General features: G+C 43.4%; 1 long non-coding RNA gene across 1 annotated transcript; it reads left to right on the forward strand.

Moving 5' to 3' along the window:
• Positions 1-15327: 15327 nt before the first annotated feature.
• LOC125963378 (uncharacterized) lies at positions 15328-23476 on the forward strand. The gene is made up of 3 exons (XR_007475262.1): positions 15328-15354; positions 18581-18645; positions 23431-23476. It is a non-coding gene; the product is annotated as an uncharacterized LOC125963378 (long non-coding RNA).
• Positions 23477-72089: the final 48613 nt, after the last annotated feature.

Here is a 72089-nt window from a genome sequence, read left to right on the forward strand (position 1 = left end):
AAAAGAAAATGCCTCCTCCACCAGCAGCATTTTAATACACAAATGATTACATCTAGAACACATGGTTTCACTTTAATAATGATGGGGTTTTTTAAATTTTTACCATCTAAATCAAAACGCCACATTTAGTGGTAAGTTGCTAACTTTTGCTAATTTCCTAACTGATTACAAGACATTATACATCACTTAATTAAGATTTAGAGAGAAAATTAAAACTGTGAAATCAGATAAAAGCCAAGAATTTTGCTATCTTTTAATATGAGACTCCAATTACAAAGGAGGAATGACTAAAAGAATCAAAGGAGGTTCAATTCCATTTAATTTAGCAAATATTATTTGAGTATCTACCATACGCTTACTGTGATGAACACTGCATTGATAAGAAAGAATTAAGAGTCTGTGCACTCATTGGAGTAGCTTATAACATAGGAGTGGACATTTCTTTTTCAAAACTGCTGAAAAAATAATACAGACTGGAATCCCAAGGTTATGAAGGTTCCCAGGGCAGTCAGCTTGACGATCGATGGGAAGTTAGACTCAGTCCAACATGACAACCGACTGTGAAGGACAAATTCAAAGATGAATAAAATGATTAAGTCTGTATCTTCCACGGGAAAGTCAGGGGCATGAGGAGAAGGTTCTGGAGGAAAAGTTTGGTTTGGGTACAAGCAGGTCAGGCCAGAGTTGATGCAAAAAAGACCATTGGAAGTGTATGCAGTGTGAGCTCAAGGACTCCAAAGCTGGAAATTTCTACTGCAGATAGCTTTTTTGCCTGAAAGCTATCCCAAGGTCAAGGCAAAGAGTTGAAAGAGAAAGAGCAAAGGGCAGTTAAAGCAGAATTTCACAAAACCTTATATTAACAGTGTAGAGAAAGAAAAGCTTAGGAAGTAATAAAAAGGGAGGAAAACCAGAAAAAAGTGTATTTTGATAGAAGCCTTAGGAAGGAACAATACCCAGAAGGATGCGGGAATCAAATTATGTCTAATAATGTCAAATACTGCAGAAGTTCAAAGACAATGGGATTCACTGGCTTTGGTGAAGGGAAGGTGAGCTTTGATAAGTGATGTTAGCAGCACCACAGGGGAAAACATTAGATATTAAGGGACACAGTAAGAAAAGAATAACCAATCCTGTTAAGGAGTATGACTCTGAAGAAAGTTTGTTATATTGAATTATTAGTAAGGTGAAAAGAAGGTTATTTTCCTTTTTTAGGAGAGAGGAGACATACGGAGAAAAAATAAAGTAGGAAAGGGGAGATAGTTGATGGATAAAGATTCTGAAGGTGAAGGAAAGTTCCTAGAGAGTGTATAGGTGGAAAAGAGAAAGCTTCTTTCCCATAAGACAGGAGGCAAGGAAGTGGGGAGGGTGAGCAGACAGGAAAACAGAAAATCTGAAATCGAGATGAACAGTCAGCAACGCTCAAGATTAAGCTTGACTCCGGGAACAGAAGGAATTGAGTTAACATCTTGGAAATATCGGGGTGATGAGACAACAGGGAACAAGGCAGGGGGAGCAAGCAACTTGAGCAAAATGAAGAGGTTTGCAGGTGCCACTAACGGAAGTGGGCATTTTGTGTTGTTGTTACACCTTAGCAGAGAAACAAATCTTTACAAAGGAAAATCAAGAGATTTTCTCGTTCACTGTCTTATGATATTGTCCAAGTGTCAGGTGTTGTTGTTGTTGTTGTTTGTTTATTTCATTTTTGTAAGAAACACACAAAACTATTTGAAGTTATAGCATATTCATCCTGGTGTTGTCATGTACCTTTTTTTCATAAAAGTAGGCTTTTTTTTCATAATCCTGACCTACTAGGACCATAAGCAACCTGAAAGTAAAGCAAGTGTTACTGACTGTTTTGGCTACTCCAAAACAATGAGGATTGAAATATGTATATAATAGGTTTCCTAAACATAGAACTTAATGAAAGAACATTCCTAATATTTGGTCAGTTCTCATTTGGAAAAGGTAATCTGAGTCAGAGAGGTCCCAATCAGGTGGCAAGGTCCACACTCTCCTCTGTGTTTTGGTCATCATGAGAGGGGTTTGGGGAGAAAGCCGTTTTCTTTTTTGGTTGAGTATAAAATGAAGCATATGTTGTGTTTGAATAAGTCAACTCATTCTCCCAATGAATAAATGTATGGCGTGTTTTTATTCCACATAATATGCCTTTGTAATACCTTTTCATAAAACACAAACGTCCTTGCGGGTAAGGTCATCTGAAGGAGAGAAAGAGAGAGAAGAAAGAGAAAGATAGATTAGATGCCTGCTGTTATTTACCTCTCTTTTTGGAGAAAGAATTAGACTGAAGTTCCAGTCTTCAATCAATAAAGTTGTTGGATAATATTGGGCTGTCACCAATACCTTCATTCTTCCTGAGTCTGCTCTTCCACACCTCAATCCCACACTCTTTTTCCTAATCTACATATGCCTAACTATGATTTTGCTTGTGATATATCATGTTTGTATGTATTTATTAGCACAATAATGTGTAAAAATGACCCCAAAACTCATTTAGTCTCTACAGATCTGAGTGGCTCTCCTGCAGCCTTTGGGTGTATGATTTGGGTCCTCACTGCAATTCTCTCATGTTTGCTGGACACACAGGATGGTCAGAGCATGTCCTTATGGTGATGACAGAGGTTCAAGAGAGCAAGCCCCACTGTGTACTCACATTTCAAGTCCCTGCTTGTTATCTATCAAGTGAGAGCCCACTGAACAAAGCAAGTTACTTAATCCAGTTCAATGTGAAGAGGGAGCTTTTGTTGTAGGAACTTCAGGGTCACACACCACAGGGTTTAGATACAGAGAAGAGTGAAGAATTGAGCTGATTATTCCAAACAATAAAGACAACTTCTGATTTTGGAATTCTTACACAAGTATTTACACTTTATCAAATTCCTTTGTCCTTTTCCTTCTTAACTTTTTTTTTCTCCTCAACTTTTAGAATGTAACTAAGAAAGTGATTGGAGAAAAAAATTCCAGAAGAAGAAATTGCAATATTTTCTTTTTATGAGCACTCATCATAGAATACAGCAGGAGGTGCTGAGTATAATTGACCACATTTATTTTTCATTTAATCTATTCAACTTAGAGTCTATATTGTTACTATATTAAGTTTTTAGAGGCTAATTTTTATCTACTTTTCATAATCTAAGATATTTTAGCAATCCCTACTCATATATTAATTGTTATTTCATTTAGCAGGATGGTGAAATCAGTAACATCTAACTCATTTCAGATTATAATATTAAATGAGGCATAAATTTGGAATTCAAGACAATGTATTTTTTTAATTCTCATATAACAAATAGTCTGTTTGAAATAATGGAAAGGGAATGGATTTATGGAAATAAATGAAATGGAATAGAATAATGGAAAGAATGGATTTAAGTGGATGTAAGTGAAATAATGGATTAAGTGAAATTGAGTTAAGTGGGACACGTTATTTTAGCAAATTAATAAGCAGTCATTTTCTACACACTATGAATTACCCACACCACCACTCTCTCTCATGCTGAAGCAAAGTGCTGACAAATTACTTCTGATGAAGAAAACAATCATGAAACAAAATAACACTCTACTTCAGGTAACGCATGGGCTCAAAACTGGAAACTAGAAACGTTAATAATCTGTCAATTAATCCTCCTTTTTTCTTCATGACCTATATTCTTGGCTAGTTACAAATATTAGTCATCAAAACAATTCCTTGCACACACAATTTAGATTTAAAGGAGTGTTCTGTGAAAGCATAAGAATAGAGAAATCATTCCTAATTTAGCCAAACCTGGAGAGTATACACCAATCCCCTAAAGTCCACTCAGAAATAAGTCAGTGTAGCCACTGACTGCAACTAATCTACTCAGGATTGCCACATGGAGGGTGGTTAAATAAATGAGGCTATATCCAAGCCATGAGTGTTATAAGGACAGTAAAATGTATGGATATCACTTTTACATATATGCTCACAAACGTGTGAAACAAAACAGACAATGGTAAATAATGCATGGGGAAAATTTCAGAATATTACCATCGATAACGTATTTGTATATGTGTGTATCAAAAAGAGGCAGATACACCGCAGTTAATTGAACACAGAAAAATGAATGTAAATGATTGTCTACCAGGCATCAGGATGTTAACTAAGTCACTGGAAAGGAAAGAATCCACCACAGGCTCACGGAGGTAGCAAGTACAGCGGCAGCCGCCACTGCCTCGGCTTCCAGGGAAAGACAGAGGGAATTATTAAATATCCAACGCTTGGTGGAGGGGCCCTGAGGGGTGGGTGGCACTGTTGAAACACTGCTAGCGTCCCTGAGATTCGACGGGGGCTCCCAGTGGGGACAAGACCCTGATCCTGAAGAGAAGACCCCAGGGTTTTTTTGCGGTACGCGGTCCTCACTGTTGTGGCCTCTCCCGTTGCGGAGCACAGGCTCCGGACGCGCAGGCTCAGCGGCCATGGCTCACGGGCCCAGCCGCTCCGCGGCATGTGGGATCTTCCCGGACCAGGGCACAAAGCCGTGTCCCTTGCATCGGCAGGCAGACTCAACCACTGCGCCACCAGGGAAGGCCTGATGTTTCTTTCTGTTGTTGTTTTTGTTGTAATAGTTTCTTTTTTTATGGAAGTATCACTGATTTACAATACGATATTAGTTTCAGGTGTACCACATAGTTATTCAATAGCTTTGTAGTTTATACTCCCTTCAGAGTCGTTATAAAATATTGGCTATATTCCCTGTGTTGCACACTATATCCTTGTAGCTTATTTATATCTGGTAGTTTGTACCCCTTAATCCCCTACCCCTATGTTTACCCCTCCCCTCTTGCCTCTCCCCACTGGTAACCACTGGTGTGTTCTCTATATCTGTGTGTCTATTTCTGTTTTGTTATATTCATTCCTTTATTTTATTTTTTAGATTCCATATATAAGCAATAACATACAGTGTTTGTCTTTCTCTGTCTGAAATTATTTCACTAAGCATAGTACACTCCATGTCCATCCATGTTGTTCCAAATGACAGGATTTCATTTTTCATGGCTGAGTAGTATTCCTATATATATATATATATATATATATATATATATATACACACACACATCGTCTTTATCCATTCATCTATTGATGGACCCTTAGGTTGCTTCCAGATCTTTGCTATTGTCAATAATGCTGCTGTGAACATTGGGGTACATGTATCTTTTCAAATTAGTATTTTTCTTTTCTTTGAATATATACCCCGGAGTGGAATTGCTGGATCATATGGCAACTCCATTTTTGTTTTTTTTAAAGGAACGTCAGTACTATTTTCCACTGCTCTCCATAGTGGCTGCACCAATTTACATTCCCACCAACAGTGTAGGAGGGTTCCCTTTTCCCCACATCCTCACCAACATTTGTTATTTGTGGTCTTTTTGATTTTTGATTTTGTGGTCCATTCTGACAGGTGTAAGGTGATATCTCATTGTGGTTTGATTTGCATTTCCCTGATGATTAGCGACATTGAGCATCTTTTCATGTGCCTGTTGGCCATCTGTGGGTCTTCTTTAGAAAAATGTCTATTCAGGTCTTCTGCCTGTTTTTTGTTTAGGTTGTTTGCTTTTTTGATGTTGAGTAGTATGAGCTGTTTATATATTTTGGATATTAACCCCTTATCAGTCGTATCATTTGAAAATATTTTCTCCCATTCAGTAGGTTGTCTTTTCATTTTGTCGATGGTTTCCTTTGCTGTGAAAATACTTTTAAATTTAATTAGGTTCCATTTGTTTATTTTAGCTTTTGTTTCCTTTGCCTGAGGAGACAGATCCAAAAAAATATTGCTGCAATTTATGTCAGAGTGTTCCACCTATGTTTTCTTCTAGGAGTTTCATGGTTTCCAGGCTTACATTTATGTCTTTAATTCATTTTGAGTTTCTATTTGTGTATGGTGTTAGAGAATGTTCTAATTTCATTCTTTTGCATGTAGCTGTCCAGTTTTCCCAGTACCACTTATTGAAGAGGCTGTCTTGCCTCCTTTGTCATAGATTAATTGACCACAAGTGTGTGTGTTTATTTCTAGGCTTTCTATCCTGTTCCATTGATCTCTGTGTCTGTTTTTGTGCCAGTACCATGCTGTTGTAATGACTGTAGCTTTGTGGGATAGTCTGAAGTCAGGGTGTGAGGCTGGACCACATTGACTCCATTCTGTCAGCTTCATCTCAGGTCCCTAGTCCTACCCCCTCCCCTCTCTGCATGACTGAACTTTGGCCCACTCACAAGGAATGTGCCCAAGCCAGATAATTCCTATCAGCCTTCACGCTGGCCTTCATCTGATATGAAACCTGGAAAAGCGTCTTTGCTGATGCAGATGGTTGGTGGTCATGAGACCCATGTGGGGAGGGAAACCCCCTTCCCATCCGTGCAGAGGTGCTTCTCACTTGGAAGTCAGATTCTATTTTTAGCTTTGGCCCCTTGAAGTCCACTTCTCAGCCGTGCCTGGTGCCTAGGGCAGCTGGGAAAATCTCTGGATCATCCATCCTCAGGTCCTTCCTGCCTGTGTGTAAGTTTCCCACAATAAGCTTCATGATCGCACTTTATGGAATTGCCCACTTTGTTTTTTGGTCTCTAAAGACCTTCTCAGTTCGGTTGGATATTAGTCAATATCTCTGCCTCTCAACACGGGGCACGTGATCTGGGAAAGCCCAGTGCAGCCTATCCTTCAAGTGTTGGCAAAGCAGCAAACTGAGTCCCGCTGTTCCTGCAGAAAAGAACTGCCCCTGCCCAAGGGAAGAAGCAGCGCTGGGTGGCAATCTGGGGAGAAGCCGACAGAAACCCCCAAGAGGCAAAGGATGAAGGAGCCCCTTTCAACCCGTCCCCTTCCACACCCCCTGCAGGCAGACCTCACGGTGCAGCCAGCTGGCCAAGAAGGATGGGGTTCACAGAGCCCAGGCCCACATCACTGAGCAGTGGACAGTGGACAGCTTGAAGCTGAGGGGCACCAGCTGCACACCTGACACAGGTAGATGTCACCTTTCATGCCCATACTCAGGTGCCTTGTTCTGGGCACACAGCAGGATCGCTCCTCCCCTCCTTCGGGATGAATCTTGGGGTCCCGCCTCCCATCCCGCCCCACAGACCTTCTAGGTGGGCCCATGCACCTTCTTCATTGAGACAGAGAACTCCCCTGAAGTTTACCCCCCAGATCCATTGCCCCTCCCTGAATGAGAGGCCCTCCTCTGAGCCACCACAGCAATCTGATCAGTAACTAGCACTGCAGCGTGGAAGCCTCCTGAGCTGTGCTTCTCCCCCCTGGACCGAATCCCCCTAAGGATGGAGCCATGGCTTCTGCTTCTGCAGCCGAGCCCTCGGCACGGGGCGACCGCAAACATCAGTACATGGATCTTTGGTACCAAAGCTGCGTGAGACAAGAGTCGAGAATAAAGAAGGGAACATCAAAGGTGATTATGGGAAAGAGAGGTAAAGAAGTAAAAATGACAGGGACACAAATACCTATGAGGGAAGAAACAACTGAGGGATGGGTCTGGAGGAGTAAGTGTCTGAAAGTACAACAATTACATTTAAAAGGCACGTTCATATCCTCTGCCCAAGAATGTCATGAGGAGTGGGCACCATTACCTTAAATATTAATCTCCCCTGGGAAGAGGGACAAGCACATTTACTAAGACATTTAGAATTGTGCTGGAGAAGCGATTTTTAAAAATTCCACTGGGAGCTATAATTTATTGGCAACGATATCAACTCGACAAAATGTTTCCAGTTCTAATTTCATAGGGCCGGATGAAGTTCTTATTTTTATTCTCTATGTTATGTGTGTGTGTGTGTGTGTGTGTGTGTGTGTGTGTGTGTGTGTGTGTGTGTATTTAACTACCATCTTCTGAACTTTAAAGAGAGCTAAAAATTGGGAAAGAAGTGGTAGATATCCTTGAGAAAATATACATGATTTTAGAAATTTTGGTTCTTACATCACAAATGAAATATTAAAGACCAATAAGGTTAACCAAAAACTAACTTCATTCATAAAATCTGTCTTAAGGAAGAACCTTACTTTATTGACCCATTTATTTCCTTGTGAGTGTTTACTGCAAGTTCATCTGGATTCAGTGTTGGGTTCGGATGGGCAGGACCTGCTGGGAACCCCCTCTCTGTTTGCTTCCCACCTGCTTCCATTCAATATGTATACTTTTATCTGAAAGTTGGAATCAAAATACCTGCTCTGCTTACTTCACAGAGGTTTAGCAAGGAAGGAATGGATGATTACGTCCAAAAAATTAAACGAATCTCCCAGGACACAGACCGATTTTATATGGTGGTAGAAGAAAGACACTAAAACATTTACGTGACAGATAAAATCTAATATATGATTAAATGCTCAAAAGAGCGATACATACAGAAAGTGCCAGAAGGTTTCAGAAAATGAGGGGACGCCAGTATAGATGAGGGGATACAGCTCCCTAATGACTCACTTATTCCCTCGAAATGTATTTTTATTGCTAACTCACATACTTCATGCGACATCTTCACCCTGTTCTCATTTGTTCTGTCCCCAGAGGAACCGCTGAGGCGAAGTCATCCTTCAAGCTCCCTGCCTTTTGGGTTCAGGATCCAGCACTGAACAAGGAAACCGAGTTCTCAGCTGGCATGCCCCACTAGCCTCGGATCTTATCTTGGGAGGGTTTCTGCTCTTTGCCACTCCTAAGATTTCTCAGACTGCTCTGTGCAAACCACTCTGCAGACTCCAGGAAGCCGTTCTGTCACACGCCTTCACGATCACCGCCCCTCATCCTCTGCAAAGCCTTTGAAATCCCCACGCCAATCTCACCGTGTCCATCCTAACTGCCTTGCTTCCAGTGTTAAGCTCTCTGGAAAGAAAACACACACTAACATCACAACCACTTTACTTCACAGGTTTGACAGTTCTTTCCAGTTTTCCTAAGGGTATCACATGATACTCTAAATACTTTTACTTTTTCCCAATGGAATGGCATTCATTGACATGTTTAAGGTGCACTGACCTTCATCAATAACTAAGCCAATTTACCATTTGTGATCCAAGGTGTCCCCTCCAACCTCCTTGTGCTTTTTAAATAACTGAACTTTCCTTGTGCTTTTGATTTAAGATGACCAGCCATTGCCATGATTTAATTCATTGCTATGGAATTAGGATCAATAAAATAAGAAAGAGAGTTTAAAATAATTTTTTTCTCATGAGTATGTTGTCCTGTAATCCCCAAATCCACGGATGGGGGCTGGGTGATGTCCTTGGGGGACATTGAAGGAGATGAGAGTGAAATGGCTACGAGATTCTGAATGTGTCCACAGGCTCGGTTGTGGTTTAAAAGAGGCCTGACGTCAGAGTTCCTGCATCTTCCCTTCCTTTCCAGGGCAGTTTTGCACCCACCTTCCCTCAAGGGCCTGGTCCCGAGGTCCCTCCTCTCCACCACTGGTCCACGCTCCTCTGAGCTGTGATGACACTTGTGTCCTTGCTCCTGACTTCCTCATGAAGGTCTTAGCCTTGACTGAGGCAGGGAACTGCATGCATATCTTCAAATGTGTACACATCTGCTCTTACCAACAGCCGCAGTCCAAGGAGGGCAGGGAGGACACTGCGCATCTTTCCCCCTGAGTCTGAGACTCAACTCTGTGTCCATAGATGCCCCACAAGAACAGAGTGGGGGCTGGCGGTGGGGAAAATGCTACGATGGACAACCAGACAAGAGACAATGCTCACCTGTACCCAGGACTGTGCATTTACTCCTTTATTCTCTGTTAATACACATCTTAGAATTGTTCTGAGCATTAAATGGGTTGATACACGTACATCACTTCACCCGGTACCCAGCCACTCTCAGCAGATGTTAGTGATTCCTAGGACTGTGGGCTGCTTGAAGGCTGACGACACGGACACCAAGAACAATATCCCACCCCAACTGGGAGCTCAGAAAAGACTTTTTCAGTGTAATAGTGTTGACGGGTGGTGAAAATGCCACAAAAACTGTAAATGTTTGATTTTAGAATTAAAGACTGATCAGATTCTATTGAAGCAAATGGCAGGGGACATTCCACTTTGTTTGTAATAAAATTTTGATGCAAATGCACTAGTAGTAATCACAGCGAACTATTGCAGGGCCTCAAGACCAAAGGGAATGTATAACCAGGAATAAAAGAAACAAGGAAATGTTCTGAATGGCAGCTCTTGAAAAGCAAAATTTCTATTTTCGAGGGTATAACACACACACCTGGGTCCTTTTTGGCACTCGCGTTATGGCATCTGGGTCATGCTTTGTTAGAGGTATTTGTTTTGGGGATCAGGGGAGTGGCTGATGTAAGGGAAGAAGCACATTCCTCTGTGGGGTGTCTTCCACAACACCCATCACTTCCGACACCAGGGTGAGTATTACAGGTGAAGCAATTCTGTAACACCAGCTGGGGGCCCTACAATTAACTCATCTCTGACTCCATCTACCTGGAGGTAACGTCTGACCCCATGGGTTATAGGCTCAGGCCCACAAGGCTGCCCTCTATCTCCTGCCACTGCTGACATCAGTCACACATCACCTGCGCTTCTGACCGACCTGACCATCTAGAGATCGGGGGTTCCCATAACACCCTCCTCAGGTTAGATAATGTACTAGAAGGATCACAGAACTCGGGGAAACAGTTCACTCCCTAGATCACCGTTTATTCTAAAAGGTTACAAACTCAAGAACAACCAGATAGAAGAGATGCACAGGGCAAGGTGTTGGGAAAGGGTGCGAGCTTCCACACTCTCTCCAGCCCCCACTCTTCCCAAATCTCCACATGTTCACCAGTCTCAAAGCTCTTGAAACCGCATTCTTCCGGGTTTTTACAGAGCCTTTTTATGGAGGCGGAGCTAGGAAGCTGAGCTGGACACCCCTGATTGTCAATGAACCATGGTCTGAAAATTGCACTACCCTGATCAGGTCAATGCTCCCTACTGATTTATAACTATGGGGTGATAATTCAGGGGTGAAGGGGTTCCACCCTGAAATATGTGGGATTGGCATACTGATTTTTTTGAACTGAGGGTATTTGCAGATGCAAGAAGGGCTCTCTGACCTCCCATGTTCTACCTAAAAGCAGGTCATCAAATTCCCATGAGAAGGGGGCCCTCCCTGGGCCAGGAGGAGCAGGACATTCTTACCGATGCCAGAATGGACCTGTACAAACAACTTACTAAAATAGCCCTAATCTTCCATTTGTCCCCCCCGACCCTACATCTCCTAGTCACTGTCCCACAATTTACCACCCACAACCCAAACTTCTTTTTCCTTTGTCTCTTCAGTCTCCAAAATTTCTCATTCTTTGTTAAAATGGTATATAATTTGTCAGGCCTATCTGCTTCTCTGGGTTTTTATTTCTTATATATGAAGGCCCCCTTGTACACACAGAAAATTAACATTGAATAAAACATGAATGTTCTTCTCCTATCAATCTGTCTTTTTTTGGTTTAATTTTCAGGCCCAGCCACAGAACCTAAGAGGGTGGAGGAAAGCCTTTCCTCCACTATAGTTCCAAGGACAAACTCATCTGACCATCAAACACTGTGATGATGGACACCCACCAGGATTCAGAAATACTTCTGTCATACTGATGTTTCTTTTAAAAGCATCCATCAATGATTGGTCCCTAGAGACCTTTTGTTTCCTGATTGCCATACCTTATGCACTATTTTTTTTTTTTTTTTTTTTTTTTTTGCGGTACGCAGGCCTCTCATTGTTGTGGCCTCTCCCGTTGCGGAGCACAGGCTCTGGACGCTCAGGCTCAGCAGCCATGGCTCACGGGCCCAGCCGCTCCACAGCATGTGGGATCTTCCCGGACCGGGGCATGAACCCATGTCCCCTGCATCGGCAGGCGGACTCTCAACCACTGCGCTACCAGGGAAGCCCCCTTATGCACTTATTTTAATTTGCTTAAGCAGGTGTTATGATTATAAATTGGCTCTTGATTATCCGCAGAGGTGTTATCTTCCAATATTTTCTGAAAATAACCAAGCAGTAGAGATAACTAAATTGTTTATTTTCCTTCATTTTACTCTGCATGTTCTCTTACTTTTCTAGTTCCTACAGCCAACAGGGAAGGGGGGATTTTATAAGCTGAAATTCACGATTACTCCCCCATCCCTTGGAAAAGGGGCAGAATAAACTTGGGAGGCAAGCGAGCTCGAGGGCAGCTTTGCTCGAGGTGAGGGGCATGTGAGCATTGAGGAGGCTCAGAGCAGGATGAATTCCCAGCAGGGGCACGCGGCTTCCCAGCAACTCTGGGTCCAGCTCCATGCTGGGGGTTCACAGCTGTTAGTTTATTGTGCGATGCCTTTCCAGCACCCATCAAAGTCACCTTGCAGCATTGAACGACGTTTGAGGATTCTTTATTCCACTGTCTCCTCAATAGCATAAACACAGAGGTAGTTTGAACAATTCCTAGTGCTAAGGGGGCAGCCTGAGAGCCATCGGCTGGGATTTCATGTCTTCCTCTGGCAAATGCTCAGGGCAGGTAAAGACGGATATCACGACTAGCACCTTTACTGCTGGGGGGCCTGCCTTAGCCCATCTGGGCTGTTATAACAAAATACCACAGACAGGGCAGTTGAACAACAGACATATATTCCTCACAGCTCTAGAGTCTCAAAGTCCAAGATCAAGTCCCCAGCAGATGCAGTGTCTGGTGAGAACCCTCTTCCTGCTTCATAGACAAGGTCTTCTCTCTATGTCCTCACCTGGAGGAAGGGTCAGGGGGCTCTCTGGGGTCTCTTCTATAAGGACACTGATCCCATCATGTGGTCTCCACCCTAGTGAGCTCACAAAGCCTCACCTCCTGACATCATCACATTGGGGGTTAGGATCCAGCATTTGAATTTTGTGGGGACACAACGGCTTATGACAGGCCACGTGACACACAGGGCCTGAAAGGGAGCCCTGGGAAGGCCCCTCATGAGAGAAAGAGACAAGAGGTGTAAAGTCAGCACAGCCAGGGCTCTCAGGAACGGGGGTCCCCCAGACAACCTAGAGAGGAAGCAAGGACGGGGACCACCTGAGAGGCCGGCTGGGGCCTTGGAGGCTCAGCCCTGTCCTTCTAGTCCATCATTCCTGTGACTGGCCTCTTATTTCCAGAAACGTGCTCACCTTTTTCTCTCTCTGGGGTCAGGCTGATCCACTGCAGGGCTGCAAGCGCAGGAGGCCCACAGGCAGGGTGTTCAAACCATGAAAACCCCCCACCTGTAGGGAAATGAGGACAGAGGGAAGGGAGGCCTTGGGGGCCTCATCCTGGCAGCGGGAAGACTGAGGTCACAGCTTCCGCCAGGGCCTGCGGGCACATTCTCAGTGAGGGCATCCCACTGTGACCTGGTCTCCAGGGCATCCCCATGACCCCCGGCTGAGCAATTCTGCCCCATTCTGGTAACCTGTGGAGTTACCCACTCCCTCACAGGATGCCCTGGGCAAAGCCCAGTCCTCCGGGGAATAGAGACGGATTGCTGCCTAACAGAGGGTGATGGAAGAGAAGCTGGGTGGTAGGCTGTGTGTGGGCGATTTCTTTGCTGGCCTGTGTGTGTGTGTGGTGGGGGGGGTGGTTCTGAAGGTTAGAGGAGAGAAGAGGTGGAAGAAAGAGAGAGAGAGAGAGACAGAGAGAGACAGAGACAGACAGAGAGAGACAGCAAGAGAAAAAGCCAGCACCCACCAGGGCGGGCAATGGTACTTTAAAACACACAGATGCCCGAATTTAATTTTAGTTAGTGAAGACGATGAATTTCTCACAGTTTCTGAGATGGAGTCAAGGGCCATCTTACTGGGATGTCAAATAAGAATGACGTCACAGGCTGGGGGATTGATGGTCATTTGGATTATATTAAAATTTATATCATGCACTTATTAGAATGACCAGAACCTGACAATACTGAATGCATTTGGTACATCCCAAGTAACAAGTCATTGAAGACCTACGGCAGAAGGGAGGAGGGGAGGAAGGGGGGATGGGAGGGAGAGGGGGAGGAGGGGGCAGAGGACACCCTACAACCTGCCCCCAAGGACTCAGGGGTATAAGTCAGCCTTGAGTAGCCCCACCCAGAGGGCAGGGTTTGGGCTTCCATGTCTGGCCTCAGGAAAGAGAATTTCAAAGAACTCAGCTCCCTGCCGTACAGCCCCCTGGGGTGGGGGAGGGTGGGGGGACCCCAGGAGAAGAGTCCTGGGCACGGACTGTAAAGACGGCTTGGAGCTGAGACTGGGATTTCATTTTCTGATGATTTCACTGCATTCATTTTTTAAGTTTATCTTGTGGAATTGAACAGATTCTAGAGAATATCAGTGAATCTTTATTTTTAAAGAATTATTATATAATCACCTGATATGTCAAATGTGGGAAATAAAAGGGTGGTTATTTTATCATAATAAGTTTTATTACAACCTTTAATTAGCAATTATTGTAAAAGTTGAACAGCATGTGGATTTGATTTTGCTAATGATTTAAGGAAAGTAGAGATATTAGGTACACAATAGAAGAGTTGAGCTAGAATTTAAATGTATCACGAGAGACCTATACATTGGGATCAAATAAAACAGGAACAGTTACATAAAAATAAACATACAATTCTCTCAGAGACAGCACCAAGAAAATGATTGAAACCATATACCCTGGAGCAGGACCGCCCTTATCTTCATGTCTGCTCCTGGATTCCTACTAACTGGGGGACCTTCATGTAAGAAGGGAGATAATAGTACCTATCCCAGGGCTGTCGTTGTTTATGCTGGGGATTAAATGAGATAGTCAATAAAAAGTGCTTAGAATACACGTGCACATTCAAGAAATGCGTCTCAGCAAATAAGCCATCTCTGCCGTGTAGGTGAAAGAGGCCAGGGTTAGCGTGCTCTTATCAGTGGGGTAACGTTGTAACTACAGTCACATGTGGCAGAGTTATTGTTTATAAGGCAGACCACTTATGATGTCAGACACTGAGATAGGAAGTTTACACCTTACATCTTCTAATACTCACTATAGCTTGAAAATCAGGTACTATTGTCTACTCATTTCTGCCAACAGAGACTCAGAAAAGTTGTCATCCAACAAATGGATAAAATAGAATTTGAAGCTGAATTTAATATCTTTAGATGGAAATTGAAAATTGATTCTTATCCAAGGAGGGAAATCATGAAACCAGGGCATCCTCAAGAAACTCTGGCATAATCATATACACAAACAAACCACAATGAAATTCTGATCACAGTTGCCATGAGAACCCTTTTTGTCAGAAGAACTGTGATGCATAGAACAAGGGTAAAGGGGTGAAGACTTATAATGTCCATGTGAACCTTGGATTTTAATCGTTCTGTAGCTTTCTCTGCAGCTACCAGAAGGTAAATATTGTTAAATAGGAATTTAAATGTTGAAGGGGGTGTTAAAGCAATCTACCTATTCTACTGAAATTCTCAAGTGAATATATTGAAAAAAAGACTCAGTGAGGGGAAACGCGAATAGTCTAAGTCTGGGCACCTGGTTCATATTAATTTCAGTAGCAGGAGAAGAACATCAATTACACACTTACATGGACTTAACATTATGAGTGTGGAACACAGGGAGACCGAGCATGACTTACTTCAGTGGACTCATGTGACCTCAGCACCAGCGCCTCCCGCTCAAGCAGGGGGGCTGCCAGGATACAGAAAACCCTGCTCACGAGATTGGTGCTCAAGGCAGATGACTGCTAATGCACGAGGTATATCCCAAATGAACAAGTCCTGGAAAAATGTCTACATCTGCCATTCGGACGCCAGTGTCAGGGTGTGTGTGAGTGTGTGTGTGTGTGTGTGTGTGTGTGTGTGTGAGTTTTAATCTCCAACACCATTTCAGTATCCTACGATTCAACTCCATTCTGACCCCATCTGCCTGGAGACAGCATCAGATCCCACAGGTCAAGGACTCAGTCCCACAAGGGCTCCATCTCCCCTGCACTTCAGGTGCCAACCCCAAATCCAGGTTGTCACCTGTGCTTCTGACCCACCGGCCATAGATCGGAGGTTCCCAGGACCCTCTCCTTGATTAGATTAATTTGCGAGAGTGACTCACAGAACTCAGGGAGACAGTTTACGTGCTAGATTAACCGTTTATCATAAAAGGATATAACTCAGGAGCAGGTAGAGGGAAGAGATGCTTAGGGCAAGGTGTGGGGAAAGAGTTGGAGCTTCCGCGCTCTCCAGGTGCACCATTCTCCCCAAATCTCCACGTGTTCACCATCCTGGAAGCTCTCCAAACCCTCTCCTCTTGGGGTTTCATGGAGGCATCATTACACAGGCGTGATTGATTAAATCGCTGGCCATAGAGGAGTGAACTCAATCTCCAGCCCCTCTCCCCTCCCTAGATGAAGGTCAGGGGTTGACCTGAAAGTTCCAGCCCTCTAGTCACGTGGTTGGTTCTCCTGGTGACCAGCTTCCCAAAAATCACCTGAGGAACAAAAGACACCTTTGCTACTCCCATCAATTAGGAAATTCCAAAGGTTTTAGGGGCTCTGTGCCAGAAATGGGAGGAGGACCAAATGTATATTTCTTATTATGGATCATAATATCACAGCATTGTCAGTCAAAGGCTTTGAGCCGTGGTGAGAAGAGTACCTGCCCAGTGCCCGCCCAGTACCAGAATGAAAGTGAGGGAGTGCAGGCAGTGGGAAACACAGGCCAGGAAGGTTACCTTCGTGTTAGTGGTGCAGCCGAGTCTCTCCAACCCTCGGTCTCCCGCTGGATGAAGGAGCTTCCCAGAGGGTGAACAAGGTAACATATGCGTGCTCAACACAGCGTCAGAAACACAGTAAGTCCTCAGGATATAGTAAGTATATGGTCATTAAAATATCTGCCACCATATGGCAATTTCCTTATTTTATGTTATCCTATCTTTTCACTGTCCTACTTTTCACACTATGAATCTGATATCTAACCAAAGATAGCAAGTTCCAATGTATATATTTTATAGTTTGGTCCTCTATTTCCACATTGTCTAAAACACCCACAAGCATATAGAAGTGTTCCGTAAGTCCTGGGTGAATTAACAAGATTTTCATGTTAATAGTATTAGCATTTCTTATATATTTTCTTTGTGCTGGGCCCCGTGCTAAGTGTTTTACATGTTCAAACTCATTTAATCTCCACTAACAGTACTCTATGAATGAAATACATTTCTTGATGTGCTGCAAGGATGCTGCTTTTGTTGCCATAGTAACAAAGGTCTGGAAATACAAATCCAATTTTAGAAGGCATAATCACTGTTTTGCTCCTCTTTTCTGTCACAGTTTTAAAATTCCCTTAAAGGTATTCATATGAAGATAGCTGCAGCAGGAGACCTGCCCCAAGGAGATTTTTGTCACTGATGTTACTGTTTCCTACAAATGAAAGAGGATGTTCTAGAATCTAGACCCTCAAAATCCATGTAGGACACCCCTTCATGAACTGAGACACACTGGTCTCAGAGGTTCTTGGAACATGCTCAAGACATATGAAACCAAAGGCAGAAAGTTGGTGTGTATTTAGGGAGCTTGGCTTTAATTCAATTGTTAAATGAAAACATTAGTTTTATCCTGTAATCGACATGATATATCATGGAGCAGTCAGTGTTTGCAGGAGTGTTTAATATAACTTTTGAGCTTGAAGAGGCTGCCATGGACGTGCAGACTTCCATGGTTTCTGCCCAGGATCTCTGAGAGCCCAGAATGGGTCACAGGAATCTCTGGAACTCAGGCAGCCTCCGTGTCTAAAAAGCAATCGTGTCTAAAAATATCCTTAGCGAGAGGTAGGGACAGTCTCACCTGTACCCTTTACAATGTTGCATCTGCTGGAGCTTATAATAAAGCACAGACGGTTGTTCAAGGCAGAATGAAAGCATGAATGCCGTTTTGTAAAAAAACTGCTGAAGACATATATACAAATTTATAGAAATATATATGTATGTGCTACAGATTTCTAGGTTTCAAAAGGTTATTGAAAGTTAAAATACACTACTTTTTTTTTTTTACATTTTTGTTTTGGTAAAATATACATCGTAAAATTTACCATTTTAACGATTTTTAAGTGTTCATTTCAATAGTGTTAAATACATTCACATGTTGTGGAACCATCACCACCATTCATCTCCAGAAATTCCTCATCTCCCCAAAGTGAAACCCCATACCCACAACACACACAGACACACGCAGACACACACACACACACACACACACAGATGGATTCTGAGGCATTGAAGACGTTCTCGTGGAAATGCGTGTCATGTGAAACTTATCAGAATAAGGAAGTGACTTTGACTTTATTAACTTACTGAGGCTTATTATGTGACCACAAGTCAGTAGGTATCAAGCTTGAAATGTGAATAAATACTGCATGACTAGGGGAAAAAAAGAAAAGAAAAGGCAGCTGTGTCTAAAAGAAGACAGAAAAGGAAGTGGGTAGAGCTGCTTAAGATAACAGCTTCCAACATGAATGTGGTCCAGGCTTGGGGTTCATGTGTTAATCTTGGGCTCAAAATGAGTTACGTGGAGTAACTGTTATCATTACTGTTATTATTCTATGTTCTAGTCTTCTCATATCTCACTTGCCTCCACAGGCTGATCTTGTCACTTTGTGGACGATGCTTTAAGTGGAGAGAAGATGGAAACACCCCAACAGTGGGTCTGTATCATGGCAGCCGTGACCACAGATGGACACCACCCAGATGGGGGTCCAGCATTGATCCAGTATTTGTCAAAGGCAGCAGTGTGGAGAACTGGGTCTAAAAAATCATAGAACTAAATTCAGTATATATTTGTGAAGGAGAATAACTTTGATTCTAGGACTAGCTTTTCTAATTCTTTTTTCTCTCCCAAGTAGATGGACTTTTGCCTTGTCAGAGCCTTTTCATTCATTACAGATTCATTGCTCTATCTCCTCTGGAGGATAGTCTGCCAGAGTTAGAAAGAAGTAACTTGTGTTACCAAGTATTGCTATTTTAATAAGATTATGGCCAGGAGAATATTAAAGCTAAGCTAAGAACAAGAAAAAATTGATTTAACATTTGCAACATAATTTTTTTAGTTTGCAAAATCTATTGTTGTATTCCTTATTTGGACAAGTAAACGTTTTGAATAATGTGTGTTTGTTACCCTATGCTCCTAATAAAAGCCTTATATTCTGGCATACATTTATGTGTAAAGGCCCAATACAAAGCAAAGATCTATAGAACTGTTTCATCTTTGGTGTACAAGTTCCCTAGTACAGTACCTCATTTACAAAAATGGTCCAAAAACATTGCCAAATGAAATAATCAGAAAATAACGGTTTTGGTCCAGTTAAACTAAATTCTGCAAAGGATTTTTAAAATCCCATCAATGTAGCATTCTCTAAATTTAAAGCATGATTTACACTGTTTATATTACTTAAGTAGTAAAACAAGAAACAAGAAGTTGAACTGAGCTGACTCATCAAATTAAGTTCTTTGTTTTTAATAAAAACGTATGAAAGACAAAAGAGTGGACATCTATAGGTTTACTAGCACCAAATAACTGCTTGCTAATATTTGGGGCATATTTCTTTTTAGTCTTTTTTATACATATTCTACATTGTAATTAAAATACTGTGCTTTTTTACCTACATGAGCACTTTTCACATTGTTTGAGACTTCATGTTTTAATGGAACTTTGCTATTTTATTGTCTAGATGTGTCAAGCTGTAATCATTCATTTTTATATAGTTGACAATTTAGATCATTCCCTTTATTTTTATTACTATTATAAATACAGCGTGATAAAGATTTTGGTATACATCTAATTTTTCTACATGGGTTGAGAGTATTATCTTAGAAAGATTCCCCAACATAAGAATTCCGAATCAAAGGCTATGAAGATTTAAGATTCTTGTCAATTTGCTTTCTCAAGTAAATAAGGCTCCCACCAGCAATATATCTGAGCACTCATTTTCAAATTGTAAAGTTTAAAGGTTAAAAAAGTACCATTACTTTTTAATATGAGTCTTTTGAGCAATCATTATGGTTAATTTGATGTGTCAACTTGACTGGGCCACAGGGTGCCTGGATATTAGGTCAGGCATGATTCCACGTGTTTCTGTGAGGGTGTTTTTGGATAATTTTAATATGTGAATCAGTAGACAGAGCCAAGCAGATTGCCCTTCCTAATGTGGGTGGGCCTCATCTGATCAGTTGAACAGAACAAAAAGCTGACCCTCCTCTGAGTGAGAGGGAATTCCTCCTGCCTGACAGCCTTTGAACTGGGACATTGGCTGCTTCCTGCCTTCAGACTTGAACTGAAACCTCAACTCTCCTTGGGTCTGGAGCCTGAGGGCCTTTGAACAGGAACTACACCATCAGCCCTCCTGGGTCAGCAGCTTAGAGACTCACCCTGTAGATCGTAGGATTTGCCAGCCTCCATAATCACATGAACTGATTCCTTATAATAAATCTATCAATGATCTATCTGTCTATATGCCTGTTTATCTAATATAAATATGCAAACACACACACACACACACACACACACACAAACACACACACATCCACACACCTTGGTTCTGTTTCTCTGGAGAACCCTAAGTCAACAACTCTGAACAGTTTCTGCATGTTGGCTGACTAGTTGTATTTCCTTGCTTTTGAATGATCTGCTCATGTCCTGTGGCTGTGTCTATATCAGAGCATTCTTATCGATGGCTATGAACTAAATTCTACACATTTTTATAGTGTTTGTAAGTAACCCTTTAACTGTTCTCACCAACCCACCTCACTAAAATCCCATAAGTAAAACTTAAAGAAATACTGATTCAGAAAAAAAAAATGTATAACTGGGGTATATAGAAAGTGATTCTTCTTCCTCTGGGTCAAAAAAGAAAAAGTTTTTAAAAAGGAAAGAAAAAGGGAAAGCAGGCTCTGTGGTTCATCCCCCATGAATTAGAGGCTCTTTCGGATTTGCTTCATGGCCAGATCCCAGAGACGGGACACAGGTTCCCTAGCAACGCATTAGACTTCCAACATCAGAGAGTGCTTTGATAGAAACCTGGTTAGTTTTTATTTGTATTAGAGAGATTTTGTCCCTAAAAATACTAACTCGAAAGCCATTGTCAAGAGGAGCAAATGTATTAATATCAGAATCTCAGACAGCTAGAACAGATCATTAAGGTAAATATATAAAGAAAAAGAACAGATATTTCCTTTTCTAAATCATCTGAAGGAGGTCAGCTGGTGGCACTAGAAGAGAGGCTGGTTCAGGGCAGGAGGCCCACCCCAAGCTCCTATCCAGGTGGACCTCCAGCCTGCTGACCATCCACCTCTTGCAACATCAGTTCCTCCCAACTCCAGGTTCTGGGACATAGAGACAACAACATGTTGCAGTAGCTGTTTTTCAGTCACCACTGTTCCCTGCTTAGCACTTTCCTGTCCATCACTGGTCAGTTCATGGACAAGTTGACAAGAGGCTTCTGCCAGCCGTTGACTCTTCTCTAAACCTTGGAAGCTGAGGGAGAAGTAAACCAACTCTGCAACCAGGCAAGAACAGTTTCTAACTGCTGTGGTTCTTGAGGATTAATTTAGCTGCTTCTGGTTTCCTAGGCAGAATTTCCTTGAAACACTAAACTGACCTCCATGTGTACATCCATCAGTTCCTGGCCCCCCTCCTGTTGTTCTCTGGTGCTGACCACAAGGCTTGCGTGTCAGAGATGCACTCAATCCAGGACCCCTGCAGCCAGAGCACTTCCCCAGGGTCTCTCCCTGCCGTTAACTAGATTAGAAAAGGACATCACCCCCATACAGAAGGCTCGAAATCCACCATCCAAACTAAACATCTCAGCATAATCGGCTGCCTAATGTTCACTTAAACAGAAATAAAAAACTGGAATTAGGAAAGCCGAAAGGAAATGGAATTCTAAAACCCACCTGGCCCACAACTAGCTACAGTAGGTTCATCTTTTGTTCTTTTTTCTTGAGACTAAAATTCAAACTATTATTATTTCCCCACACTTAATGGTTTCAGTTTAATCAATGGTTGTAAATATTTTAACAGACAGAAAAGAGGTTTCTTCCTAATAGGAACTCATTCAAAATATAGGATAGTAATTAAAGAAAACCAGTGTTTATAGCCTTATAATCTCCCTATTAAAATGAGCTTTGTACAGAAAAAAATGTGTATCGTAAATGGTGACTATGGTCTGGGGACAGGAGTCTCCATTTTAAGCTAAATATAAATAATTCATATGTTTCCCATAATAGCACAAGCTATCCTGGATGTTTGATATAAATTCATAGCACAAAGAAAATGATAATATTACCCAAAGACAGTCATTAAAATATTTCTAGTTTCCATTTTCTACCACAAAAATGCTGGTAATTATTTAGAGCAAGAGTTTTGGGGTTTTTTTGTTTTGTGTTTTTTTTCTGAGATGACTTTAACAAAACCACTTCCTTGAAAGATGCATGATGAAGGGCAGGCCACTGCTCATTGCAAAACACATCTATGTAAAATTGCTAAAGAATCTATCCTCACTTTTCATTTCTTTTTGAAAGTACATCTTGTGCTATGATGGTCACTGGAAAGTACTTGCAAATTTTCAGGAGGACATTTTGTGTGGAACATTACTTTAGGTAGAACATTGTTTTCGGTAGAAAAAAATTACAATTAAAGCCTAATAAAAAGGCCTCAAATATCTTCTTATTACATGGTACAGACATCTGTACAATGTCTGCTTCCAAAAAAAGATTTGGGGTTGGCTTAGCAAACATAGATAGAATGCAAGCAAAGACAATTAACAGAAGACTCAAAGGATTGGGTCAAGCAGCTGATTTTCCTGACTTCTTCAGGAAAACTAATTCTAAAGCTTATAACCTCTCTGAGCCACACCTGCCTGATAATGGCAGGTTATATAGTAGGAAGAAGCTGGGGTGGGACCACGAGCCTCAGGAAACTCCATACATTTGCCATGGGCTTTAAACACCCATCAGCAAAAGCCTAAGAATTATGGGCAGACAAGAGGAGAAGAAAATGTCCCAGACAAACAAGTCAGTAGAACAGAGATGTGGATTTATCCTGTGCTGTGTGCAGTTTCATCCTCTTTTGTGTATTTGATCCCACTATTCACAACCATCACCCTCCATGACCACGTGGGAAGATTTGGTAGAATCAACAGGAAATGGTAATCAACCAGACATGGAGAATAAAGGGAAGTGAGGAATTAAGAATAGTTGTAAGTCTGGAGTTTAACACTAGAGCAATGGTGGGGCTGTTCACTGGGGGAGAGAGCACTAGAGGAGTGCTGCTTTTCTGTTTATTTACTTACTTATTTGCTTGAATGTTTCTCTTTTGCCCAAACTAAACTTGCACAGTATCTTAACCCAGCAAATATTTCAAGTATGTGGCAGATTCGGGAGTCTGGAGCTCATGAGAGAAGTCTTAACTAAAAAAAACAACAATTTCCTTGCAGAATGATGCTTTTCAGAGCCATACATCTGAATGAGGATGAAGAAAAGGGGATCAAGAATCTATCTTCCTGACATTTGGCGTTTGAGAAGATAAGGCAGAGCCAGCAAAATAGACTAAGAAGAAGTAGCCAATAAAGTAGTAGAAAAATTAGGAAATAAAAATGGAAATATATGGTCAACTGTGTCAAATGCTCCTGAAAGTTTAAATAAAATAAGTCCAGAGAAGTGAACATTGGATTTAGCAACATGGAGAACATTGTTGGCCTAGGGAGAGCACTTTCCTGTGGAGTCATAGGAAGAGAAACCCCCAGCAAGCCTAAGTGCTAAATGTAATATGTGGAAAAGAAGATGAAGGCATGATATCTCTATCTATCCATCATCCATCCATCATTCTGTTTGTCCATCCATCCATCCATCCACCCATCCATCCATCTAACTATCCATCTACTCATCCATCCAACCATCCATCCATCAGTCTACTCATCCATGTTTCAGGAGAAAGTACTGGCTTAGAGAGACAGTGATGTCTAGTCTCCTATTAGGCAAAGGTTGTTTGAAGTAATGGTTTCATGCCCAAGTTGATATGTCTGATAAGGAGTAAAAACTCAAGAAAGAGATTAGGCTGGATATAATGATATAGGAGATGGTCAAGTCCATGAGAGTAGGTGGAACCACTGAGGGAAAGACTTGGAAGAGAGGAGAGGTTCGTGGGGGAAGCCAAGTGGTCATATATAGATGCAGAGTAATGAAAGAAGCCAAAGGGTAAAGATAAGCTTTCATCAGAGATCTAATTCAGGGACCAGGCTGAAAAACTGTCAGAGTACATTTCAGAGGTTATTTCAGCAAATGCAAGTCAAGCTGCAGTAGGCAAGAAGTGAAAGTATCCCCCCCATTGTGACTTGTTACTGAGTAAGAATCATCACAGGAATCATCCGGGTCACACCCCGAGCCCTTCCACAAGCCACGCGCACCAAACGTGGTCGTCCTCTCTGTCTGAGACTGAGCAGGTGGGGTGGAGAGAGCTTCTGAGACCTCCAGCAGCATGACAGCCCCTCAGGAGGGCTGACCTGCCTTCCTTCTGATAAATGAGAAGCTATTCTCCTGAAAGATCATCAAAGCATGAGACGAAAAACACCTGGAGGGTTACATCAGGTGTCTCCATGGTTTTCCTCTAAGAAAGGCTGTGAAGCTTGGAAGAGGTACTAAAGCGAAGAAAAATGGGGTGTGAGAATTGGGGGAAATAAAATATCTTGGAATATGCTTTAAGTAATTCAAAAGTGTCCATGAATACTTTTTACTCTTCATGCAAGTTCTTCTTTTGTGTGGGTTGGAAAAGAAAAATTGATTGGATTCCATGCAGTGAACAATCATCTAGTTACCTTATCCACATGGAACCTTTCTGTGGGCTCTGGAACCCAAGATCCATCCAACGTGTTCTGGTAAGAGCTCCCAGGATGACAGCTGATGCTTCGAGGGAAACAAGTGGCTGGCTGGCTGGTCTACTGAACGAGTCCATAGCAGGAGACCCTCGTACCAGCCATCCAGGCCAGGCCCCCTCTCCCTCCCCCAGCCCACGGGCAGCCCTTCTAGCCCCTTCCTCTAGGCTCTCTGAGCAGTCTTCTCTCTGGGAAACTCTGGGGCACCTGGCACAGTGGACTTCTGGTGTTTAGGGCTTGGGAAACAAAAGTCAATGCAATTCAAGACTTTTATCAGTGTTTGTGTCCCTACTATTCTCATTTCTCAATGGGGTCAATGGACACGGGCTTGGGGTCAATGGGGTCAATTGACCCAATGGGGTCAATGGTCTTGGTCTTGCGTGAGGAAGAGTGAGGGCACAAATGAAAAAATCACTAGTTCATATCTCAAAAGATATTGTACCACCGCATAACATATCCCAATTTCAACATCCCTCCAGCTGAAAGTGATGTTGTCTTCTCTTTGCACGACAACCAGCTTGGTGAGGTCAGTTCCCTGACCTCTTCACATGACTTATCCTCAGCCACCTCCACGGTTTCCTATCACCCCCGCTAACAGAACCTTCTCCAATCTCATTCTGCCACACTGTGTCTCATTAAAAACTGTTAGATGATGGTCCCTAGACATTTCTCTGGAGAAATATCATTTTAGGCAAATAAACCTTCCCCCAAAATGTGGGCTAAATAAGCACAAACAACTGAAAAGTCACTGGGATATATAGGTCAGTAAGCAAATTACAACTGAAAAAAAAATTCAATGAGAAGTTTTCCTATTCAGAAATAATGCTAGTGTTCAAAAGGATGCCTGGGAGTCCTTTTTCTAAATCAGACTTGCTTTGTAAAGTAACTTAGATGATATGAGTGAAAAGTGTGCTCATTAGCAGAACCTAAATCAAGGCCGATGTAATTATTCGGGTACCAGCTCTGAACACCCAGCACTGCCTTGATAAGCATCTCTGTTAACCGAAAATGGAGGGGCTTACAGTGAAATGACTTTTAGCTGTAGAAATCTGTGACTTTTATAACTAGATAAGAAAGATTACATTTAATTAGTTTTATCATAAAATGGAAGAACCATGTCCTGATTCCCTTAGATACTAAGGCAGCCAGTTTCAAAGAAAATGAACTAGGATTACCACGCCCAAATCCATATGCAGCTTTCTAAGATGTTTTTCTCAACACATAACATTCCTGTCCATCTTTCTAGCTAGCTAACTAGCCCTCAGTAATGACTTGAATATATTTTGATAAAAATTACCTGATATAACTACACAAATAAATATATTTGTGGTCTGAAAACTCTGACATGAGTTCTTTAAAATAATGGCCACATTTTAGAACCTGAGAATTAAATGATAAATAAGATTCAAAATTGACATCATACTTGAAAGAGTTTTTTTTTCTATTTTAACTTACATCTTTATTAATAATACAGAATGTATTTTGTATTGAAGTATAGCTGATTTACAATATTATGTTAGTTTCAGGCATACAGCATTTTTGCAGATTATACTCTGTTATAGGTTATTACAAGATAATGGCTATACTTCCCTGTGTTATACAGTATGTCTTTGTTGCTTACCTATTTTATACACAGTAGTTTGTACCTGTTAATTCTGTACCCCTATTTTGTCCTCTCCCCTTCCATCTCCCCTTTGGTAACCACAAGTTTGTTTTCTATATCTGTGAGTCATACAGAATGTATTTAGTCAATGCTATTTGATTTCTTAGAACTAGAGCAACTGGAAATTTTTTTAACATAATAAGATTTCCTTGTTTTTGAGAAACAAAACAGACATCATACATATTGCTAACCCCAAGCTGTAATCTGCTAGCGGAATGATTATGCAGATTGCTTTATTAATATTTTGTTTCCATGGATTCTCTTTCTTTTTTTTTCTTGATTTACTAAAGGAGGGATTGGGACTTAAGGTTTTGCCCCAGTATATCTGACAGTTCTTTCCATGAGTTTGGTTTTGTTTTAATTCTGTTTTGTTTTGTGTTGCTTTTCATAAAGAAAAAAGTAAATGAAACTTTCTAGACAGGGCTTTCTTCCTTTCACTGAAATAGAAAATGCTTGTACTGATCTTTTGGAAATTTCCCTTTCATTATCCATTATGCAACAAGCCACCAAAAGTGAAAGTTCCAGGAAGTTTGCAAACACGGTCCCTGGGATTCGGCACTCCCGGCACATGGGATGGGTGGGTTGGAGCGCAGTGAGGGCTTGTAATTTACACTGTATCCAGAGGAAGTGGGTTTGCTTATCTCTGATTTTCTCTGTGCCTTTTTCTTAGCATAACTTGAGCTTTAAGCAAACCACATTTCCATACTGTATAAAATCTCATTTGAAAGAGACATTTAGTCATTTGGGAATACTGATTGGCCTTAGCATCTCCACCTACTTCCAACTCCCTCTCTTCTAATATCAGAGTGGGCTGAGATTCACAACGGAGCAAAACTACACCTGAAAGTGGTGACAAATAGCAAACATATTGTCTAGTCTTTCTAAAAACTAAAAAATTTTTTAAAAATTCAAATTAAGTTAAAAAAATAAAAAGGTTTGGCTTTTTCCACTATAACTTAATGGCCTTCTATATTCTAGGATGAAAAAGCACATAGTTTAGAGATCTTTTTTTATTTTCTTTGATCAGCTATTTCAGACTTGTCCAAATTAGTTTATTTCCATTAATCATTTTCTATGATGGGGCCGACTCAGATGCCTGGAATACGGCCTATTTAGACTCACTCCCACATCTCCCCTTGGGGGCCACATGGGTGGTAATTCCCTGATTCCATCACCTGGCACAGCTGGACCCAATTTCTCCAGGAAGGCTTCCTCACTGACTTTTTATTTTATTTCCAGGTAACAAATATTCATATGGGGTTGGAGGGGCTTTTGTGTGTCCTGACCTGCAGTTTGTATTGTGTTCCATGAAAATCAAACCAGTCATTTACTGAAATGAAGCCTGAGGTGAAATCTACATTCCCCACAGAGGAAGTGGTGAGTTTTACGTCACCCTGTGGGAGGCCCTGTAGGGCTCCTGCATATGTGAGAGGTTCAGAAAGCTCAGCATGGTGTCCAGTAGACTCCAGAGGGTCAAAAGGGACTATTTGTGTTTGAATTTGTTACTAACAAAAATCATTGTCATTAAAATACTGGTAATGTCCTTTTGTGATGACCCAGGCGAAAAAGTGTTAAAGCCAAGAACAGCCATATTCTTCCAACATAAACTTAAAATTTTCAAACAAAGTCATAGCCACAATCAAATGTTGAATATTTATTGACCAAACCTTTTAAAAAAATCTTCAATTTACCATTTACATTCTTCTTCCACAGCCAAGCAAACGACAGAAGACATGGAATCCTAGATGGATGGTAATAAAACCATTCTTGGGATCAAAGTCATATTAAATAAGTCCAGAAGCAAGACGTGCCACGCATAAATGTGTCACATTCAGTTGATCATTAGGAAAGTGCTGAAAATATTACCTCTTCACCTTAAAGAAATAATGGGAAGACATAAAATTCACTTGAACCTTTTAACCTTAGTCAAGATCTGACACGAAATTCCAAATTAAGGGCAAGCTGATGTTTTTTTCTAGCTTATAAAACCACCAACAAGCATCACAAAGCTTGGAAGCTAATTTCATGCTCATACTTGTAGGCCAAATGTCTGGATGTCAGGGGTGGACCAAGGATGCAGAGGGTAGAGGGAGCAATGTGACCTGGGTACAGGCAGTAAGGGCCGTAGTGTCTCTGGGGAATTAAAAACAGTAAGAAAACCAGCTAAGGGTCTGTCTACTTTCCATTTCCCCATGAGCTGGCATTGCACACAACATCAGTGATCAATCTCGGTCCTAGAGAGACCACTGCCATCTAACACATCACCCACCCTCCAAGTCCCTGACTACATCTGACTCCTGCTGTAAAAGCCTCATGACAGGAGGGAATTCCAAACGTTTTTTGAAACATTCACCCTCATCATTACTTGCTGACAATCTTCAGTAGCTTACCTAAGCATAGAAACTCTCTCTTAGAGCAAACAAACATAAAATAATATCAGATCATGGTTATTCAATGTGTTGATAGTCATTCCCCACTGTAGTTCAGCCTTGGGTAACACAGTGTCTAAAGGACTGAAGTAGTCATTGAAGCAGGCATCTCCAGAATGCAAGGGACACCCTACCATCATGTAATTGTATACATTCAGTATTGGAGTGGATGTGTTTTGGAATATGTGATTTGAAACATTGCCACGGCTCTCTTCTTGGTTTCATTGTTGAAAATAACTTCAGATGGACTTCAACCACCAAAGTTAAAGGACCTGGTACATTCCATGATCAGCACTGTTGAAATCTGCTAACTTAAGGCAGGCCATGAACATTTTTGAAGTGCTATCTTCTTTTCAGTTAATTTATCCACTGTAATAGGTGCCAACACACACCCTTGCAGTTGCAATGTGAAAAATGAAAGAAAGATGCAATATTCCAGGCACGTCACTGGGGCCCCATGAGAAGGCAGATGAAGGAAACATATCAAAAAGGAAGTGCGTTTCCGGTCAACCTCTACAGAGAGCACAGGATGGAATGTATACAGTTGGTTTATACACGCACACAGTCAGTGCTTAGTATTTATGCACGTATACAGTTGGTGTTTAATCTATGTATATAACCAGCAGTGCTTAATGTATATTCATGTATACAGTTGGTACTTAATATGTATACATGCATAAAGTCAGAGCTTTACCTGCAAACACTTATAGCCAGGACAGACCACACATAAAACATATATAAAACTAGAGATGTGGACTAGTCTGTGGAGAACAGCCAGCCGTTGTTGTTTTTGCTGTTGAGAAACAGGAGAAACAAGAGAGAGGAGATAAAACCAGGGATGGACCAAGCAGGTAGAATAACTCTCATACTTGACCCTACACTGCAGAAGCTGCCTCATCCCTGTCAACTCTCCACATGCTGAATGCACTATGAACTTGACTCATCATTCTTTCATGCAAACGATTTAAGGAACACTGGCCAAGTGTCAGGCAGAAAGAGCCGAGGCCGAGCAAAATACACACACCCAGTCCCTGAGGTCACAAATGGGCCCACAGGGAGCACTGATCCCCGTGGTTTAAAGCCCCAGGTAACATAAAGTGGCAAACTCAAATTATCGAAGGCTGTTTAACACACATGGTTTCTCAGACTGAGGGATGTTCTGTCCCAGTTATGCTCCAACCATATGGCAAAGGACAAACTCAGATTTTATTTGATTGCTTACTTGTGCTAAACATTCTTGGTCTGGTAATTTTCTAAATCACAATAAAAATGAATGACTAGAAAAATGAAATTACAAAAAAGCATACAAAATGCAAGCCAAACTTTTTATTATTAGAGTCGGTGACAAACGGTCACTCTGTGAGAGGAGTATAAAACTTTTTGAAAGCTAAGTCTCTACTGCTGTGCTTAGTGCATCATAGACCAGTTTCACAGACTCTGCCGATGACCACTGGTCCACACGTCACAGCCGTAGTAGCCCTGCTCTAGACTCTGTATTGGGATCTGGGCAAAGATGAAGAAATGTAGGCAGAATTAGACTTCCTGGAGGAAGGTTCAAAACTGATTGGCTCTAATTTGCAGCAACATGGATGGACCTAGAGATTATCATACTAAGTGAAGTAAATCAGAGAAAGATAAATATCATATGATATCATTTTTGTGTGGAATCTAAAATATGATACAAATGAAGTTATCTACAAGATAGAAACAGACTCACAGACCTAGAGAACAGATTTCTGGCTGCCAAGAAGCAGGGAGGGGGAGTGGGGGAGGGAAGAAAGATTAGGAGTTTGGGATTAGCAGATGCAAACTAGTATATATAGGATGGATAACAACAAGGTCCTACTGTATAGCACAGGGAACTATATTCAATATCCTGTGATAAGCCATATGGAAAAGAATATGAAAAAAATGGGACTTCCCTGGTGGTGCAGTGGTTAAGAATCCCTCTGCCAGGGGCTTCCCTGGTGGCACAGTGGTTAAGAATCTGCCTGCCAATGCAGGGGACACAGGTTCAAGCCCTGGTCTGGGAAGATCCCATATGCCACGGAACAACTAAGCTTGTGCACCACAACTACTGAGCCTGCGCTCTAGAGCCCACGAGCCACAACTACTGAACCCACGTGCCACAACTACTGAGCCTGCACTCTAGAGCCCGTGAGCTGCAACTACTGAGCCTGCATGCCACGACTACTGAAGCCTGTGTGCTTAGAGCCCATGCTCCACAACACAAGAAGCCACTGCAATGAGAAACCCACGCACCTCAACCAAGAGTAGCCCCCGCTCGCCACAACTAGAGAAAGCCTGCACACAGTAATGAAGACCCAATGCAGCCAAAAATAAATTAATTAATTAAAATAAATTTTAAAAAGAATATGAAAAAGAATACTTTTGTACAGCAGAAATTAACACAATATTGTAAGTCAACTATACTTCAATAAGACTTTAAAAAAAACATTTTTATAGAAACTATGAAATAAATAAAGGATCATGGTTCTAATCCTGAAAAAAAAAAAAAAACTAGTTGGCTCTAAACCAAAAGAGGATTGATTGGTGGATCAATGCAATCCCCAGGGAGGGGAAGGAGGGATGCTCTGGTCTTGGTGCACTTGGAGAGTACAGGACAGACCAAAAATCCATTTGATGCCAGATTCTTGACTGATCCTCCTCTGGTAGCAGGTGTAAGTGATTTCAAACATGTTAGGGAAGTTTGGAGAAGTCTGAGGACTTCAGCTATTGACAGATGTTCCCAGGGAGGCCCCAGAGGGCAGCTCACGTTGGAGTTGACCTCAGAGGTCCTAGTGGTTAAGTGGGTCAGACTTCACTAGGGCCACTGCTCTGCTCACTCAGATGCCAAGTTTCCAAAATAGAGAAATAGTGTTTTTACTTGGGACAAGGACTGAGAGGTGATAACAGTGAACATTTAACTGAAGATACTGAACCACCTGAAAGAATTCAAAATTATGAATACAAAGTTGGGTATGAAAGGGAATATTTAGGATAAGTAAAGAAATCACAGCAAATTTAATTTTTTAAGTTGATTAATACTAAAAAATGTCCCCAAACTCCAGAAAACCAATCTATTATTTTTATTAAAGGACTACCTGACACATGTTTCCAATTCTACTTCTCATACCTTTTTAGTTAAATGTTCTTTGATCATTTCTTCATGTGCTGATGAATTATACACATTTTTCTCTACAGAAAATAGATAATGTAGTCTTTCCTCCAGCAAAGCTGATCAGAAATTGCTTATTATCGGTAGGTGTGAAAGTTTCTTTCTTCTTCATAATTTGCTGCTCGTGATGCCATGTAAATTATTAGGACAGTTCTCAAATTTGGAAAAGATCAAGTTTTATTCATACGTGATCTCCCTAGTTTTGAAGGATTTTCCATATTCTAGCTCTTGGCTCTGTTGACATCAAATTAGTTTCTATTTCTCTGCTCTTGGTTTTGATGCTGGGCACCAAAGAGCATATTTCCATAGCAATATGCCCTCTGGTCCTACAACCCTGTGCTCTGTGTCAGTGAATGGGCACCGTGAGGGGAAAGGGGATCCACGAGCCCCTCCCACACAGGGTTCACAGAAGTGACAAGCCCCACATCATATACCAATGATGGTGTCTCCAGTGGGACTTCCACTCAGCAGATCCTCAAAATGCAGGTGACCACTTACTAGTAAACATGAGGGAAGTACGATGGCAAGGAAAACAGAGTGGACTGAAGTCGTGGTCAAAATGTACTAGCTTTGCAAATTTCATATGGAAGCCAGTGCAACTCTGTGACCTTTCCAATCATCTTATTTATTTGCTTTTCTTTGCATTGTGTTGGCTAAGGATAAAGTAACTTGAAATATTAATCGTGATGATCTTTGTTCCTTAATTTAGGAAATGTAGTGTTTGCCATTAAGATTTGACTATTACTTTAATAGAGAGCAAACTACTGGTTTCCATCTGGGGGGAGGGGAGGTGACATAGGGGTGGGGAAAGAAAGGGAGGAACAAACTATTGGGTATAAGATAGGCTACAGGGATGTATTGTACAGCACGGGGAATATAGCTAATATTTTCTAATAACTATAAGTGGAAAGTAACCTTTAAAATTGTATTAAAAATTTTTAATTAAAAAAGAAGCCAGTCATTCATAAATCAATCAATCAATAAATGAATAGGAAAAAAAAGTTCATCAGATATGGGTGCCGGATTTTACAAACATGATTGGTCATGAAATCATGCTATTGCAAAACAATGAATACCTTCCTGTGGCCCTTCTGAGTAGTTTTATGGAAATCAGGTCAAGAGATGCATTTCTAGAAGCTTCTAGTGCCAGGCATGCAGTCATGTTGATACATCCCCACACAATTCTCTTATTCCCCGGAGAATCCAGGCATTTATCGTCATGTTCCTACACTTCAGGAACATGAAATGGTACTGAGCTCCTTTCTGTCAGAGCCTAAAGGAAAGGTTAAGACCTAGGATCTAACATAGTTGCCTCTTCTGTCTTCAAAGCAACGGGATCCTTGCAAGGACCAGCACTTACCATTGCATGGGGCTCCTGGATCACATGCCCTGATCAGGATGTCCTTCATCCTTAGTCTTCTCTATGTCACTTACATTCTTACAGACCTAGGCAATAGCAGCTTAGCTTTCCAGAAGCCGAAGATTATGGTGAAAAGAAAAGAGGCCATTAGGATTAATGAAATCGGTAAAAAATGGGCCAGAAGGATGAACACTATTTTTAGTTGTGTTTGATCTCGCAAAATAGTGAGAAAAAAATCAGAGAAAGAAAAAGCAAATTGTGTAATTTTGTCTTTGAATAGTTCAGCTTAAGACTGTAGTGGGTACTAACGTTATGTCAAATCACTCAGCACTCAAAACAACGAGAAAAAATTCTCCTCTTACTGATACACAGCCCACGTGGTTTCAAGTGAGTAAATGGCATTTCTGATACACAGGGAGCAGAGTTCTGAGGTCCACTCAAAAGAATCTGCGGCTTGAAAACTCCTGGGTCACCTAGCTGCCATCAGTGACCTATTGAACTAAATGGGCCAGCTGGTCCAGACAGGAGGGGGTGATTCTACTGGTCTGAGAACTCCGTGTGCTTGTGTAAATGCAGCAAGAAACACGGGTCATGGGCCAGCAATGGGCAGAGCAAGCACTACTGTCTGGATCAATGCCCGTGCCCTCGCCAAAGCCTCTGGTGGGGGCTGGTGGGCTTATTTGATCTCTGTATTTTTTCTAAAATTGATTTCCCAGTTTGCTGCCAAAGGCAGAATGTTCAGAGTCTCATTATTTATGTGAATACTTCATTCCACACTTCTCTGAAGATCAGTGCTTTGAGCTGTTGATGGGATGTCTTCTAAAATGAGTTAAATCTGGAGGCTTAAGACCATGGTCAAACAGTTCAAAAACACACTGGCTCATCAGCTTTGTTTGTACATCGTCCTTCACAGCTTCGAAAATTCAGGCTGGCTCTAACTGGCTCATCTTACTAACCAAGTCAGAAAACTTTGGGGGCTTTCATGTATCAAGACTGTTTTCTGTGAGGCTGTGGGGACTTGATTAGCACCAGCTATGTCTTCTTCTCCTAGACCTTCTGATCCATCTCCTGTACGTCCTGAAATCGTTTAGACAACATACCTGAGTTTGACATCCTTTCCCTGTTGAGCAGTTGGAGTGATGATTATGAGCTACAAGGTTCTAGATACATATATATCTGTGCCAAAGGTATTATTATACTCTGCAGGATGCAGCCCTTTGCAAAGCCCTTTATCATGATCTCATTACTGTATTTTCTTTGGTTATCACATTCATTTTTATCTTCCCAATACTGATCATTTCAAAAACAGTGTCTGAAGTCTTTCTGTATTTTAGTACAACTATTAACTGTTTCCAAATATGAGAAGTCAATTGTTTCCAAAATTGTTTCCAAATCCAAAGCTCAGGTTGTGATATTCAGGAACAATGTGCCAATAGTTATTATTATGTTGCACATTAGTATATCAGATACACAGCTGAAAATGCTTCCTAGGTTCACCGGGAATTTCCATTTCTTCTATTTCTTCTTACGTGTCCATGATGAAGGTGCTAGGTTAAGGCATTGCTTGTTCTAAAGTGAGATGGCTGTTTCCTGGGCTGCCATGAGTTGAGATGACTCTGGCTGGGAGCATGCCTGCCGGCCACTGTTTCTGATGTGGTAATGACAATTGTAACTGACAATAAGATACTAAGTCCCACTCGTGCAGTACCTGCGGGATGGGTGCTGTGTTGTGCTGGCCAGATCTCCCCTTGGGATGGACACACCCATTCCCCATCCTCCAGGAGTGTGGGCAGCTGAGTCCCTCCCCAGGAATAGCTCTGACCCTCAGGAGTCATCTCACCCAAGGTTCATGTCGCTGCCTGGGGACAGCTGGATCTGATGACAGTTCCAAGAAGGTAGCAGAGGCCTGGCACCTGGCCTCAACTCACGAGACTCTGTGGGGCCCCAGCTCCTGGCGGGGCTACTACCGAGGCCTCGGCTGTATCAGAGTCTAGCTTCTCCCTCGACGAGTCCTGCTTCTTCACTCCCTCACATATATGATTCTTGAGAGCAAGCTCACCCCGAAAATCCCCATCTCAGAGTGCTTCCGGGAGCCTGCTCATTCCAGGACCCTGCTGGCCACACTACGTGCATAGCCTTCCGAACGCAGCTACATCTCATAGATGTTACAGGTCAAGATAGAAGTGATTAGATCCCTTTCACAGACAAGAGAAATGAGACTCAAATAGTGTACCAAACTAACATCAGGGTAGGGGTTCAAACCGAGGAAACTCGAATCCACAGTTTGCAGTCCTTCTGCCATGTCCTAGCAATGCCCACTTCAGTCTCCAGGAGACCCTTCAGAATCTTTCTGACATTTATCAATCACAAAAATCACTTATGGTTCCCAGAGAATTGTTGTATTCAAATATTGACAACCGGCTTAAAGAAATAAATAATATTCATCGACAGCCACAGAGTGGTAGATCTCTAATTTTCCCGTTTTAACGGATCTCCTATAAAATGTATGGAAGAGGGATCAGATTGCTCTGTAAGATCTTAGCACCCAAAGAGTGCGGTTCCGAAGCCCTAAGATGCCTACTGCTTGAGAGGCCAGCGTGGCGGGGAGCCAGTGGGTCTTGGATCAGTCAGCACGACTACTTCCAAGGTGTTGGTGCCTGGCTCCCAGCCAAGCTTCCTAAACTCCACGTGTCTGGATTTTCTAACGGGAACAGTAATATCATCTACCCTTCGGTGCCACTGTAGGGATTAAATTAAATATATGTTGATCTTTTATTAGCGTTCCATACATGCTTTTTAAAACCATTGATTCAAATTTATAAAGAGTAAGACCCATGACTGATCATAACAATTTCTGCTGTCAGTAAAAATTAAAATGTTGAAGTATGCTGTGGTGAGTCCTAAAAATGCCCTCAAAAATTTCACTCAATCAGAAAGCCATCAGAAGGCAGAAGTCCCTCAGACGGGGGACCCAGCTAGCCTCTTTTGAACCACACAGATCAGAGAGAACTCTGATCAGGATGCCCTCCTCGTAAACAAGGGCATGTCAATAAAGAGTAGGAATCAACTCTGGATGTGTCCGCTACAGAAAATGACTTCTGCTCCAGCAGAAGTAAAATAATAGCTCATGCCCGATGATTTAAATAGTCTTCCCGGGCTTCCCTGGTGGCGCAGTGGTTGAGAGTCCGCCTGCCGATGCAGGGGACACGGGTTCGTGCCCCGGTCCGGGAAGATCCCACATGCCGCGGAGCGGCTGGGACCGTGAGCCATGGCCGCTGAGCCTGCGCGTCCGGAGCCTGTGCTCCGCAACGGGAGAGGCCACAACAGTGAGAGGCCCGCGTACTGCAAAAAAGAAAAAATAAATAAATAAATAAATAGTCTTCTCTTTTGAACAATCCTCAATAATATCTCACAAGTACATGGACGTACAGGTGTGGAGGTGGATCAGAAACTCACGGTGTGGGGGGCAGGGAAGCTGGGGAGAAATCAGACAGGCTGTGCATTTATGATTTGTTCCTGATTCACAATACTTGTCTGGAGCAGGGGATATTCTTAGATCCTTTTCTTGAAGTGGAAGAAAAAGACTGAGAAATCTCCTAGAAATAATTTTAGGTAACCACAACTATTTTAATCTCAATGTTCATGAGCTAATGTTTAATTTAAGGAGAAAAAAATGAAAACAGCATTTTTAAAAAAGGAAATGTCAGTTGTATGTTTTGATTTTTTTAAATTCTCTCTCCAGAGGCAAGATTTGCTTAGTCACAGAAGCCAGAGATGTCTTCTTAGAAGGAATTTAAATCTGCAGCAGAACATCATTGAGGAAAGCTAAATCCATTGTCATATGAAAATGAAATCTACAGCGATAAAACTATACTTAACTTTTAAGAAATGGAAACCAGATGCAACCTAGCCAAATGCCATCTGTAAAATCTTTGTGGCATAAAAGGGTGCTCTGGATGTTTCAGCCCAGGGATGGAAACATTCTGTGGAATTCCAGATGGCCTCAGGTTCATAGGGCAGCATCTGGGAGGAGATGACCCCCACATGAATCTGGAAGGTCTCCGACAATGGGCAGGGGTCAGGACAGGAGCGTTCGTGCCCGGGGAGGGGCCCACCTCCTCAGGCTTCTGCCCCAGGTCTGCACCACTTTAAGAAATTGTAAGTCACCTCTCTAGGGAGAGGAGACCCAATGACAAACGTAGCCCAGTATTCCCTTCAGAGGCCACACAGATTCGCTGCACACACACCCAACAGGGGAGCCTGGTCCAGCATCTGCAGTCGGAGCACCATGGAGACCTTCCCTCCATCCTCAGGGTCCGCACGCTGTGAAACCACACCTCTTAGTACTGTTCCTCCTCTCACTTCCTCTCTCCTTTCCTGGGGACATGGGTCCTCCAGACTTCTCTTGTTTGCTGTTGTGTGTGTGTTTTAAAGATGCAGAGGAGATGGAAATGGAGATAAAAGTGTGGGGAAAAGAGTTTCTGATTGTTTTTCTTTGGTATTCAGTCGCCACCTCAAGTGCTGCAGAATTCTCAAAAACGGAGCAGCATTGTCAGAGGCAAAGGATGTATCTGCCTTTGGGGCATCCTGTACTAGATAAACAGAACCTGGGAACAATATGTCTGAATTTCAAACACGGCCTTTCTCTTCTTCGCACAAGAGATCAGTTAGACACTTAGCACTTGGTGCAAAAATTAAGAAAATTAAAATTTCTAGAATCTCCTTTCAAGTTTCCGTATGACCCAAGATACCTAACTGCGCATTCCCCAAACACTCCTGAGCATCTAAATATCTAATATCTTTACTAAAAAAAAAAAAAAGTTAGTGCTGCCAATAATGATGAACTTGCTGATTTTTTAAGTTCACAAATTTGGACTGTAATTATTATTTATGATTTTTTTTAATTAAGACAAAGATCGGCAGCATTACTCATCAGATTTAGATGGCAGTGAGATTTTAGTTCTGGCATCGCTAGCTTACAAAAGAGTATCACAGACAAATTCTCTGTTCTCAGTTTCTTTATGTTTTACTCTTCATTATATATGTTTTTTTCTTACAGGTGTAACATCAACAACTTCCTGAAGATAGTCCAAAAAGTTAAAAAGGAGTATGATTTCACAATGAGACTATATTTAAGAAATACAAACGTTATCTTGCTGTTTTGGTTTCTTCCCCGTAGCTTAATTATATACCACAAATCTTTTGCATAAGCAGCCTGTTAACTAAATACGTAGAGATCAACCCCACACAAAGACATGCCTCAATGTGTGTTTTCTTAATCTGTCTCGCCAGAGAGTACATGTTGTAGTGAAATGTGGTCCTTGACTACGAGCAGAACAGCCTCATGTCAATAAAGCAGCATGTTTACTTTTTGGAAAGGTGAACATATATTTCCATGGGGGTGGGGGGGGGGTTCTGCCATCTCCGTGAGGCAGCCAGTGTGAGTTCTCTGTCCACCTACATTCAATTCCCCATGAAATTGTATCTACTCTGCATCTTTCTCAAGCTTCAGTAGGTGCAGAAGTGGTTTCTGAAGACGGACACAGTTAGTTTTCACCGTTTGAATGGAATGTCCTTTGCCCTGCAATATTTGTTTAGAAGGCAGGGGTATTTTCAGAGGTTTTACCACAGGGCAACCTTAGTGCATTCTGAATTGAGAGTGCAATTCTTGGAGGGACAACCACAACATATCTGGCTTAAATTGTGTCAGAGAGAACTTTTTAATAAAAATTGCATGCATTTAGAGTGTCCAACATGATTTAATATATGTACACAAAGTTAAATGATGACTACAGTCAAGCTAATTAACCCACTGTCTCCTCACATGTTTACCATTGTGTGTGTGTGTGTGTGTGTGTGTGTGTGTGTATGATGAAAGCACCTGAAATCTAGTCTCTTGGCAAATTGCAGTATTGAGTATGGTGCTATTAATTATAGTCACCACCCTGTACATTAGATCTTAGGACTTACTCCTCCTACGTAACTGGGATTCTGTACCCTGCAACCAACATCTCCCCATTCCCCCCACCTCCTTATCTCTGTAGGATCTAGCAATCCCCCCTGCTAGGTATATACCCAGAGGAAATGAAATTAGTGTCTCAAAGAGATATCTGCACCCCCATGTTCATTGCAGCTTTAGTCACAATAGCCAAGATGTGGAAGCAACCTCTAAATGTCCATCAGTGGATGAATGGATTAAGCAGATGTGGTGTACACACACGGGAATATGATTTAGCCCTAAAAAGATTGAAATCCTGCCATTTTCCATACAAGCACAAACCTGGAGGATATTACACCACGTGAAATAAGCCAGACACAGAACAAAAAAATACGACATGGTCTCACTTTCATGTGGAATCTTTAAAAGTCAGTCACATAGAAGCAGAGAGCAGAACGGTGATTTTCAGGTGTTTAGTTTTGATCACTAGCTCCCAAGGGGGAGGATCTCATGTTTGTTTACTGTTTATAAGTCACTTCGAACATTTGGAGTTGCCTGTATGTTCAGAGAATTTTGACTGGGGCGTCTACTCATTTTTTTGCTTTGGTATAACTTTTTTTTAAAACTAGAATACACTCCTGAGATAAATAAAACCTCTGTACCCTGATGGAAATTTGGGCCAAAGATGAAGTATAGCTACAAGAATTTAATCGTGAGTCCTTTGAAGGGGCTTTAGGAAGGAAAGGCACAACTCATACTTTATAAGCTTTGAATAAATTCACCCCTTCAAAAGAATTTAAGGTTAAAACCCTCCTGCATCACCCCATCTCAACCAGATACAGAGTGAGCTGGGGAAATGTCTGAACTAAAGACCAGTTACATCCTCATGTCGGGGAAGTCATCTGTATTGTCCTTCTGCGTCCAGCATATTTCACTCAGCATAACACCCTCTAGGTCCATCCACGTTGTCACAAATAGGAGGATTGTTTTAAGGATGAATAATATTCCATAGTATAATATATACATCTATCAAAACATCAAGTTGTACACATTAAATATATATAATTTCTATTTGTTAATTATAACTCAATAAAGCTGTGGAAAAAAGATAAACAATAAAAAGACCAAGTTGCAAAGCCACTGGTCTCACCAGTGCTCTGGCGACATCCCCCCCTCCCCAGAGCACCAACCAGGAAACATTCATTTGGATTCCAAGTTTTCAGTGCAGACCAAGGTTGCAGTGAACCATTTTACAATACTATCTAAGAAAAGGTTCAGAACCCTATCGAGATGTCGCTATGCAGAGATGTTCATTGAATTTCAGTGGAAATGCTGAATGGCTCTTGGTTAAATTTGAGCAGAAGAGAGGGAAATACACGAAGCTTATTCATGTCCCGACAGACACTTTGCCACACATTCAGGTGACATTTATCAAGTGGCTGGTAAGTAAATCGTCACAACTAATAAAGTACACTAGCAGAGAAGTCTTCTGTGAGATAGAAATGAAAATAACCAACAAAGGCCTTATACCTCCAGCGTTTGCCCACCAGACCCTCCCCAGGAAGGAGGCTGGAGCCCCTGGCTGGGCAGGAGCACAGAGAAGGCAGCTGCTCTGGGCTACAGTCCCCACTGCCCAGCATCAGGTGAGGGGAGAAGCCCCTCTCCACTGACCCCAGCCCACCACTCCCACCTCTACTCCCTGAAAACACTCCCCAAAGGCAGCAGGACTGCAAAGGCTCCACCTGGAATCCCTGGCTCAGGTCTGTTCATCTTCCTTGTCTCACAGGGTGCATAGCCAGTTGCAGGTAGCACAGCCCTGGCTACTTCCAAGCAACAGCGTGAGACGTCGGATTTTGCTAAATGAGTCAGAACTGATCTCCTGAATAAGAGCTTCCCAGTGGGGAGGGTGGCTTCAGAAGGCAGCAGGACACTGTTACCTGGGCCACTGACTAGCGGTCTGTGAGGGGTCGTCCTTTCTCTTACCTCTGCTTTCAAGATAAACCTGAGCATCCCTAAGCCTCCTTGTACCTCTATGTGTTATGAACTGTAACAAAATGTGGTTTGCACAGAAAGGGAATTTGCTGCAATAAATATTCACCCACACTTTTTTTTTTTTTTTTTTTTTGCGGTACGCGGGCCTCTCACTGTTGTGGCCTCTCCCGTTGCAGAGCACCGGCTCCAGACGCACAGGCTCCGGACACGCAGGCTCAGGGGCCATGGCCCATGGACCCAGCTGCTCTGCGGCATGTGGGATCTTCCCGGATCGGGGCACGAACCCGTGTCCCCTGCATCGGCAGGCGGACTCTCAACCACTGCATCACCAGGGAAGCCCTCACCCACACTTTTGATTACTTTTGTGGGAGGAGGTTATGACTCACAGTAGTCAAAACTTGGAAGCAACCAAGATGTCCTTCAGTCAGTAAATAGATAAACCGCAGTCCATCAGATAATGGAATATTATTCAGCATTAAAAAGAAATGAGCTATCGGAGACTTCTCTTGTGGTCCAGTGGTAAAGAATCTGCCTTCCAAAGCAGGGAACGTGGATTCGATCCCTGGTCAGGGAACTAAGATCCCACAGGCTGCGGGGCAACTAAGCCCACGCACCTCAACTAGAGAGAGAAAAAACCTGCATGCCACAACTAGAGAGAAGCCCGTGCACCATGACAAAGAGCCCACGCCACAATGAAAGTTCCTGCATGCCTCAACGAAGACCCCGCATGCCGTAACTGAGACCCAAGGCAGTCCTGAAAAATAAATAAATAAATAAATAAATAAATAAATGAGCTATCAAGCCAAGAAAAGACTTAGAAGAAACTTAAAGGCCTATTAGTAAGTGAAAGAAACCAATCTGAAAATATTACATTGTGTATGATTCCAACTCTATGACATTCTGGAAAAGGCAAAAGTGTGGAGACAGTAGAAAGATCAGTGGTTGCCAGGGAAGGGATATATGGGTGGAGCACGGAGGATTTTTAGGGCAGTGAAACTACTATGTATGATACTGTAATGAAGGATACATGTCATTTTACATTTGTTCAAACCCACAGACTATATGACACAAAGAGTGACCCCAAATGTCAACGGTGGACCTTGGGTGAGGATGACGTGTCCATAATTGAAACAATAAATGCACATACACTCATTCATGTGTATGTTTATAATTTCCACCTAGTCAAAAGGTTCATCATTGGTGAAATGTACCATCTGGGGAGTGATGTTGGAGACTGGGCATGTGGCAGGTACCGAAGGGAGAAATTGGGAAATCTCTGTACCTTCCTCTTGATTTTATTGTAAGCCTGAAACTGCTCCAGAAAAATTGTCTTTAAAAATAAAAATAGGGCTTCCCTGGTGGCGCAGTGGTTGAGAGTCCACCTGCCGATGCAGGGGACGTGGGTTCGTGCCCCGGTCCGGGAAGATCCCACATGCTGCAGAGCGGCTGGGCCTGCGAGCCATGGCCACTGAGCCTGCGCGTCCGGAGCCTGTGCTCCGCAACAGGAGAGGCCACAACAGTGAGAGGCCCACGTACTGCAAAAAATAAAAATAAAAGCATGGGAAAAATAAATTCTAAATCTCAATACAGAAGTTATACTGAGTTCCTGAGAACAGATAATGCTGTGGAAAGTACTTCATGAGAGGGAATTCATTAGACCTGTGCTGTAGATCTTTTAATAATTTCTAAGGGAAGATGAAGCTACCTGGTTTGGATATTAAAATGAAGAAAGTATTAACTGTTTGGAATAGCTTTAACTTGGGGAAAATCTGAGACTACATCTCTGATAATATACGTTTCACATATTATGGGGTTATCGTTCAGTCTATCCCAATTCAGGTACCAATAACAAGTGATTTCTAAAAGCAAAGCGTGAATTAACCAGCTCTAGTTGAAAGAGGGCAGTCACTCAGGGAGAAGGGCTTTTTTCTACATGTCCTTGAGCCGTTGACTGAGGCACATTTGTGTCCATTTCTGTATTCATAAAGTCGAAAATAAAACATGCTTCTAAAATTACTGAAGGACCCCCGATAGAAAGGTGAAGAGGTCCACTGGCATCTTTATGGAGCAGTACAACAGGGGATTAAAGACTACAGAGAGAAAGGGCACTGCTGGGGAATAGATGGTTTCAAATGCAGCAGCAAATTATATCTAAATTTAAAATTAAATGTAAAGTCCTTCTGTCAGACCCTCCTAAAAGCCATTGCCTTGGGTATTTGAACCTCGAGGGCACATTCATTTTGAGAGTATATAAATTTTTTTAAAAGATACAGTTCTTTATAAATTATTGGTTGTACACTTTAAAATGTTGCCACTTAAGCTCAGTGGGTTAAGTGATGGGACATGAAACCTTGGGAAGAATGTGGGTTAGTTACTGTCAAGGTGTCAAAGGTCATGTTGGAAGATCTACTAGATTTTTACTTTAAAGGTGAGACAGCAAGGTCATGGAGTTGGCCCCTAACTGGGGTGAAATCTTTTAAATTTACATGTCCATAAAGTGGACCACTGTCTCAGAATCGGAAATATAGGGGTAAATATATGAGTTAGTTAATTTAACTTTCAAATTTTTGATGCATACCCTTTACTTTGAAAGGAATAATATGATTTAAGTGACTTTTATTTTAAAATGTTTAACCATTTCCCTACTCTTGAGCATATCAGGCTTGCAAACTTAGTAAATATGACTTTTTAAATGTGTGCATTTTTCAATTTTTTTTTTAGTTAATTTTTATTGGAGTATAGTTGCTTTGCAGTGTTCTGTTAGTTTCTGCTGTACAGCAAAGTGAATCAGCTATACTTATACATATATCCCCTCTCTTTTGGATTTCCTTCCCATTTAGGTCACCACAGAGCATTGAGTAGAGTTCCCTGTGCTCTACAGTAGGTTCTCATTAGTTATCTCTTTTACACATAGTGTATATGTATCAATCCCAATCTCCCAATTCATCCCACCCGCTTCTTCCTCCCTTGGTATCCATGTTTGTTCTCTACGTGTATGTCTATTTCTGCTTTGCAAGTAAGTTCATCTGTGTCATTTTTCTAGATTCCACATGTAAGTGATATTATACAATATTTGCTTTTCTCTTTCTGACTTACTTCACTCTGTATGACAGTCTCCGCCCATCCATGTCTCTGCAAATGGCGTGATTTGTCCTGCAGTCATAGGTAACCAGGACAGATCTGGGTGCCTGGCAGCAGGGTGCTGCCATAACAAACACCTAAAAATGCACACTGGCTTTGGGACAGTGGAGGATAGATGCTACAAGGGCTTTGAGAAGAATTCTGGCAAAATCTTGAAAAGCCTCCATGTGCGAGGAAACGAGAACATGAAGAGCTCAGGAGAGTGTTGGTGGACATCCAAGGTCTGGAGGGAGCTGTATGTGCAGCTTAAAGAAAACAGAGAAAAGTGTTACAAAAACTTGAGGAAAGGGGACTCTGATGATGGTGGAGCAGAAAGTCCAGCATGTCTTCTGTTGCCTGAGATGATGTGAAACTGGAAAAAAGTGCTGCATTAGTCAGCGCAGACTTTCATAGCAGAACCCCGAGTCAGGCGGCTTACACAACAGACATTTACTTCTTACAGCTCTGGGGGCTGGAAGTCCAAGATCAGGGTGCTGGCAGGGTTGGTTCCTGGTGAGACTTCTCTTCCTGGCTTGCAGACGGTCCCCTTCTCACACTGTCCTTGGATGGCCTTTCTTCTGTGAGTGGAGAGAGAAATGGGGTAGGGGGAGACCTCTTTGGTGTCTCTTCCTCCTACTGGATCACAGCCCCACCGTTATGACCTGATTGAACCTGAATTACCTCCCTAAAGGCCCCGTCTCTAAGTCCAGTCACATGGGGAGTTAGGGCTCCAGCATATGGATTTGGGGGGACACAAGTCAGTTCATAACATGCATCTAATGAGCTCTATGATCTAGCTAAGGAGAATCCCAGTCAAAATATTAAAACATCCAATGGCATTTATTCGTTGCCTGTGATAATATGCAAAATGAAATAAATATGCTCAAGAATAAACTCTTAACTATAAAGCATCCAGGATTAGTTGGGTTTGTAATTAAAAGATTTCCTCTTTCCAGCCTCTCCAGAAGAGAAAAAAGGTCCTATGCACCTAGTCTTTATAACCTACAGCAGGATAGGATATTCCGGGAATGGGACCTGTGTTTTAGCCAATTGGAATGGACTGGCCTTGAGTCTGGAAATACTCAGGTGGGTTCCAAGATCAATATTCTGATCCAATGGTTGATATTATTTGTGCATGTTGAGTTCATCTTCTGAGAAGTTTGGCTTTTTTTATTACAAAAAGTCATCTTTTTTCCATAAGTATTTTAGTATCTTTTACAAGAATGGTTATTGAACTCCTCTGACCAAAGCTTTATTGCTAATTTGGCCCCTATGGCACAGTCAGTAGGAATCTGACAAGTCAGCCTTCCAAACATGTCACATGAATAATACCCAGTCCCTCTAACCAATTTGGTTAGTTTCAACTCTCATGTGGGTGCAACTGGATTCAAGTATTATTTTTATCCTAGAAAAAGCGATGACAGGGTAATTCATCAACACTAACGATGATAATTAGAATAAGCTCCACCAGTATGTGGTAACAGAGCTAGAGTTTACTGGATTCTTGTGGAACAGAGACTAATCTAAGCACTTAACTGATTCCATTCTCAGAACCACCTAGGAGCCTCGCACATTTTATTATCCACGTTTGACAGAAAAGTAAGCTGAGGCACAGAATTTTCAACTTGACAAAGTTTAGAAAGCTAGGAGGTAGTTCAGCCAGGATTCCAAACCAAATACTCTCAAGGCTCAGGATATTCAGTTTAAGAATATAAGATTCTCAGGGAGGCAGATAATTATTTCCACCCAGTGTCACTAGCTTAAGCTTATATAACCCCTTTCATATGAAAAACAGGAGACATTTCAATCCTGCTTTGTAGCCATGTTACTTTATCAATGGATTTATGAGCATCTACCACATTTCATCATAAACTCTTGTTTATGTGTGATTCTCATTGAAATGTTAGCTATGTCAGCATTGAGACCTACTTAAGATGAATACCGTAAGCAGGTAACATAGTGTAACAGGGAAGAGCCAATTTTGACTCCATGTTAGATCTGATTCTTTGACTTTAACCTTTGCTTTTCATTGCTTTTGTTATTACAATCATACATAATAGCCTGCCTCAGGAAACCCCGCCCACCTGTGGATGGCTGCAAGAAAGAAGAAATTAATGAATCCCCTCCCCGAGGCTGGCCATTCCAGGAGATGTTTTGCAAGACTGATGGCCCTTCTTACCTTACTTCCTCCCCACCTCCCCCTCTCTATTCTGCCTATTTACTATACTTCGCTGTCTGATTCTATAAAAGAAACTGGCATGCAGACCCCGATAAGATGGTTTTTTGGAGTCAGTAGTCTGCCATCTTCTTGGTCTGCCGGCTTGCTTTCCAAATAAAGTGGTCTTCCTTGCCTCAACAGCTCGTCTCCTGATTTATTGTGCTGTCGTGTAGCGAGCAGAGTGAGCTTGGACTTGGTAACAATAGTGCCTGAGATACTTACAGTATTTTCATTAATTCAGAGTAAAAAACAAATGAGTTAGGCTAATAACTGTAGGTTAATGTGGGCATCAGGGTAGGACACCCCAGAATGAAATCTGCAAGCTGTTTATTGTGATGCAGTGGAGCTGTCTAACCACCTCTGCCTCAGCATCCTTCCGGGGGCCTGGCAATACCACATCCCTTCTTGGTGCTTGGCCAGGCTAAGCCAGGCTAACGTTTTGGGTGCTTTTGCAATAAAACTCAAGACTGGTAAAGAGAAGGAACTTATTTTTAGAAAAAAAACCTTACAGGAGCTAGGATGCCAGTGGCCACCCTGTAAGATGTTGCCTTGTGTCCTCCGACTCTCCATCCCCCAGCAGAACCATCCAAAACAGAGTTAGTAAACCCGGCCACAACTGGCGGAGAAATCTATGGGGAAGCAGAGACGAGATCCCGGGGCAAAGAGATTCTAGGGGCTCAGGAACAAAGACGAGGTGAAGGAGTGAAGGCTGGGGTCTGCAGGGATCTAGAGGCAGCTTCAGGGGTGGTGTGAAGGGAGCCTCTCCTGCAGCATCCCCTGTGGACACTACCTGTACCAGCAGATACAACCACAAGAAGTGAAGGACTCCCTGCAGTGCGTTTTGCTGGTATTTTCTTTTCTTTTTTTTTTAAATTTATTTATTTTATTTGTTTACTTTTGGCTGCGTTGGGTCTTTGTTGCTGTGCGCGGGCTTCGCATTGCGGTGGCTTCTCTTGTTGCAGAGCACAGGCTCTAGGTGCCCGGGCTTCAGGAGCTGTGGCTCGCGGGCTCCAGAGCTCAGACTCACTAGCTGTGGCACACAGGCTTAGCTGCTCCGCGGCATGTGGGATCTTCCTGGACCAGGGCTCGAACCCGTGTCCCCTGCATTGGCAGGCGGATTCTTAACCACTGTACCACCAGGGGAGTCTTGTTAGGTATTTTCTAGTAAACAACATCATTCCCTGCTCCACAGAGACCTTTCCTGGGGAGGTTACTCTCAATCAGGTGATGGGGAGTTCACCACCTGGGTTTCGTGGTAAAGCTGCATTTTTACTCCTTCCATTTGTAAAAGTTTGTCCTCTCCCTTTTGTTCCTAAGTTCCCAAAATATAAGCTCACAGAGTTACTTTCAAAGTCTGTAGGAGAAGCAGGAGCCTTTGCCTTTCTCTGTCTGACTCACTCATCTTTTCCCCTTACCTGCATTTCCTCATCTTGCTCCCACCCCATCCCGAGCCCTCCAGGATTTGTGAAAGCCTCACCTTTAGCTTCCTGTAAGAATTAAAAAGCAAGGCCAGGAGGGCTCATGCGGGATCACATTCAGGGCGGTTCAGAAAACCGCATGCACAGCTAATGAGATATCGCAGCCCCGCAGGGGCTCAGGGCCATGGGCCAGAGCCACGCACCGCAGAGCTGGCTTCAGGGGGAGCTGCAGTGGTGACAGCAAACGCCTCCTACGGTGAACGGCTGCAGGGATGAAAGAAGCCTTTCCTGCCTGGCCTAGATTCCAGATGTCTCTGTTCAAACCAGAATGCTATGGCCTGGCAGGCAGCTAGCACTTTTTCTCTTTTAAGAAATAAAAATGGATCCAGTGAAAGGGGGAATCCAAAAATAGGAAGCAGTCATCTAATCAGAAAGATATCCCACCAGCCTGGTGGGGTTCATGTATGTACAGCGCGCTTACAATGTTTTTTTAAAAAGAAAGGAAAAAGAAAAAGGTTCTTTTATTTTGTGTTTGGTTCATTTGTTCAGAAGACCCCCCTCCTAAAGCCTTAAAAAGAGATAGCACTTTGTGTGTCTGAGATCTTTTAAAAATCACCCTGTATTATTTGAGAGAAAAATCAGCTGGAAACTTTTTCTGCAAAACGGTGTTTAATTTTATACTCCGGGCTGCAGCATCAGCAATTAATAAAGTCACCAGCACTAGATAAAGAAAGACATGATAAACCAATTTACTTTACAGAGAGTCCAAATGCAGGTTAAATTTGCAGAACTGTTCCTTAAACTGCCAAAGGGCCTTTCGGCATTTAAGATGTTTTTCTAATGGGTTTTTCTTACTCAGAGTATAATCTTTATGGCAAAGTTCCCTGCGTGTTTATTCCCTGAGTTGCATTCCTCTCTCAGGATAGTGTGGAATGAAAGTCCTGCACAGTTGACACTCGACTTGGAAGATGTTACCGGCAAATCCCTCCACTCATAAAAAGAGCCCTTGCCATGTGCCAAGCACCGTGTGAGCCCTTTACACGTATTACCTGATTCATCCTTCACAACCAGCCAAGAGCAGGTCCCTTGGCTAGCATCCCGGCTTTACAGATGAGGAAACTGAGACAGAGAAAGCTTCTGTCCCTCCCTGCGGACCCAGAGCCAGAGGAGGCAGGGTGAGGATTCTCACTCAGGGGGTCTCTGCAGGGAGACCCACACCCCCCGCCCACCCTGTTTCCTCCTTCATTATGGTCAAGGTCTTTCCTCCCCCTTATGGCCAAACCCTCTGCCTCTCTCCACTCTGTATTCCACAAAGAAGCCAAATAACTCTCAAAAAGAAATCCTGCACTTCAGCCTCTGAATGTCTTCTACATGGTAAGCTCCATATGGACAGGAATTTTACCTCCCTTTGTTCTAATTGATCTCTGCCACTTTCCTGGTACGAAGATGCTTAATAAGCATTTGTTAATAAATTGATGGAGGAGGTGCTGTCTTTGCCTTCCAGATCTAGTCCTTAACCTAGTTCACCTTGCAAGTAAGTACATTTGATTTAAATACTCATTCTTAGAGATGTGAAAAAGAAAGTTTATTGTATTTTGGGGAGAGGGGTATATAGCTGTAAAGTGATTTTTTTAAAGGCTAGATTTCTGCAAAGGTGACAGAAAGCTGGGTAAACAAGACCTTTGAGGTTTATAAATTTATCTTTTTTAATTAAATGAAAGAAGTTTTGCTTGAAGCTATACGTCCCTCCTTTTTTTTTTTTTTTTTTTTTTTTTTTGCGGTACGCGGGCCTCTCACTGTTGTGGCCTCTCCCGTTGCGGAGCACAGGCTCCAGATGCGCAGGCCCAGTGGCCATGGCTTACGGGCCCAGCCGCTCCGCGGCACGTGGGATCCTCCCGGACCGGGGCACAAACCCGCGTCCCCTGCATTGGCAGGAGGACTCTCAACCACTGCGCCACCAGGGAAGCCCCGTCCCTACTTTTAATAGATTACATAACTTATTTAGAATTGGAAGATAAAATTCTAAATGTGATCATTATTTTCCTATTCTGTCTGTGTCTAACATCTGAAGTTTGGTCTACACTGGAGTGTTTTCATCGTTTTTTGACCGTAATGTACAATAAAGGTGGAGGGAAAAAAAGAACAAACAAACAAAAAAAAGAATAAAAGTAAAAAATGAAAGGAAGGAAGGAAGGAAGGAAAAAAGGAAGGAAAATCTTCAAGTTACCATATATAAAAGGAATACCAAGATGACATATAATTGTTCCCTCCAGCCCCCATCCTTGTCCTTAGATACTTAGAACATTGCCAGCATATTTTCATAAAAATTTTCTTACTCTTATTGGAAACCATATTCCCTATATTTTCTATTTTATTCCACCCTACTCGGTTACATTATATTCCATGATATTTTCATCTATTACATTCTACTCCATTCTACTTTAAAACACTGCTTTACAACCTACTAAATTAAATTACCAATATAGCGTGTCTTTTTCAAAAGTCTACAAGATGCTGAAATTGACGTTTTCAAAGTAGAACTAACTCAGACAAAACAAAACCAAAAAACATGGTCACATTGGTTTGCAGCCACTGTGGAAATCAGGCAGCCTCCTTTTAATTGGCTGCATTTCCACTCTTTAGCAACTTGTTTTGTCGATATGCCTTTTCATCCCCAGAGATATGAACTATAATGATTGTAAAGGCTTTGCATAAATCTCCTGAGTAAACACAGAAGAAATATTTTCCAAAGTTTTTCCAAAGTTCAGTATTAATCAGGTATGCACATCCAAAGCACGTGGTTGCAGACACCTGCTCAGTGAGGAGAGGCCCCTTTGCAGTCAAGAGCTGTTTGGAAACGTTAAGCTAAATTATACACGGTTTAAAAGTCCTGAAATGAACAAAACACTGCACAGAGCAATTGCCAGTGAAAACCACACATCCATCTACTCAGCTCTATGACTCAGATACTCACGGAAACCTCCAGTAAACTCTGTACTGTTAAGAGATGGGGCATCCTGGTGACTCAATCGGTTAATAAAAGGAATTAGTCCATACGCGTAAGTCTAGACACATTCATTTACTATTTACCTGGGGGTATCTAGAGAAATCAACTGAATGTTTAACTTTAAAATCAGTTGTTATAGCTACGACTGTAAACAACAGTTTGACTACTGGCTGGAGAATAGGTTGAGATCATCTGTTTAACTAGCAAGGTCTGTTAACAAGTCACAAGTCGAGGGGAACAGTCTCCCATTAGCTGATTTCCAGGGACTGTCAGAGTATTTACAACTCAAACATCTGCCCAAGGAATGACTGAATGCGTGATTTGAGCGTTCTTAGAGTTTTTAATTAGATATCAAGAGAGACGAATCCAAAATTCTTACAATTCTAAGACCCAGTAGCAACTATGATAAAAGTTTTTTCCTACACTCATATTTTTTCTGGACCATTTCTGACAGGGTCCATGGGCCTCTTAATATCTAATAACTTCCCTCTGTGACTCAAAAAGCATCTTCCAACAGGTCAGCTTCATAGGTCCTGGGGCCGCTCACGGATCTCTGTCCTTCCTGGAATCTTGTACACAAACTCGAAAAAATTCTTTTCCATTATTTTTCCCATTATATTGTTCATTATTTTTGTCCATAGGCCTAGCACCTTCTTCACATCACTTATTCTCTTCTCTGTAGAGACTGATGATTGGCCCTTAATTTCTCTTTTCCTGATGTTCCATAGAAACAGAACCCCTGGACTTTATCTTGACAAATGACTGCTCAGAATAGATCCTCTATTTTGAAGCTAAATGTGAAGAAAAGTGTCATGTGACAGTTTCCAGGAGTCATGTGACAGTTTCCAGGAGTGTTCCTTAAAAATCTGTCTTTTCTGCTTTCTTTTTGAATCTCCATTTATCCTGCTAATTGGAACCTACATGGTATAATGGGTGCTCCAACTGCCTTTTTGGACCATGAGGATGAGGGCTACACCTCAGGGATGGCAGAGTCTAGATGTCTCAAGACTTCATGGAACTGAGATGCCCAGCTAGGTCTGGGTCACCTACCTCCAGGTTTTTTTTTTTTTTTTTTTTGCGCTACGCGGGCCTCTCACTGCTGTGGTCTCTCCCGTTGCAGAGCACAGGCTCCGGACACACAGGCCCAGCGACCATGGCTCACGGGCCCAGCCGCTCCGCAGCACGTGGGATCCTCCCAGACCGGGGCACGAACCCGCATCCCCTGCATCGGCAGGCGGACTCCCAACCACTGCGCCACCAGGGAAGCCCTACCTCCAGGTTTTTATGTGTGGAACACTTCCAGCATGCCAGCATCTGGGGCCATAAGAGGAAGGTTTGAGGGTGGTTCAAAATGCAACTGGGGTTCCCTAGGCCTCAGGCAGTGCATGGGGTGGGGAGTGCCAAGGGCAGCTCTAGGAACCAAAACATGAAAGGCAGCTGTCAACTGTGTTCAGTCCATTCCACACACATGTTAAATACAGCAAATTTTACACAGTGTTGGGATTGGGGCCTTGGATTTATTTTTTTCTCTTTAATTTTCTTTTTTCTTCCACTGCTATTTAAAATTTATTGACACGCATTCACTCTATTTTTACAAACACGTTTATTATGTGCCTCCTCCTTGTAAATGCATTGTTACATCTATCTTTAGCATCTAAGCTTTCAAGTTAGCCCTTGGCCTTTTTATCTCTGTGAACTCTTTCAAAGTCAACATTAAAATAGAGAGCATCAGTTAATCATATTGTCTCTTTTATTGACCCTGCGTTGATGTATGAAATCTTTCCAGATGAACGGTAACGTTTTGTTTTATTAGAGATTAACTTCCACTACTGTTTTCAGAGAACTTTCTGACTTCTTTCCCCAGGAACTTGCTTTTAAATCAGCCCTCGAGACTTCAAACTGCGAGCCTCTCAGCAAAGGGCATGTGAAACAGCATCTGAGTTGCTGCCGCCAGAGTAACAGCTCCATTTGATGTCATCTTGTTACTGGATGAGCACATCAAAGGTCTCCCAACGCCTGCCAGCCTGGGACCCATGAGCAGAATCATCCTGGGAGAAACAGTGGGGAGACAGAGAAATTGCGCCTGGTTGAAAACATGGGCAAGAAAATCTCCTTCGTGGAGTAACAGTGGCATCTGTTAGCCGTGCTTCTGGATTCTGGGGACTCGTTCTATCTTGACACTCACCCATCTTGACCACACCTCCTAACTTCCACTGGGGTTGCAAGGCATTTTGTTTTTTAATGACAGCAAAAAAGAAAAGCACAAGAGAGAAAGTGTGCTCTAATATTTTTAACAATTTCGTATTTTAAAGATGGAGTGGTTACATGTTTTTGTTGAAAGGACGGTGATGGAGACACTAAATTTCGTGCACGAGTGGAGGTCTGACAAAGCATTTCTTTGACACGTTGGCACCTGCTGTGTCCTCGACCAGTGTCAGGGCTTCCACGAGATGCTCTCAACACTTAAGATACCTCCCCAATTAACTCCACAGACCCCTAGAGCCAGAGAGATGATAAAGTTGCCTTACGGTTTCCCTCATTTTGCAGACAAGGAATCTGGGCTCCAGGCCAGCAGGGGATAAGGCCAGAGTTGGGCGCCACATGCTCCTGCAGTGACGGGTGCCATGAGATCCTGGGCTTGGCTTCATTCCTCCTCCGGCTCCTCCTGTTCAGGTGGCAGTTCTCCCAACACCCAGCTCTCCTGGGTCCCAGGCAGTGACTTCCAGAATCTGTCATTAGGATATGAACCCTGAACCTTCAACACACCGTAGGGACACAAGTCTGGCCGTGATAAAAGGGGGCCTATCTCCTCACAGGCTCCCCAGAAAGTCAGCTCCCTCTGTCACTGCGACCTCGGGCTCAAGGGAAGTCAGTATGATTTCACAGTAGTTCTGGTCAAGCCACAGCTCACCAGGCTCCATAGGTCAGTTCCTCTCTACTTTATTATACTTTATTTTACTTTATTATATTATATTTTACTTTATTTTATTTTGTTTACTTTGTTGTTATTTTTTTTTTCTGGTCACACGGCTTGCATGGTCTTGGTTCCTTGGCGATGGATTGAACCCAGGCCCTCGGCAGTGAAAGCACCAAGTCCTAACCACTGGACCACCAGGGAATTCCCTACTTTGTTTTATATTTTATTTTATTTTACATTCTTTTGTTTTATTTTATTTAGTTTGTTTTATGTTTTATTTTACTTTACATTTTTACTATATTTTACTTTATTATATTTTATTTTACTTTATTTTGTTTTATTTTATTGTATTTCACTTCATTTTGTTTTATTTTATTGTATTTTGCTTTATTTTGTTCTATTTTATTGTATTTTATTTTGTTTTATTTTATTGTATTTTACTTTTGTTTTATTTACTTTATTTTTTTATTTTATCTGACTTTACTATTTTACTTTAAACACTGTTGGAACCCCTCTCACCACAGGCACACAAAGCGACCTATTTCCTCTGTGTGTCTGTCTCCCTACAGGTAGGTCCTGGTCTGGGCTCTGACTCCCACCCAGGAGGGTCACTGCAGCTGGACAGGACTCTGTTTCACAGGAGAGAATGTTCTGCAGTTAAGTGATAACTGAATAAATCAAGCCAAAGCCCAAAATAGCAAACCTGCCTTTTCAAGGAAAAGAAACAAATCGTGTAGATGCGTCTTCCCCGCGGATCCGCCATGCGCTGCAGACCTGGCTTCCTGAGATGCAGTGAGAGGTGACGTGTCAGTGTGTGTGTGTGGGTGGGGCGGGGGCGAACACAGGTCTTCAGGCGTGGATGGAACAGGGCGCAGCCTGGAAGTGTGCTCTGGCCGCTGTCCAGCTGCTAGAAGGGGCAGCAGGGCCAGATGAGTAGGAGGCTAGGGGCGATGGGCAGAAACAGCAGGACCCAAGATCCAGGACCCAGGACCTGGGACCCAAGACCTGGGACCCAAGACCAAGGCAAGGACCCCAGACACAGGGCCAGGGAGGAGTCAGGAGCGGGGTGCATGGGCCTCCGCTGCTTTCAGACCCCACAGAATGCTCCAGCCCAGAGGAGCCAATGCAGAGACTGAGGCAGGAAGACAGGAGGCTGCAGACATCAGACTGAGACTCCTGGGAATGTGGAGCTGCCTATTCTCGTGACTGTAAACTGACCTGTTGTCCACTGTGACCAGAATAATCTAGAGAAATGAAGAGAGATGAGCAGTCAGAGCACTGGAGCCTGGCCACCTAGGCAAAGCCTTCTGCAGCTCTGTAGAGGGCTGGTGACTGCTAAGCCCCCATGGCCTCTGACCCCTCACCTGTGAGCCCGGGTCCCTCACCTGTGAGCTCAATCCCTCACCTGTGAGCTCAGGTCCCTCACCTGTGAGCCCGGGTCCCTCACCTGTGAGCTCAATCCCTCACCTGTGAGCTCAGGTCCCTCACCTGTGAGCCCGGGTCCCTCACCTGTGAGCTCAATCCCTCACCTGTGAGCTCAGGTCCCTCACCTGTGAGCCCGGGTCCCTCACCTGTGAGCCCAGGTCCCTCACCTGTGAAGTTGGGTAACAGCAGATGCAGCACCACCTCACAGGATGGAGTCAGGATGCAATGGGTCAACACGTGGAGAGCTGGGACACAGCAAGTGTTCACTAAATAGCCACGAGACGACAGACAGATGTGTGGGTCTGAGGATGACAAGAGGAGAATCCCTGGGAAGGCACAAACCACAGCATATTTACTAAGTGCCTGTCAGTGGTGACATGAAACCCTGTCTCCCAAATAAAAGTGGAGGTTTGGGGTTTTTCCACCTCACGTCAAGGCCAGAAAACAGGCTGGAAACTTGCTAAGCCATCATGGTCATCGCCACTGCACGTGCAGCTGTGAAGGGCTGTGTCAGGCGGTGATGAACCACAATCCGGAAGAGGGCTGTCCGGCATGGGCACGGTCGAGGTGTGGGTGGGCAGCCGCTGGATGGAGGGCAGGTGAGTAACAACTTCAGAGCAGGTTGAATTAACCTGCGGCTGGGAAGATGGACTCCTGGCCAAGATTGACCCATGTCCGTTTCATACACACTATGATATCACTCAAATCTCTTCCACACTCGCTCTTTATTAAATGACATCTGTGGGTCACAGTCTATGTGCCACAACATGGTGGCCCTGAGGGATGGTGTGAAGAGTTGGGACCCCAGATCCAGGACAGCAAGAGAGCGCCTCTATTGACCACCATGGCTGTGACTGAAGTCGCTCTCCCCTTCCAGTGTCTGGAAGCCTCTGCTCCCTTCTGCTCTGATTGAGTCAGAACCACCCAAGAGAAACAACCACGCATGAAGCAATGCAGATCATCCTACACCTAAGATGGAAGTCCTGGGTCCTGGGTCACAGATTTCTGGTCCTGGGTCCTAAGTTTCAGGTCCCGGGTCCTAGATCCTGGGTCCTGCAACACAGATCCTGGGTCATGGGTCCTGGATCCTGTGTCCTGGGTCCTTTCCTTTCTTTCTGGCAATTAGGGGTCCTCAAGGCAAATGACTTTTCCCAAGTCCCCAGAAGCTGGGACTCTCTCCCTTTTCATGAAAAGGAGACTACTCTCTCCCTTCTCAAAGAGAAGAGCCACCTCATGGCACTGCCCCAGGGGCCTAGTTCTTACTTTATCCTCCCCCTGAGGGCTGCCTGGGACCCCAGGGTCCCACGTGTGCAGTAACATGACAACGCTCACCACCAGCACCACAGGTATGGAATCGGGATCCCGCAAGGTCGACCTGAATGAATGCTGCTGAACTGATTTGAAAGGAAAATGTTTGATTCTTTCCCTTATACCTTGATCAGTGTACTGTGGACACAGCCACCTGTGTCTTGAACTTTTCTCCCTCCCCCCACCCTACCCCCCAGCATTAGCGGTTAAGTGGAGGGGAGCTCTGGAAAAGCCGCCTTGTAGTGATAAGCAGTGACTTGGAGCACGGGGCTACTCAGCAGTGATGGCAAAGGGAATCCATAAATGCCTCAGCGAGCCTAATGGGATTTTAGCGATCAAATATCATCATTTGTATACTTTCCGCATTATGGTAGGAACCCTTGAGAGCTTGCTTCTCTCCCGTTCTGTTCCTGTTAGAATTTTTTTCTTAGAGTAAATTTACATCAGTCCCACTTGTGCCGTGGCCCAGGTTGTGTCTGCACTTTCATTATAAACCGTGTTTACTGAAGGTTTACAACTTGGCTGCAAAAACCAGCTGGCACAAAAACTGGAAACTTGGCATGAACTGTTTGGCATAAACGTTGCCCGGAAGCAGTTTTTCTATCTAAATCTGAGAAAAACAGGCTAGGTCATTTTCAAGTTATTTGTGTTATTCATGCATAAATAAAATGAAGCCTGACAGCTTCAAAGCTTTGTTTGCTTTGCACTCCTCAAAAAAAAATCAAAAAATAGATGCGATCCAAGAAAAGTAACATTTGGTAAACAAATACTCCATGATGGACTGTAAAAAAAAAATGAGGAGAAAAAAAGTGGGCTGGAGTACATGAAACAGAAAGGGAAAATGGAAGTGTTTCAAAAGTCACTTTGTGTCAGAAGAAGATAGGAGATATATTATTAGATGATATGGCTTCTGGAGCCCATCTAGAGATTCCCAGGGACTCCAAATTAAAAGTGTAAACAAACGAAAGACAGGCTTTCACATAAAACAAAATTCTGTTAAAAACTGAGGCACAGGCCTTCCCTGGTGGCGCAATGGTTAAGAATCCACCTGCCAATGCAGGGGACAGGGGTTCGAGCCCTGGTCCAGGAAGATTCCACATGCCACGGAGCACTTAAGCCCGCGAGCCACAACTACTGAAGCCCGCGTGCCTAGAGCCCGTGCTCTGTGACAGGAGAAGCCACCGCAATGACAAGCCCACGCACCACAACGAAGAGTAGCCCCGGCTTGCCGCAACTAGAGAAAGACCGTGCACAGCAACAAAGATCCAACAGAGCCAAAAATAAGTAAAATAAAATAAATAAATTTAAAAAATAAAAAAACTGAGGCACAGTGCCACCCAGAACTCAAGGTAACTAAATCTACGATAGTCACTCAAGAAACAAATGATTTTTAAATGTGTTTTCTAAGAGCAGTGGGCTATTTTAAAAAAATGGAGTAGATGGTAGAAAGAAGAAGATGTGAATGGTACATTAAAATGTGTTGATTTGGGAACTTCCCTGGTAGTCCAATGGTTAAGACTCTGCGCTCCCACTATAGGGGGCACGGGTTCAATTCTTTGTGAGGAAACTAAGACCCCTCAAGCCTTCAGCACGGCTGAAAAAAAAAAGTGTTGGTCTTAAAAAACTTATGTCTATTGTTTGATGTCCAATGTCAATGTCTGGGGTCCCTTCACCCATCTACATGCTATCCAAAAAATTTTAAATTCAGTTTGTGAGCTTTGAATTCCAGCACCAGCACCATCACCAGCTCTCTTCAAGGGGAACGTGCTCGTCTCACCCTCTCTCCAAAGAAAGCCCTCCTGGCAAATTTAAAAGTCAGCCTTGATGTCAAATGATTCCTGACAGCGCTTGCATTGAGTTCTGTGCAGCGTGGGCAGAATGAACTTTCACTCTCACTGTCCTATCAAGGGGAGAAATACAACTAAGCCAATTCAAACAGAAAGTAAAAAATAAGTCAGAGAGGAAAGAATGCAGATCAGGGAAGAGGACAGTGAACCACGGGGCCCAGTCTGGGATGAGGGTTCTTTGGGGTGTCCCTGAGCGCAAGGAAGGTTTGCTTTGAGTGGGTGTAACTTTCACATGGGTTTTTAGCAGCTGTTACTCCTAGGATCAGATGCAGGAAAATCCAGACGGTTGTCCTTGGTAAGAAAATTGGTTTTAGGCAGACTGCGAGCAGAGATAGAATTCTATGGTTAGATAGGGGAAGAGTTTTGACTTTACCCGAAGACACCGTTTGGCCATCACCTGACCTGTAGGATCAGTGTAGTTCAATCCCACACGCTCATTGAAGCTACAGACACTCCTGGGCCACACCCCAACGTTATTGGTCCCGAGAACCATCAAATTAGCCAGAGAAGCTCCAAGCTCAGTGTCACTTTCTTCTAGAGCAGACGCTCCTGGAGTTTTCTACTTCAGAAAGAGTCCATGAAATCGTTCACTTCCCCTAATATCTAGATTGTTCCCATAACAATGCTGTGGTATCAAGGGTTCCAACTCATCCCACGATTTGCAAACCAGTTTTTACTCCATGGAGAGCTCGCCTTCCGCACTGAGGAGATGAAGACGTACGAATAAACACATAGAATCTCCCAACTGACAAAACTTTCAATAAGAAGACTTTAAAAGACCCAGGGAGTGTTATCTGGGCCCCAGAGGCCAGAAACGAAACAAATTCCCAGCCAGCAATAGGCCTCACGGAGACGAGAGGGTGAGGCCCCAAGTGTTTTCTCAGAATTCACCATTATTTCCCGGTGTTCTTTAAAGAAGCATAGCTGGCCTAACCTGACTGATTCTACAGTTAATTTCTTGAGGTCTGGGATGTATTTATTTCTGTATTCTCCATCCCCAGCCCAGCTCCTTATACCCACCAGAGCTTCAGTGAATAACTGCAGTGGAGAAGCAGTCAGCTGGGATTGATGCTGTGATTTGGTGAGTGTTTATACTTACAGACAGAGAGAGTGGTCTTTTGGTTTTGTTAAGACTGGAGGAAATGTCTGGAGTTTGCACCATCCACATGCAGGCGTGATTGTTTTGAAGTGTGTGTACCCCGTATCCACAAAGCTGGGGCTGACTGAAGAGGGACTGACTGCAGACCACGTTCAGAGAGCACTGACTGCTTCCAGAGCAGTACGCTCTTCAGCTGAGTCTTCTAAACCTCTGGGAGCCAACAGCTGGAGAAGCTACCTTTCGACCTTGGATTTGGGCAATTAAATGATTAGTGATGGAAACTCCAGGAGAAGTAAGTGTAGGTGTGGACTAATCTTGTGAGAAATTTCTATATTTTCGTATCCAGGGATGCCGTGGGGAAAGGGTCTGGGAGCGTGAGAGGAAGCAGGGAGGCAGTGCAAGCGTGTGGAGGTGGTCCAGGCAAGACCCGATGGGGCCTGGGAGATGGGAACACTGTGGGTCAGAGTCAGGATGATCTTGCTGGTGGAGTAGCTGGGTGCTGGGAGAAAGGGGGTCCGGCCTAATTCCTCCAGGCGCCAGCCATTGCAGGGACTGCTTCCTATATTTCGTCCAGGTAGGTATGAATAGTTTCATTTTGTGGCTGACACAATCGAGGTTCCGATAGGTTAAGTCACGAGCCCAAAGTCGTGATCTTGCAGTGCAGAGGCAAAAATAACCCAGTTCTTTCTGAAAGCGAAACTCCAGCCCTTCCCACTTTGCTGTTTCTTCTTTTCTCCATTGTCAGTTCGGTTCCAAGAACTCACACTGGCACTTCACCTTCACTTTCACTTCCAAGGACACACTACACGATGTTGAGGAAGCATGAAGAAAAGGACCACGAGGTTCCCTTTGGAGCCTGGACGCTGGGCTGTCCTAATCGCTGACACAGCGAGTGTTTCCCATACTCGGATTTCAAGTGTAGACAAGGAACATACATTTAGGCAACTGCGAAGGGGCAAAGGACTGCACCCCAGCCCTAGAGTGGACAGTAAGCAGCTGAGGCCACACATGCTGTTCTCATAGGTGCCTTGCTCTGGCCCCCTCCGGTCTGCTGTGGAGATGAAGAGGGCCACAGACCCCATCAGATCGTGCTGAACTTCACTTCTTGACTCCAACTATGCTGGATTAAAAATATCATGCTTGGGCTTCCCTGGTGGCGCAGTGGTTGAGAGTCCACCTGCCCACACAGGGGACGTGGGTTCGTGCCCCGGTCCGGGAAGATCCCACATGCCGCGGAGTGGCTAGGCCCATGAGCCATGGCCACTGAGCCTGCGCGTCCGGAGCCTGTGCTCCGCAATGGGAGAGGCCACAACAGTGAAAGGCCCGCGTACCGAAAAAAAACAAACAAAAAAACCCTCTGTTAACTTTCTCAGAAAGCCTCACCTGAATTCTGTGGTTCCCTCACCTGTTCATTTCTGTCTCAGTTCGCTCTAGCTGCTGTGACAAATACCACAGACCAGCCCTTATAAACACAGACATTGATTTCTTACAGTTCTGGAGGCTGGAAGTCCAAGATCAAGGTGGCAGCAGATTTGGTATCTGATGAGGACCCACTGCCTCGTTCACAGACGGCATCTTCTCTCTGTGTCCTCACCTGGAAGAAGGGGTGAGGGGCTCTCTGGGGTCTGCATTATAAGGGCACTGATCCCATCATGGGAGCTCCACCCTCATGACCTCATTACCTCCTGACACCATCACCTTGGGGATCAGGAATCAACACAAGAATTTGGGGGGGGGACACAGACACTCAGTCTATAGCAGTATGTCTATGTCAGTCCCCCCAGAGTGAAAGCTCTGAGGAGCGCAGGACCACCGAACACTTCCAGAGGGTGTTATTCCCCAGAAGCCTAGGAGAGCAGTGCCCTATGGGAGTGTGAAGGCCTGCTGGGCCCCTGTCCTTAGTCCCTGGTGCAGTCTGGTTGCAACAAAGCTACTGGACATATTCAAGGATTGAACTGATTACAAAATAATTCCATTCTTGTGCTATATAATCACAATACCGTCTGGCTTAGCGAGAACAGGGTGGTTTAGGAGAAGTTACATGTGGGCTGTCGAGTTTGTTGGTGGCTCCAGCACAGGGCTTGGTAGCCCCACCTCGCAGACACACAGAGACCAGTGACAGGGAATATGGGTGGTTTAGGTGTGCGTTCCGGCTGGATAGCATTTTAATGGCTTTATAAATTGCTTTATCCCCTTTTTGTAAGAGCATTACTAATGTGAAGAGGTCAGTTACATTTTTAGTTACGTTTTATTGCATTTTAGGGGGAAATTATAACTTACAGTCGTATTTGCAAAGTTGGGTGTTTTCAAAGGTTGGGGACGACATGACTCAGAGATGTGAAGGTGACACAGGACTCAGATGCTCTACATGCTATCACGGGAAGAGCTTCCAGCCTGCTGCGCATTTTTGTCTAATCCCGGACTCCCAGACTCACCTCCTGCACAGGCAGCCTGTGGGCAGAGGCTGCAGGGGTAAAGGTGCAATGGCGTCAGCTCAGCCCTGCGATGCTCTGGGGCCTCCCAGCAAGGAGGGGTTGGGGCTGCAGGAGTGACCCACAGGCAGGACCTCTTGCCTGCATCACAGGATACCGGACATGAGAGGGTCACACGCTCAGCGGGCACCAGGTTCCAAAGGGCCCAGTCTTCGAACACCTTGGTCTCATTTCTCAGCAGAAGAGTCGAATCTAACTTTTAGGGAGTATCTACCACATTCAGGTCACTGTTCCACTCACCTGGCACTTCGCATTTACACTTATGAATCCTCCCCCTGGTCTGAGGGCATTATTTCTCTTTAAAGATCAGAAACCTCTAGCTTACAGCATGGAGTAAACTCCCCCCTACCCCACACACCAAGAACAGCTGGTGAGACAAGACGTAAACCCAGGCCTGTAATTATCTGTGAGATGATGACGTCGAGGATGATAATGGACATTTACTGAGCGCTTGCTGTATACATATGACACGTAAATTGCAACAACGACTGTATGAAGTAGTACGATTATTACCCCAACTGTCCAGGTGAGGAAACTGGAGGGTCCGGGGCCCAGAATCACCAGTGTTAGTAGGTGATGTTGTCCAATTAAAGTCCACTCCCCACGCAGCCCCTGGGAGCAGACATCCCCAGAGCCACGGCACTGCCCCAACATCACACCAGGGCCCAAATGCTTGGAGGCTCCTGGGGGAGCACAGCTGGGTCTTCTCTGATCCGGGGTCAGATTTTCTATGCACTGAACGCCTGCACACAAAGGAAGTCCAGGAAACCACCTTTCAAAGCTAAGAGGGGGGATGCTGTGGGTGGAGAGCTAGTTCATCCTCCCTTCCCTGCAAGCTGGTGGAACAGAGAGGAATGAATAAGGTTGGTGGTATTTTCTTCAGAAAAATGCCTGATGAGTCAATCTGCCTGCCCTGTCTCACTGCCCTCCAACCACACCTCGTGCAGTGCCCAGGCAGCCCTGCATTCCCACCTCAATCTCCTTTACTCTGCTCCCTTTGAGCCCTGATGCTGTCCTTGGCTGTTACAAATACCAAAAGGATACTAAGCCTTCGGAGCTCAGTCCAAATGCTGCAGATCTGGGATCATTCCTGAGCCTCCCCTGGAAGGACATCTTCCTTTAGCCCCCAAGGCATTGCACTGGCCCTTCTGTGCTTGTTCACTCTCACTGTCACCCAGCTTTTTTGTCTCCCACCACTTTTCCCTGCCCCTTGGATGTAGGTCATTGTTTACGTGTCTTTCCTTCTCTTGGACTGTGGATCCCCTGGTGCAAAGAGCACATCTTACTCCTCTCATTCCTCAGTGTGCCTTGAATGATAGCACAGAAATGTGTTCCATGAATGTTTGCCGAGGACGATGAAATGAAGTGTGGGAGAAGCCATTCTCTCTAGGACGGAGCAAACGTGTCTTTCCTGCCCCAAGAAGGAGGTATGTTTGTAAAACTCCTTCAACATGAATTAATGGAATTGTAATTCGGAGTTAAGACATGTCTTCCTAGAGAGATCAGTCACATCAAAGCCTTGTTTTTGAATCTAGCAGGGCACAGCTTTTGCCTAAGGAGAGGCAAACTCCCCAAAAAGGAGCATCCAAGCAACTTCATTTTATTGATCTTGGATGTCACTACTGCAAAAACATTACAGCTCTCTGAAGGTTCCAATGATGGTTAGCTTTTTTTAGCAATAAAGTATTGTTAAATTAAGGTGTATACATTGTTTTTTTAGACATAATGCTATTGCACACTTAATAGACTACTGTCTAGTGTAAAAAAAACTTTTATGTGCACTGGGAAATGAAAAACTTTGTGGGACTCACTTTATTGCAACATTTGCTTTATTGCTGTGCTCTAGAACCAGACCGCAATATCTCTGAGGTCACCTGTATGTATATCCTAATTTTTTTGATATACCTTCTACTCTCCCTCTCTTTCTCTTTCTCCTCATCCCAGCTCTTTCCTGCCCAGAACATCCTGTACCACTCACGATCCTGTCCTGTGAGGTCACTTGGAAGGAAGTAGGGTTTCTACATTGATGTGGAAATCTACAGGCTACAAAAAGCCCTTTATTTTGAGGGCTAGCTAGACATTTGCCACGTTATAATGTACAGTTGCTGTTTTTCTGCTGGTATCCTTTTCCCTCCTTAGACTAACCTCTTTGAGAATTCCCATGTCTTATCTTTGCATCACCCAGAGTAGAGTGACTATTCAGTCAATAGATGGATAAATTGCATTCATAGATTTTCGATGTCTCTGTGATGTATCTTTTCAATATGTAAACAACGTATAAGTTGCATATGGAATCCATTATAGTCAAGTTTACAGTTTCAAATGGAAATAATTTAAGTATGAAGACATGTAAGTATGTATTTAGGAATCCTTTCTTTTGCTGTTGTTTCCTTTGGTGGTTTCCTTTTAACCTTTCATACATAATAATTGCTTAGTCTCTGCGTAGGATGAGACTTTGTATGCTTATCTATACCTTTCTATTTTTATCATGAATCCCACTGTAAACTCATTGCAAAACACAAAGGAATCAGGGCCAAAATGAGGCAGAATTCTGTTTAATTGGGGATAAGTGGATAATAGGAACCCAAGACCAAAATGCACTTCATGAGTTATTGTACTTATAGTGAATGATCCTCGGGCAGAGCATGGAGTGCCGGGCACAGAGCAAGCTGTCCTCCGATGGGCAGTTACAACCAGGCATTGCTGGATTTAAAATATTACATTAAGCGTATGTGTGTGTGTGTGTGTGTGTGTGTGTGTGTGTGTAAATGTGTACACACATGCTGATATGTGCATTTATTTTTTCTGGAAAAATAATCAAGAAAGAGGAAAGAATAAACAGCTGTTACTTTTTTGGGTGAAGAAAACTGAATAAAGAGAAAGCTTATTTTATAGCTGTCCACTCTGCTTTAACGTTCCACATGAAGGTCATTTATTTCTCATTGCTAAAAATGTCAGCAGAAGTTTTCCTGGTGATAGAATCAATACCCACTTTTTTCTATATACATCTCGATATTAAAAATAAAAACAAGTTATTTTAAAAAAACTAAGTTATGGCAATTTTGGACTTAGATCAATAGATAGGTATATCAAGGCAGAGAGGTTGCTTTCACGTTCCCTATATTTCTAAAAGTTTAAACCAGTAAGTTAGCACTTTGGTTGTACTTTCTAGATTGGCATCGCTATGATTCTCACTAACTTGAAGACATCTTGTTCTGTGGAGAGCAGACTCCCCTTCATGACGGTCTGAGCTGGAGGCGGATGGACTTGAGTCCTCAACGAGGGGGGCCGTGATGCCCTCTAAGTTTTCAGTGTGATTAGTCGGGTCCCACTGCTTATGGGAATCACAGGGAGGGCAAAACACTTTGCTAGGTTTCCGGCACATTTATTACCAGGTCATGTTACAGTTTGTGTGCTAAATGCACAAAAACTTGTAACCATTTCTGCCGTCATTCTGCACACCTACCAGCTGACAAAAGTGTGAAGGAAACAGGATGCCCAGAATACCACCTGGTCCCCCCGGAGGCCTCTGCAAGTCAGCAGCAAGGAGGCTTTCCCAGCTATGTTTCCCTCTTACCCAGTTTAAAAGTGAAGACTGGGAGACACTCAGGAAAAAGCAGTTGTTGATGTGCTGTCTTGTTAGGAAACCCCCGCCTGCTGTTCACCTCATCTATGCTCCCAGCACTGAAAGGTCTGAGAATTTTCATCTGTTTCCAATGCCCCAAATGTACCATGTCACATCGTGTCCTTCCTCAAATGAAGGTCTGCACCGGAGGGAGGGATGGCTGGGAGTTTAGTTGTCTTGGAAACATGTTATCTCTTTGAAAATATAATACAGTGTTTGAGGCAGTGATGGCAACATCTTGTATTTTTCATGTCCCTCAACTTAAATTTTCTAGTGAAGCGTCTCCTCTTCTGTGAATCCTCAGCTGTGCGGCTCACCTGGATACCACATTCTAGAAAGTGAAGGGTCTCCTTGGGCCTAGACTCCTTCTTCTTTAAAAGGAACGGTTTGTGTGTGGAGTGGCTTCTCCCCTGTTTACTGCCATTCAAGACGGGATGGCTTCCCTCAGCTGTAAGGATAGACCATGAGCCAGGGTGTTCATTCAAGACACACTTATACATCACCAAGTCAGCATCCAACCCTCACTGGGCTAATATGAGCCCTAAGATGGGTGGGGATTGGTAAAGAAGCAGGAAATATCTCTTTCCCAGATCCTGGAATTCTAAGGAGATCATCCTTTGTGTCAGATGGAGAAAACATGTCTTAAAAAAAGCCAGCGTTAAATGAAGCAGAATTGCAGGATAAAAATGGAGAAACAGAGTTGCAGTGACATGCTAGAGCTCCAGGACCCGGCTGTACTAAGCGCTACCCACCCTGGACCTTGCACGTCACACGAGCCCATGTGTTCCCTTCAGTTTCATACAGACTGAGCACATTTCCTCATGGTAACTCTAAGACTCCTGACAAGCGCCCTATGAATTTTTTCAAACCATATGTTGTAGAAATCACATGAAAATAAGAAACTCAGGCTATTTTTACAAAGGGTTGTTATCAATCATGCAAACTGCCTACTATCCACTTATCACTTCTTCCATTCATAATACAGAAAATGAATACCCTATTTTCGGAATAACTTTGAGTTCTTATAGGGTTCTTCTAATTAAATCATTATTCAGTTTAATTGAAATACCACAAGCACATTGATTTGTCAAGAAGTCAGTTCCCATTATTATAGTATTAATTTTTTAATCAGACTGATAATCTGGGCAATTAGCTTCTTTCTTTTTTGGCAGCGCTGTGCAGCTTACGTGATCTCAGTTCCCTGACCAGGGATTGAACGTGGGACACGGCAGTGAAAGCACCAAATCCTAACCACTAGACTGCCAGGGAACTCCCACGATTGGCTTCTTAAAAGCAAAAATAGAAAGTAAGTCCCTGAATTTCTGGGTTGAAGCTACCATGTTGACTGTTAATCGCAGGTGGCATCTATCCACTTGGACTCATGACTTCTAGAATCTTAGGTGCCTAGTTCAGGAGTACTTCATCGGCATGCAGAGATGGACGAGTTTGCTCCACAGAAAAAGGGACACTTTCTACCCAGCCCCAGCATATCCCCGTCGAGAGCAATGCCAGACGATGTGTCGCCAGGAAGCATCCTTTTGGTGGGAGTGGGGTGTAGGCAAGGACAGTAAAGTTCTCATAAAGCTGCCAATGAAACGGATGTGAGGGCTCAAAAGCAGAGCGTTATGTTAGCAGAGAAAAGGAAGATCTTACCTAGATAAGAGGGAAAGATCGTGGGAAGCATGTGGCAGCCCAGTTAAAAATAAAATTAAAAGAGGGACTTCCCTGGCTGTCCAGTGGTTAGGATTCCTTGCTTCCACAGCAGGGGGCGCGGGTTCCATCCCTGGTAGGGGAACTAAGATCCCACGTGTGGTGTGGCCAAAAAAAAATTTAATAAAATTAATTAATTAATTAATTTAATTAAAAGGGATTAGAGGTAGATTTCCTTTATGGATTTACTTGGACATTTTGTCCATCAAAGCACAATCACCCCGACAAATAATTCACACGTGTTTCTATAGATGTAACCCAGATGCCAAGGGCAGGAAGGTGGACTGAGGGAAGAGGACATGTTTACATGTGAAATAGAGTTGGTATGTAGAGTGGACTGTCCGATACAGAGGGAAAAAAAGGAAGAGAATGCGTAGCGATCTCCTTAATACTGTTGCAACTGCAGTCTCAGATAATGTTTTTGAAAATATTTTAGCAGTTTTGCTATTAAGACAGAGAAAAATACTGCTACATGCAATCCTGTTTGAGTGGAATTAAGCCCCCCTTTATAAACATAATTCATTATACCAAATCCTGGGCTTCCGTGGTGGCGCAGTGGTTGAGAGTCCGCCTGCCGATGCAGGGGACACAGGTTCGTGCCCCAGTCCGCGAAGATCCCACATGCCGCGGAGCGGCTGGGCCCGTGAGTCATGGCCGCTGAGCCTGCGCGTCCGGAGCCTGTGCTCCGCAATGGGAGAGGCCACAGCAGTGAGAGGCCCGCGTACCGCAAAAAAACAAACAAACAAAAACATTATACCAAATCCCATGCTCAGAACTTCTTTGACACAAGAAGCCATCAGTGAACCGGGAGCTGTCACCAACTTCCCATCTTCTGGTAAAGCCAGTTAGTTTGTTCTAACACAGTATGTCCTTCCAGGAAAATATAAAATACATACACTCTTCAGAGTTCAAGAATTGAATGATTTATGCACAGCGTTTCAAAAGAGAAACTTTAATAACACTTCCAATTAGTAAATATTTTGCTTTTCCTAACTCGTTCCTAGAAGGACTGAGTTATGGATCATTCCCCAAACACTTTTTCCCATTCCTTTATCCAGTTGCTGGGAACCACGTCTATTCAGAAAGTCCCTGCTGTGCATGTATGCAGAGCAGATAGAACCGAGTTATTACAAGCGCTGTTTGCATATGCTGTGTGTAGCTCCATTCTGGCAGTCTAATAATAGCAGAGTTTCAGAAGCTTAGGTATATTCTTGGAGTGACCCAATTCACTCAATCACTCCCCAGATACAATGCGAGGCTATTGAAGGGTCTGGGACCCTGGCGGATTTGAAGCCTTTGTCCGAATTTCAGGATGTCTTTGTCCCAATAACAATGGGTGACATCCCACATAATGCGGGGCCATTTGTACAACTGCCTGCCCAAACTTCCTGTTTGGAATGAGGCGGGGAGGTTTCTGAAAAGCCTGGATAGGGTAGTGAGAAAGTAAAGCAAACAATGCTGGATTTCCAGGATTTTCTCTCGAAGATGTGTGGGGACTGAGGGAAATGACAATGTCCCACGGAGCAACACACATGGTTAAAACTGAGTTTACATGTCTGTGAACTCGCCAAACTCCTGCAGAGCCAGGCCCACGACCTAACGCAGGTGGCCTGAGCCATTTCCTAAGCTCCCAGAGCACCTGCCGATTCTCTGGAGACACCCCCAAAGACCATTATTTATCAAAACAGAAGAGAGGGTCTTCTCCAATTCTTGGAAATACCTTTTTGCAGTTTACATTAATTTGGCATGCTCTTGAGCTCTCATCCTAACTGTATTATTTCAAAAAAAAAAAAAACAATGCTGAAACCTGTCAAGTGAAGGAAAGAAAGCAATATATCTTCTTAACAAATTGTAAGTGAAGAATCGTGCAGTCCTGGCATTTGCTAATGGGGCTCACACAGAGATGTCCCCTTCACACACACCCATCCTTCTCCTCCCTGCAAGCACTGAGCCCACAGAGGGGCGTGACAGGGGCTCGGGGTTCGAGCATTGGCTGGAAGGGTCTCAAGTCCCAGCTTGTCACTGATGCGCAGCCCTGAGGTCCTGAGCAAGTTATACGACCTCAACGAGCCTCTGCTTCCTTCTTGCACAAGATAGTGCCTTGCACTTTAGACCAAATACACAGAGCACGTCATGGTTCTACCCACTGGAAATGGATGGAAGGGATATTTCTCCACCCAATTCTCCTTAGACTCTTGGACTGGGTTTAAGTAACAATCCCATGACATCTGAGTATTTCCAACAGAGCTTTCCAAAAGAGCTTTCAAACAATCTAAACACTTTTGAAGGGAGACGTTTATACTACAATTGTATTCGTCTCTGAGGAGGGTCTGGGTATTATATGAAGAGCAAGTAAGCCTTATCTGTGGTTTGCTGATGCAACACAAAGAGGTGAAAAAAATTATTTGGCAGTTTTCTTTTGGAAATAATACAGTTAGGATGAGTGCCTAAGAACATGCTAATGGTACAAAATATACTCTTATTTGCTAATAACTGTAATACTAGTTCATAATTATTAAGCAGTTAGAATGGGAAAGACACTGCTCTTCATTTTAGGTGTTTTGTTTTGTTTTGTTTTGTCTTTTTGCGGTACACGGGCCTCTCACTGCCGTGGCCTCTCCCGCTGCGGAGCACAGGCTCCGGACACACAGGCCCAGCAGCCACGGCCCACAGGCCCAGCCGCTCCGCGGCATGTGGGATCTTCCCGGACCGGGGCACGAACCTGTGTCCCCTGCATAGGCAGGTGGACTCCCAACCACCGCGCCACCGGGGAAGCCCCTGCTCTTCATTTTATATGCAATATTATTCACCATTCCTTGGCAGGACAAGACATTATTTTCTTGATAAAACAAATGAGAAAACAGAATCAAATGAGTTAGCAGACTCTTTTATTTATTTATTTTTTGTGTGTGGTACGCGGGCCTCTCACTGTTGTGGCCTCTCCCGTTGTGGAGCACAGGCTCCGGACGCACAGGCTCAGCGGCCATGGCTCACAGGCCTAGCTGCTCCACAGCATGTGGAATCTTCCTGGACCGGGGCACGAACCTGCGTCCCCTGCATCAGCAGGCGGACTCTCAACCACTGCGCTGCCAGGGAAGCCCGAGTTAGCAGACTCTTGATCTTGGACAAGAGAGGCAAGACCGTTGGACGTGGGCTAGCAGCAGGCACTCAGATGAAATTTTTTGATTATAAGGTAATTCTACATAATACTTATTTCACTGATGTGATAAGTAAGGAGTGTCACTTTAGTGAATACATTTCTCAGCCTCACCTAGATAGAGGTGGATGCAAACCCAACTCCATCCAAAGATTTGTGGCAAGCTTCTGTGTCCTTCTTTACTCCCATTGTGCCATCACGCAGTTTCAGAACCCAATAGAATAACAACGACAATCCCCTGGTGACCTTGGGCAAGTGATTTAACGTCGCTATTCCTCAAGCACCTCATCTGTAAAATGGGCTCATAATAACAGCCCCCACTGGAGTGGGTATTACGAAGACCAGATGAGCTGAGTTGATGCTTTCAAAGCTCTTCTAGCAGTGCCTGGCACATAAGTGCTCAATAATTTGTAGCCTATCCATTGATTATTAATGATCACTCCCCTGTCTGTTCTGAATGGAAGTCCCATCCAGGATAAAGAAGCCCAGAATTTGAGTGCTGAGTAAATGGTGAATTGTGATACAGTCCAGCCCCCAGCCCTGAAGGAGCTGGCTGGCTATCCTACGCCACACAGATCATTGTCAGTCTCCCCCAGACTTGGGCTGCTTTGCATTCTTCTTACTTCCTCCATCTTGGCTTTCTATGGAGGGAAACATGGTCAGAACCAGCTTCCGTGCATTGAAGGACAGGCTGATCTGCTCTGGTTGCTCAGCCCCAGAAACCTTGGTCTCCTGGTCAGCTGGTGTTTTTGTCACTTCCTCTGGAAACACTAGGGTGTCTCTTCTCTTCCAACGTTCGCACCTAACAAATTCTTTCTTTTCTTGGATTTCCACTGTTAGGATTTCATCCAGAGTACATCTGTGCTCATTCCATTGGTAAAATTGTATTTCAAGATGTTCCCAGTTTGTTTTTTAAAGAACCTGTGTCATCTGGATACTACCCGACAGGCAGCGTGCTGGGGAGAAGATACAAAGGGAAATAGGATGAAATCCTTTGGTTTGCAGTTTTCCCCGTCTGGAAGGGGAAACAGATATCTTCACAGACAATTGAGACAAGGTGAGTCCTGTGACTGCAAACAAATGTCCAGGAAGTGCCGAGTGGGTGGTAGCATCATTCTAGGAGCCCCACACCCCTGACTAATGCCCATGGGCTGTTTTACTGCTGCCGCAGCACAGAGAACAGAAAGATGAAGGTCAGGGCACCTTTTCCTTTCTCCCGCATTCTCTGAGAACTCTGGGCCTTGGGCCGGGTAAGCTTGACCATGAAGAGGAGACTCAGGAGAAGGACTGGGACAGAATGACTCCAAGAAGGAGAAACCCAC

Source organism: Orcinus orca, chromosome 2, assembly GCF_937001465.1.
Source record: "Orcinus orca chromosome 2, mOrcOrc1.1, whole genome shotgun sequence".
Classification (NCBI taxonomy): Eukaryota; Metazoa; Chordata; class Mammalia; order Artiodactyla; family Delphinidae; genus Orcinus; species Orcinus orca.